This window comes from Saccostrea echinata, unplaced genomic scaffold (assembly GCF_033153115.1).
Source record: "Saccostrea echinata isolate AGI-Se365-2 ecotype Australia unplaced genomic scaffold, CSIRO_AGI_Sech_v1 ptg000015l, whole genome shotgun sequence".
NCBI classification, from domain to species: domain Eukaryota; kingdom Metazoa; phylum Mollusca; class Bivalvia; order Ostreida; family Ostreidae; genus Saccostrea; species Saccostrea echinata.
The window spans coordinates 3,455,043-3,510,000 of record NW_026889764.1 but is presented as its reverse complement, the minus strand read 5'-3'; the positions used below and the strand labels follow the sequence as shown (position 1 = coordinate 3,510,000).

The following is a 54,958-nucleotide window of genomic DNA, read 5'->3' as shown; positions in this document are numbered from 1 at the left end:
TTTAAAAATCTTCTTCTTAAGAACAGTAAAGCCATGATTGGTCATATTGATATGGAAGCATCCTCAGGTAGTGTAGATTCAAGTCAACTATCCCGGGGGGATAGTATGGGGCCACAATGGGGGATCAAAGTTTTTCATAAAAGTATATAGAAAAAACTTTAAAATTCTTCCTCTCAAGATCAGCAAAGTCATGACTGGTCATATTTAAATGGAAGCATTCTCAGGTAGTGTAGATTCAAGTTTGTTCAAATCAGGGCCCCCAGGGGTAGGGTGGGGGCACAATGGAGGATTAAATTTTTACAAATGAATGTATGGGAAAAATTCTTCTGCTCAAGGATAGCAAAGCCATTCGTTATATTGATATGAAAGCATCATCAGGTAGTTTAAAATTTCCCCCCTCCCCCCTGTAAATTTTTCAATACTGAACCGATTTTTGCTTTTTTTCTCCTAGCCAATGTGCTCAGGTGAGCGATGTGGCCCATGGGCCTCTTGTTGTTTTTATAACAGCCGATCATGTAGCTCGGTCGGTAGAGCGCTCGCTCCATGAGCGGAAGGTCGTGTGTTCGAATCACGGCCGCTCCTGACCTAAATCGATAAAATTTAGCTTACAACTGTTTCTTTGCCAAGCGCTCGGCACTTTGAAGTGAAAGTTGCAGGTCCTTTTTATGAGACCTTAAAAAAGAGGCCCCGTGTCAAGGTAGACGTAGGCACGATAAAGAATGCTCACTGACCCTCAGTGCCGAGTAAAAGTCTAAATTTGAAGCCCTTCATCGGTATATAGTGGCGTCTCTATATGAGGGAAATATTCTCGAACTGGACGTAAAACAACATACAATCAATCAATTCAATCGTGTTTATATCCAAACCACCAATTAGCAAATTGCTGTGTGTCATGTCTCTATCATTAAGATGACAAATGCAAAAGTGTTTTTTTTTAATGTATAAACATAATGATTAGTATTTTGATGTTTTTATAAGGTAGTGGCATTGTTTATCTTTCATAAACAACACAATGATCAAAGCTGCAGATTGAACATTTCTGACATGACCAGTTGAGAAATTTATGAAGTCCTTTTTGTTTTAATTATACCCACGCAACAAGTTGCGTGAGGTAAAATGTTTTTGACCCGTCTGTCCGTCAGTCAGTGTGTCAGTCAGTCAGTCCCGGTTTTTTTTTTGTTTGTTTTTTTTTTTTTTTTTTTTTTGGTCAGCGCAACTCCTCTTAAACCGCTGCACAGAATTTGGTCAAACTCTGCAGATATTTAGGGCAAAATGTGTAGATGTGCATATTACCAGGAAATTCCGATTCCTTCATTTTTTCTGGGAATTTCGGCACTTTTCAACTTAGATTTTTGGCCATATCATGAATATAGAGATGAACAGTTTGTCAGCGCAACTCCTCTTAAACCGCTGCACAGAATTTGGTCAAACTTTGCAGATATTTATTACACAGTATGTAGATGTGCATATTACCAGGAAATTACGATTCCTTTATTTTTCTGGGAAATTCGGCACTTTTCAACTTACATTTTGGCCATATCTTGAATATAGAGATGAACAGTTTGTTAGTGCAACTCCTCTTAAACTGTTACACAGAATTTGATTAAACTTTGCAGATATTTAATTCACAGTGTGTAGATGTGCACATTACCAGGAAATTCCGATTCCATTATTTTTGCCTTAAGGTCAAGATCTAGTGAATGAAAGGTACCCACAGATTTCTCAAATTTGAGATACACAATCTTTTAATGACCCTTTACGAATATAGCTTGGTAAAATAAGCTGTATCCGGACATACTTTTGGGGTAAACTCATCGGAAAAAGCATATTATAAACTGCCCATTTTCAATGAAAAATGAAGAAAGTCGGGTATAAAAATGGGAGTCCTCTCCATCTCAGACAAAGGAAATGTATCAGTATTGCCTACAGTCTCTCAGAAAACGGTTTTTCATATCTTCTTGATCTCTACTTTAAAATGATATTAAACGGAGTAAGGGTATCGGGGTTACATATGACATGATTTCAAATTGAATTCCATAAAAGTGTTTTATTTTCTACATAATTCAATTGAAGCCGTAAAGTACGGGAAAAATTAATTTGCAATCAATTATGACGTCATAATGAATCAAGCACCAAGAAGAAAGGCTAAACTCATTTACTAGATCTTGACCTTAAGAGTTTTGCCCATTATTGAAGAAACTTTCCAGGTAGGTACATGTAGGTAGGTGATAAGGAAATCCACTGTAATCAGCTTTTGTAATGAAATTTTATGTGAATTATTTTATTACCTTAAAAGAGCCCTATTGATTTTGAGATCAAAATATGAATGATTTAACACACACACACACACACACACATACAATCTTGGATAGTTCTCACCCCACCCCACCCCACCCCCCTCAAATTGGTGCTTTGCCTTAAATAATTTCATAAGTATAGTGTATGAACAAATTCATATGACTACATCATAATTTTGTTTCCATCAATTATTTAAATGTGTAAATTGTCATGTTGGACATGGACTTGCACTCATTAAGAAATCGAAATCACTGAGGAATTTAAATAACAGTTGTCAGCATAACTCCTGCACTGAATTTCCTGAAACTTTGTATTTACTTCAGACATAATGTATAGATTTGTATATTACCAATAAATTTTGATTCCATTTCAGCCCAATTAAATTTGTAACATACAAAGATTTGAATGTCCTTATATGCAAGAAGTTTTGATGTAATGATTTTTTGCAAGTAATGCCCCTTTTTGAATTATGCTGTGTATTTAAAATGCACTGTGCCATTCATTACGTGTTGCATTGTCGAGTTTTTTTTTTTGGGGGGGGGGGGCGGGAGGGGCGTGGGGTATGTGAGCTTGCTCACTTTTTCTTTCATTAATAACTACAGCATAGGAGATGGACATCAAACATTAGAAATGGAGATAAAATTGAAATATTTCTACCAAAGTTCTCATGATTTTCTTTCATGAACACTTATCTGTTTATGGTAAATAATATCAGACGGGCCTACATGTATTATGTCCCTTTACAATGCACGTTATTTATTTAAAAATTTAACACGCCATGCATTATCGAGATTTAATACAGGATTTTTTTGAATATGTAGCTATAGACTATTCAAGACTGAAAATATGATGGGAAGCATAGAAGCTTATTTTAATCCTGATGCAAACTGACATCGAACATTTAGATATAAGGAGCGATTGTGGCTCGAACTAAGAACAGTAACTCATTAGGGAAATCCCCGAAATGCATAAGCTGTCGTAAATGTACAATATTTCCGATTTTGTTAAAAATTCGAGAATTTGGAGTACTTAACGATTACTTTGGTCTACAAACTAAAATTAAATGCTTTTTATGGAATCAGATGTACATATAAACGACAACTTTAGGTCATATTTATACCTTGAATGTAATCCGTATGAATACACAGTAATGAAATATGTCTTAGTAACTGGTCGTAATCTAGGCTTATGATTATACAAGATAATCCCCTTTTATGAGATTCATATTGCAGATAGGTTTTTTTTTAATTTTGGTTGAGTATGATTCGGACAAATACTTTGTCTAGCTTTTTGGATAATGTCCATTTAAATGCAATTATTAATTATCTACTTTAATATTTTTTAAAATGATATCTGTTGTAATAATAAATTATCTTCATTTTAACTTTTAAACAAACTGCTTCCAGGAAAGGTCACCTTTACAAACAGTCATGTAATCAAAGTAGTTTATTACATTTACAGCGAAATTACAGCGAAATGCTAAAAGAATATATCCTTTGAATTAAATTACCAGTAATATTTTCAGAGATATTATTTTAAAAGTGAGTGAGAAAATACCAAAAGTTGACATGTTCTGTCAGAAACCCGAGATTTCCCTTTCCTTCACGTAAATGAAAAAAGTGACGATAACGAACAGTAATAGATCTCGAAAAATCTATACTGATAGTACAAATCTTGAACCGGGCATAAAACACATAAATTCCAGAGGTGGGATCAGGTGCCTTGGAGAGGTAAACATTCCCTGTTGATCAGTCACACCCGCCGTGAGCCCTTGGTGTTCGGTAGGTAGTCAAATTCAGTATAAAAACAAAGGCCTAACAATTGGTATGAAACATGTCAGCCAAAATATGACCCAATGATAGGTTATATTTGCGAACAAGGTCATTATAACGACCATAGAGTTTACAAAATGCTGACTTTAAACGAGGTTGTTGAAATTCCTACAACATCAATGTACATGTTAGTAGCCTGCCTCGGTTTAAAATTGATCGTACCCGGAGCATGCTCTTGAGTATCGAATAAGTTCGGAGATGTAAACACCATATCCAGGTGATAGTGGGATATTACTTCATAAATAAGGAAAGCTGACGTTCGAAATGCTGAAGTCATTTCGTTTGTCTTACTGTTAGTTGTTAGTAGGCCTTTATCGTCTATAGTCAGTAAAACTCAGTATGAGTCAGTATAAAACAAATGTGGTAGACTCTGTATTGTCTTTTATTTCAAGTTTTCTGGGATATATCGAGTCGCGAATGAATGGAAGGGATTAACATTAATTGATAATAAATCGTCGATATATCTACATGTCGAGTTGAAGGCCACAGCAAGTGTTTTCTTCTCGTATAGAAGCTTTTCAGTAAATTCTGCTTCATAGGAATATAAAAAAGGTTGGCTAATAAATGAGTACATTTAGTGCCCATCGAAATCCAAAAGTTTGTTGGAAGACCTGGCCTCCGAATACTACATAAATGTCAATGAGGATCTTAAGCATCCTCTTAATATTAACTTCAGCTAGAGTACTTTTGTACAGAACCAGAATGATTTTCAACAAAGGTAGTTAACGACCAATCACAAGATACGAAAATTCCCGACTTCCATTTTTATTGAAGAAGCAGTTGTCTTTGTTATCAAAGAGCTTATTTTTTAATTTATCAAGAGGAATGGTTGTATAAAGTATTCAAAAATCGTATGTTTTCATGTTACTAACTTTTGACAAATTTAGCGATTTTAAATTTTCTGAAAGTTCTTTGGAGTTTTCGAGAATCCACATCTGATGTACATCACTTCCAGAATATGCAGTAGCACAGTACGTCTTAAGTTGTTGCTCCTTTAAAGTGATAAAAAGAAAATACACCCTATAGATACCGTGAGTGAAAACACTCGAACGAAGCATGCGCAATCAAATGATATGGTTCACTTTCAAACGAAGATATTGAATTCAATTATTTTCAATATTTTGAACAACCAAGTACTGAATTCCAAAACTTCTAAAATATATCTTACAATAAACCTATCATACACGATGCCTCATTTGATTCCCTACTACCTTATGTAAATAAACAATTAAGCTTTCATCACATTTGCACCAAACTTAACTCTGTCCCTTTGAAAGTTTTGAATAGTCTATTTGTAAAAGTCAAGGAAAGTCCATATTAAGATTCTTCGACACCAAAATACAGGCTCTGATCTATGATTATGGATATTGCAAACCATAGACTCTTTAAACCGCCACGTTTCACGGTAGAAAATACCGCTTAAATAACCCGTTTGTTCCATTATACTTCAATATACCAACAAAGGAATTGACGTTTATATAAGTAATATTCTTAATCACAGATCTAGAAAGTCCATTCTTGTATCCCACATTTCAAGTTGAAGTCCACGCCTTGTATTTCTTACAAATATACATCGACAATTACTCACAAACTTTTTGATTATAAAAAAAAAATATAGTGCCTATATATCGAGCATCTGAAACATAATCCTCCGACGTGTTCATACTCATTTTCACCCAACAATTATAGTTCTGCTGGACACGTCATTACTGGTGACGTAAATATAGATAATAATGAGGACCTTAAATCACTTATTATAAGATGGCCAAAGTTTAGGGAACCCCGATCTTTCAACTGGCGTCATAATTTCATGAATATTATGAATTCAGTAAAAGATTACGCCAGATGATGGGCCAAATATGAAAAGAAGACCTTGATCCTTTGTCAAAATGGATTAAATGTATCGTATGGATGTGGAAATCGCACATAAAGCGATTTTGTATCGCAGTATGAAAACCATCTATCTTTCTGTCTTTGATAATGCAGAAGTGAAACAAGAATTTGATAGCTTATACGATCAGTATGTACTGGTCCTAGCTGACAAAGCAGGTAACAACATTGTCTTTGTTTGTAAGGCTCATTATTTGAATTGTATTTTAGAGGAACTAGGGTTTAAGTGGTAATCCAACTTATTCCTGTAGCTCCTATTTTAAGGAGGAAATTCTTCAAAACCATTTGTCAGTTTTAAATATTTTTATTATTCCCAACAATCAAAATGAATTTGAATTACCATACGTATACTGGATTCCAAAAATCCTTACAAATGAAGATACATAGCGGGTTCCAGTAAATGTTCTACCAAGCCTCGTTCTTTACGCCTCACTTAAAAATATCAACAGTAGTGAAGGAGAAACTTCAGGAGTAATGTACAACAGTATATTCGAGAAGTGGTGTAAATCAGATGCGGATACTTAAAAACTCCAAGGAACTTTTAGAAAATTTGAAATCACAAAATTTTAACAAAATCAATAACATGAAAACGTACGACTTTTCAACACTTTATACAACCATTCCCCATGATATTTGAAAGTCCACCCTTTTTGACATAGACAGCTACTTTTTCAATAAAAATGGAACTCGTAAACATACTAACCTTGTCGTTGGTCATTTGCAAAATTATTTTGTGAAAAAAAAAAAACACTCTGATTGTACACACAAGTACTGTAAGTTGATATTAAAAAGATGCCTGAGTTTCTGATTGACAAAATCTATATCGTTTTTGGAGATCAGGTCTTCCAACAATCTGCTGGAATTCCACTGGGTACCAATTGCGCCCCCTTATTAGCAGACCTATTCTTGTATCCATATGAAGCAGAATTTATTCAAAAACATACATGAGAAGAAGGAAACACTTACTGTGGCCTTCAACTCGACATTCAGATATATCGACGTATTATCAATTAACAATAGTTACTTCCATTCATATGTCGACTCGATATATCACAGTGAGCTTGAAATAAAAGATACCACAGAGTCTGACAAATCTGTTTCATTTTTGGATATTTTACTATTTTAAGGACTGTAAGGGCAACCTAATCAAGCTTTATGATAAACGTAATGACTTCAATTTTTCAATCGTCAACTTCCCTTACTTAGGTAGCAATATACCCTTATCACCTGCATATGGGGTTTTTGTCTCCCAGTTGATTCGATACGCAAGAGCATGCTCAACGTATGAACAATTTCTAAAACGAGGAAAGCTATTGTCAAGTTGATGAAACAAGGATATCAACGGTCTCATTTGAAGTCATCATTTCGCAAGTTTTATTGTCGATGTCGCAAATACAACCTGTCATTAAGTGAAATGCTGACTGACGTTTTTCATACTAATAGTTAGGCCATTATTTACACACTGAGTTGTCTACGGATTTTTCCGTTTTTCTCGATCATGACAAAAAGCACACGGCGGGTGTGACCGGTCGGCAGGGGATGCTCACTCCTCCATGGCACCTGATCCCATCTCTGATTTTTTTTTTTTTTTGTAGGTCCGTGTTTGCTCTGCTCTCGATTTGTGTTGTTTGAATTGTTGTTTGTATTGTTGTTGGACTTTAAGCTTGAATACTTTCGTTATCTCCATATTTCATGAAGATACATAGTGACATCTAGTTAATGTTCTGCAAAGCCTTATCGTTACTCCTCAGAAAAATTTGGAAGTGGTGTTAATAATGAAGATATTATGATAAACCAAAGAACTTTTTTGCAAGATTGAATATACGACATACTTTATAAAATCATTCTACATGAGAAATTGATCTTAATTTTTTTTTTATTTAAAGATTACTGCTTCAATGAAAAGGGGCAATCGGAAACATACATAGATCCAGAGGATATTCTATGTTTTGTAGTTTGGGTATGGAATGTATTTCACGAGTGGAACAAGAGGTTTTGATATTTTCACGAGTGCGAAGCAGGAAAAATCCTGTCTCACGAGTGAAATGAATTCCATATCCAACTACAAAATATTGAATGTTCTCTTTATTATTTTCTTTGATTTTCCCTTTGCCGCGGTCACACGGTGTCATAGTCTGTGACATCACAGTTGAACGGTTGAGATGTCTTAGCGAATGTGGGATTTTTAAAAAAATATTGTAAACAGGGATTTCAACAACATATTTGGAGAAACTGTTCTTGACCCGTATTTATGTTATGATTTCCATGTTGGTACATTCTGTTTGTCTGACATGTATTAATAGTATCCTTTCTTTCTTCTTATATTCTGTTTTTCCTGGACCCGTATTTACACTACGGTCAACGCGGATCCCGTATTTTCCCGCGCCCCCGCGATGGTGTTTTAATCCTTTCCGCGATACACCGTCGCGGTTTTTTCATCGCGGTGATCGCGGGGACACGAGATTACCGTGACGGTGTGCTATACCGTATTTTACTCAATGTGAAGTCGATAATCCTTAATGTCAAAGTAAGGATACCGTCACGGTCTCATTGAGTAAGGATATTTAATCGTGAATATATGAGATCGTTTTTTTTAATTTGGCTCAAACATGTTAAAGTCATATGTGGCGTATTTCTGATATCAGGCTTACTAAAATTAAAAAGATCTTTCTATTTGTTTTATTACCTTATATAAAGATAGGACTTTCCTGTAAATTACAAATTTAAATCAATCGCGTTTCGTAGATATTAGAAATTTAAAACAACCTCGAATTTTTATTTTTTAGCTCAGATACGCCATATGTAGCTTTAAAATTATCGAAATAATTTATAAAATCTTTTTTTTTTTTAGTCTAAAGGGTGATATTTGAATGATACTTGGCATTTATTCTATCAAAATATTATCATTGTTGTAGTTTCTAATAAGTAACCTGAATTATAATGAAGAGATCTATAACTCAACATAATTTTTTTGTTGTTGTAGTATATATCGATCCAATTTATAATACGCCCTTTTTTTCATCATAATAGTTTTTTCATATAGTATTACTGCAGTTTTTTTTTTTTTTTTTCGAATTGAAAATTGCATTGTGTATATCACTGGAAAAAAAAATAATAAAATGAAAACACAAAATATCTCGCCCAAATACCTCTTCCAACATGTTCAAATGTTATTTATTTACAATAATCCCGAATATTTGAATGAACGATATTGATCACCACCTAATTTGTTAGAATTATGGGCCTGAATGAAAAAAAAAACAGCTCTGTTCATCATGTTCATATATTCTAAAAGAAGTCGACATTAGTCTTTTTATAAAGCTAAAAGAATTAAATGGTTGCGTTCTCAGCTGATAATTAAGCAGAGAAGTCATGAATTAAATAAGTTGAAACTGACCAAACACGTGTACATGTATTACACAATCACAGCGTGTGCAGTGGGGCGTAGCTAATCCTATCGGTCGCCCACAATAAGACTATGGGTTCTCGGAAAATTCATGAGATGATCAAGCCCTTTTACGATAACCGTGTTTTCAAGCTGTAAAAACTGCATGTATAACATGACCATATTTCAGTAGCTAGTCTTGACCAAAATCACCCATCATACATAACTGTAGGTTATATATCAACTGATCAAACGGCAATCCTGAAATCACAAAAATATCGTTATACTCGTATAAAGAATTTAAAAAAAACAAAACAAAACAATAAAAGTCTTCTTTTTTATTGGTCGGCGATCTTCAAAAACTTGGGACTGTCAGAGTAATTATTGAAACCAAAGAGAAAGGTTCCACGAAACTGAAACTTTTAAATCAGTTTAAGGGAGTGGGTGTTAAATTACACAGTTTAATTTTGGGTAGAGAAACATGAGAATTAGTTTGCAGTGTGTGTGGGAGGGGGGGATAAGAATAAAAATCTAAAATAAACGGCGAGGCACATTTCAGGAAACTTGTCTGTATGTATATGTTTACACTATACTGTATATATTTATTTGATCAACACACTTCATAAATGCCCAAAATGTACATAGCATATCTGTATCTGACTAGCTACTGAAATAATCAGAAAATATGAACACCCTGATTAAACCCAGCCCCCCCCCCCCCTTCTCCTATCGTTGTCGATATGTAAATATGAGATACTTATTAAATCTATTTTTCTATATCATATAAATGCACAACACTTGCTGTTTGTTCAAACTTTCAAATTCTGGAGGAATTCTGAATGAAGTTTCATTTTTCTAATAGTTGCTGGGAATTTAATGTTGTATTGAATGAATGGATAATTTTGTATGAAATAATTTGCTACTTATAGAATGGACAAATTATTTTATAGTTTGCGATGTATTTCAAGTTTCACGAAGCAATTCAATATGAACACAAAATTTTGCATGTCCAGGTATACAACACAGGTAAATCACATCTAATCTATTGTTGTGCAGAGGTATGTGTATATGTATTACATAACACTTCCTGTCTGTGTCAGTGCCAAGGTTCTGACTGTGCGTACTACAAACTCGAACCTAGCCCGGGGGCACATAGAACCTTCTGTTCCAATTGTATTTTATCAGTGTAAATTAAATTTCAAAATCGAATGTTGCATATTTGCACATGCTGTAACATCCTCTGAGCTATTAATAACGTTTTTTGCCTGTAATTGAAGGTAATTAAATAAAAAAAAACCCCGTAAATTCAGGGAGGGGTATCACATGCATGAAGATAATGTGTGATGCCCAGAGCATGGGAAGGCAGTCACTAGGGTAACCGTCACTAGAGAACAATCAACTAATGAAAACTTAAACTAACTTTGAATCAGTTTTGATTTTTTGAAGTATCAGTTGATTATGGACCGAAAATTAATTAAATTTTCAAATCAAAATAGGATGAAGCTTGCTATTTACGAATAAACATGTATCTAAAGTAAATTAAAGTTTGAATGATAATATTTATAGACAGGATAGATATTTTTTAAATGATATTTTACACCCGAATCATAGTTTGTTTGTAATAACTGTATAAATACTGTACAAAGCGCACTAGATTAGAAGTCATGTTCAAAAAAGTCTAGTATACATATTGTACGTTCATACTTTTTCAAGTTTAAAATTTTTAAGGAAACTTGAATTACGAATAAGGAATACAGAAAAAATATCCATTCCTTTGAAGATTTTATTCTGAGCCCTTTTTTTTAATATTGCGACTATTTTACGTATTTAAAATGGTTAAATGAAGGAAAATTTGTTTTCATTTGACAATTAAATCATTGAGTTGTCGGATGATCAATAACTGTGATCTACAAATTTAATGCATATGTATAATTACGGATAAGTTAAGAACAATAAATGAACACTCAATATATACATGTATATACATGTCTATGTATATATATTTAGTTGTCTCCATATCATGCATTCTTTCTTTCCTTTTTTTTATTTTTGAAAGAGGCGTGAAATAAAAAGATAAATTAATCAAATATAAAAAGGAGACCTAAATAACTGCTAAGACTGGTTTTATCCTTTTAATTTTTTTTTACTTCTCTGTTGTGTTTTTTCTCGTCGGGGGAGGTAACTCGCGTCTATGAAGAGAATAATTTTTTCACCTGAGACGGATAACGCAAACCGCGATGGTGTGGATTAGTTGAGAACCCGTACCGCGAGAACACGCGGTTTTACCTGAGTTACCTGTGTTAAACCGCGATCAATTTCACACCGCGAGGACACGCGGTAAATACGGAAACCGCGTTGACTGTAGTGTATGCTATGGTTTTATGCTGATATATTATGTTTGTCTTTGACATGTATTCATATTATCCTTTCTCTGTATATTTGTCCTTGAGCCGTATTTATTGTATGGTCTCTATGTTCGAATATTTTGCTTGTCCTTGACATGCATTTATATTATCGTTTCTTTGTTAGAATATTCTGTTTTCCTTGACCCGTAATGATATTATGGTTTCCTTGTTATTATATAGTCTATGTCCTTTCTCCGTATATATTCCATAGTTTCCCACTTAGGATATGCTGGTGGAGCTATGAGACTAAAGTCTTCTTTTATTCTTTTCTTGAAAAACCTTTTCACAACGGTCAATTTGAAAGCATAATGTCACCTAAAAGCGTCACGTCAAAAAATGTATGAGCGAAGACGTAGAGAAATGTCATTGCTACCATTAACGGGCGCATAAACACAAACATGCGTGTAAAGAATCATTATTGAAAAAAAAGTTAAGTTTTATAATTTTTGCTCGAAATTAGACTGTGCAGAACCCTCGATATTACTGCCGTTTGACTGGAAGGCATTGCACTCCTGGTGTTTTATTATAGATATAACGTATTTTAATTACTGAAAATATCGTTATAATTGATAAATACGCCGACTCCAATGGTTAATGTGGTTAGATGTGAAGTCGATCCGTTTAAGAAAGTAATAGGTCGCGCTGAGCAAAGAGTCATTGATTTCATCTCTTCAATCAGTCGTCTTCGAAAAGACTGGGATAGTTTCTTTTTCTGCCTTTATGTCTTTGCAACTAAACAGTCGGAAGATGACTTCACTTTGAATATAAAAACGACAACGTTTAAATCCACCTCCATATTTATAAACGTTTAAATCTGCAGAAGGATGGAGTAAAAATAACCGGAGGAAATCACGTTTATTACATTAGCTTCATTCAGTGGAATAAGAGTTTCCATCTGTCTTGCTAGAGTGTATTTTGAATGGAAGTTAAACTGATGTCAAAAAGACCTGGCAGAGAGAATCTGGTGTCATTGACTTCTCCGGACAAACAATGGTGACCAGTCATACAATGACGACATGCTACATAGATTCTGAGAAATTATGAGTTTAATATACTTCATAATGATACATATTGGGGCCTTATTTCAGTTATTTGTAATAATTACTCTCGAAATAAAGATGAATATTTTCATATAGCTACCTGTGTTATTTATTTGTGTCGAATTAATTTACTTCTAGTCGACATTTTCGATTGGGTTTATTTAGGACATAGATTATCTTTTTTAATGAGGTACCTTTTTTATGTTTTTCAGGTTCTACGTGTAGGAATAACCAGTATAAAGTATGTCTCCCTGCCCAATTGTCGACCCTGGATTATTCACAACTATAGAGACACCAGAGGGCGCGGACACCACAGGGAGGTTGTGGCCGACGCGGTACGTTAAGAAATATAGGGGGGTTTTTTCTTAGAAGAAAGCATGGTTTATCACTGCAATGATTTCTGGGAACACATAAGAAAATCGGTACATGTGCAATGTATTTAACTGCACCTTTATCATATCTGGAAGAACATCTATGAATTACATTCTTTGAAACGGACTGCTAACATTTTTATTGACACACATTCATAAGGAAAGATTGATTTTATGGCCACTCGAGCAAACTGTATTTGATTGCACATTTGATGATTAGATTGCAATTCCGCTGGAAGATAGAAAAATATTTCATGGAATAGGGTCATTGTAGCAAGTTTTGCCAAATTAATTCTTAGATGATATATGTTTTTAAAAAAGTTAACGAAGAACATTGATTAAGGCTATTTACATGGTCATTATAGAGTAAAATTACAATGCTGCACTTCATTGATTTGGAGGTCGAAAATAAAAAAGCTAAAGTCATTTTAGCCAATGAAATATGAAAATAACGAACAGTAATCAAGCGCAAAAGTCCACTGAAACTACAAATTTGGAGCAGAGCAAACACGGACCTCTGAAAACATTATGGGCGGGATCAGGTGCCATGGAGGAGTATGCATGCCCTGTCGACCGGTCACACCTGCCGTGTGCTCCTGTCATGCTCAGGCAAACGGAAAAATCCGTAGACAATTCAGTGTGAAAATAAATAGTTTTTAAACGTCCCGTTGTATGTAATTAAGGATCACTGTACTTGTAACATAGCTGCAAACTATTGTAATTGCAGTCTTCTCGAAATTTATTAAAAGATTTACTCTGTCTTTAAAGTCGATCACCTGCAAAAGAATGGAAGAAAAAAATATTTCTTGTTTTATGGGTATGTTTGAAAAACGTGTATGTGTTTAAAATTAGCTCAAAGGTCTTTTGAATAAGTTGAGCTAAAATTAGTTACTTTTAATTTAATTTTATAAAATTTAATTAAATTTTCCTTAAAAATACTGTGGAATCATTAAAATTCGTGGGGGCCAATTTTCGTGGATTGCTTAAAGTTTACTGGTTCGTGGGGACGTGACTTCGTGTATTCTCTTATACATACAGAAGGAAATATGACTTTGTATTCATAGTTTATTAATTCGTGTTGGAATTTAATTCATGGATGAGAGGTACCTACGAATTCCACAAAAATTGAGCTACCACGAAATCTAATGATTCCACAGTACATTGTTGCAATTCTCTAGTAAATAAATATAATGTAGACTAGTCATATCTAACTATACTGGAATTGTTTTAAATGACAGTCAAAGAAGAAGAAAGATAACTCATTGTATGCACTTGTTATGAATAAGTTTTGCATGGAGACAAAAACTCACAATTATATATATTTTTTTTTTTTCATATAGAAGGAAGACAAGCTGTTTATAAGTAAAGAAATCGTGGATCATACCCAGGATGGCAGTGCTGGGACACTGGAGAGGTCTACAAAAACAAAGGCGGAGCAGCCATCCGAAAAATCTACACACAGTTCATCTGATAACCAAAGGTTCGTGGAGGAAAACTCTTCCACCATTCGTGTGGACACGAAGGCTACAAATACAGATTTAACTAAAACCTCAGACGATGACAAAGTAAGACAAAATGTCTGTGAAAATGAGTCAGCCGTGGCACAATTGACTACCAACAAGGTCTCGTCAGTTACTACCCAAACCGAACTTAACAATAGTCAACAGGATACTGAGTCAGAGACGGCGGTGAATGGTGGGCAGGAAGTAGACACTTTGAGCGGCAAAAAAGGAAAGGAGCTGATCACCACCAGAATAGGCCCAAACACAAGGTCAAGGTCACCCAAAAAGAAGTTGGTGGACGATAATGATTCTATTCCTGTTGGACCCAAAGCATTCAGGTCTCTTTCAGGACGGTTGTCTTTAATATTCAAATTAAAGTCGTTTGAAATTTCTATCATCAGACAAAAATACTTAATATTATTTAAGCATATACATGTACATGATGATTAATGCTTTGTAGTGTCAGTTTACATCAATGGCTACCCCCTCAAAAGAATCTTGATAAGATAATAAACGATTCGGGAAGCTGTATTGTACCATTTGATTAGCTAATGTGCTTTGTCTCTTTAGTACGTATGAGAAGATCCGCCTTCATATTATGCCGTGGAAGAAACCAGAGGGTTACCTTAACAAACCAGTCTTCTCCTTAATGCTTCAGGCAGTGCTGCTTTATATAGTGTCTAACCCTGGAATCTCCTTCACAAACATATGTGGACGGTACCTACCCTACCTCCTGCCTTGTCATCTGAGGGAATTATTGGAGGTAAGTTTATATTAAAGGTTCATTATTCCTCTTTTTATTTGCCCATTTGTGTAAAATTCTGCTTAAACTCTAAAAATTTTCAAAAAATAAAAAAATCTGTTTTTTGCAAAATTTGACAGAAAAGCCTTTTAACCTGATTTATCAAAGTAAGAGTTATTTCTCTTATTAGAGGGTCGGTGAACCTTATATGAAAATAACAGTAGACTGATGTAACACTGAAAATATGAAAAAGAGGGTACTGTGTCACAAAATATCAGATACTCAAATAATGTAATAGTTACAGATTAAATTTAGTCAATGTAGTTGAGAAGTAAAAACTTTTTCTTGGCCATATTATAATAATGCATCTAATAGTTAAAAAAGGACTACATCCATTTTAGTACGTTCTTAGTTGATTTTTTTTTTTTTGGGGGGGGGGGGGGGGGGTTGTAGTCCATCACAGTAGTCTGACAAATTACCGATTATAAGCAGATTTAAACTATTAAAAATGAACTGAATAAGAGGTATGATTTTACATTTAATCAGTAAAGGTATCCTAACAATGAATGCTGACGTTTACAAAATAAATTAATACTAAGAAGTTATCCAGAATATTTTATTTTGTAATTATAAGTGATTTCTTTCATATTCGCTGTATAACTTGTTTACAGATACTGGGTGAGATAGGATGCTTGTCAAAGACCATTTTGACCAGAGAACCTGCCCTGTCCGTATTTTCTACTTATCAGGCGCCAATACAAGGTATAAATGTTAATGAATTGTTTTATGAAGTTAAATGCATCTACTAAAGCAATTGAAATTTACTTACTATTATTTTTTGAGGACGGTTAATTTCTACAGAGGAGTTTTCTGTTATTTGTTGGTTATATTTTTAAATCGTTTAATGCGAGTTCAAAACCAAATCTAACAGTTTCTTGTCAGCCAAGAACACCTTTTGCTAAATGATGATGAAAATCTACCTTACAGAACCCTTTATCTAATTTTCCAGATAGAAAAAAGGGATAAAATTGGTCAGATTTATCTGCGTTTTAAGCTTTCAGAATGCTTATAACATATGAAAAAGTGTTGGAAACAATAACTAAATCCAGTTTGAGGGTGAAAAACCAGAATGGTTTATAAACTGTTATACGGTGTATGTGTTTTTCTTTTCATCTATTTTTGTATGTTTTCAGTGTCAGAGTCGGAGCAGTCATTAGAAGACTGTGTCTGTTACGAGGCGACTATTAGCGCCATCCCATTACTGGCTCAGTTCCTAGAGGAGGTCCAAAACACCGACTCCGTACAGCTGCACCGAGCCAGGAAATGGACGCAGTCTGACACAGGTACTGTGTCTGCTGAGGGAGAAGATCAGAAAAGAGAAGCTCATCAACAAGCGGCACATGATACTGTGACAGGTCAGGAAAATAGTTCCAAACCCACAGCTACTTATCCAGGAAACGTTTCAAAAGTCTCTGCTGCTGTAGAAACCAGTCAGGACTCTGTGCCTGATCAACAAACTATCCAATCTGTTTCAGAAGTCTCTGCTGTAGAAACCAGTCAGGACTCTGAGCATGATCAACAGACTATCCAGTCTGTTTCAGAATTCCCTGCTGTAGAAACCAGTCAGGACTCTACGTCTGATCAAGAAACTGTCAAAACTGTTTCAGAAGTCTCTGCTTCTGTAGAAACCAGTCAGGACTCTACATCTGATTGGCAAATTATACAAACTGTCCGGTCATTTCTAGAAGAAGGGGGAAATGGCGCAATAGGTCTTAGTGGAAGAGAGGATATGAAGACAGAAGACAATGAATTTGACATGAGTTCACAGGAGGGTATGGATATAGACCCAGCACCAGAAACTTCACCTATTGACCCAGCACTAGAAACCTCACATCTTGACCCAGCATCAGAGACCTCACATATTGACCCAGCATCAGAGACCTCACATATTGACCCAGCACCAGAGACTTCACATATTGACCCAGCACCAGAGACTTCACATATTGACCCAGCACCAGAGACTTCACAAATTGACCCAGCACCAGAGACCTCACATATTGACCCAGCACCAGAGACCTCACATATTGACCCAGCATCAGAGACCTCACATATTGACCCAGCACCAGAGAGTTCACAAATTGACCCAGCACCAGAGACTTCACAAACTGAACCAGCACCAGAAACTTCGCGTATTGACCAAGCTCCAGAGACTTCACAGTTTGAATGTTATTCAATAGACGCAACATGAGGAAGAGCGGAAGTGATTAGTGAATCTAGTCTGACATCTGAAAAGATATCAATCTATGAGGGATTCCTCTCAGCAGTTTCTGGAGGATAAGCCTTTTACTTTTTAACTATTAGGATTCATTTTGAAAAGAGTGGTTGTTAATAATGACTTAAATATAAAAGCCATGCTAAGAAAGATAGTATTCAGTGGTGTTTCTTTTAATTTATTAATAATTATTTGACTCTTAAATTAGCTTGCGAAGGAAGAGACAGAATGGACACTGGAACATAATTATGTATCTGCCTGTTAAAAGTGCCACACTGTTGAAGCACCTAATATTGTGCTGTTTTAATTTTTTTTATAACAATCATGTGTTCTATTTGAAGTGTTTGGAGAATGTAGGATTTTTAGGATGATGAGGCCGATATACTAGTATTTATTTTTTCTATATATCACTTGTTGTATAGCAAAGTCGCAATAAAATACATGAACATATCTATATGTAAGTACCCATCAATGAAAGACTGAGAGGAAATTTTAAAGTTTATTTTGATATTTGTTACGCATGTGGTATGAATATTACCTGATAAAGTTTAGATTTGTGTTTATCTAAAAAATTGTCCCTCCCCTTGGGGATAGGATGGGGCCGCAAAATGGGGTCAAAGTTTTATATGCAATATAAAGGAAATACCTTTAGAATTCTTGTCAAGAACAGCACATACTGATAAGTAAGCATCCTCATGTGGTGTAAATTTACAAACCCGTAAGAAGCAATTTCAGAAAGAGGAGTGGAGCACAACTAAACAAGTTTAAGTTTGGATGGCCACTAAAAAGCAAAAATTCCTTGAAAAAAGGTCATCAGACGTAATTATTGAGTGAGCAGACGTAATTTATTGAAGGTTTTTTTTTTTGTTTTCTAGAATACTATATATCGGCAAAATTAATAGGGCACAACAGATCACATTTTCACATAGAGTATCTTTAAACAAGAACAGCTAAGCCAAGATTAATGATATTCATGTGCTCGCATCCTCAGGTAGAGCATATTCAGTTTAGTTTAGATCATGGCCCGTGGGGTATGGTAGGGTCACGAAAGGGAATCAAAGTTATACCAGTGTAGGAAAATTTTTAAGAATGCTAAGTGATATTAATACGCTAGCATCCTCTGGTAGTGCAGAAATCACGGTCCCTGGGGATGGATGAGGCCAAAACAAGGAATCGAAGATTTACACAAGTCTTCAGGTACTGGGGAAAATCTTTTCAATTTAAGAATAACAGGACAATGATTACTAGACATATTAAAAAGCAAGCATCCTCAATGCAGATTGAAGATTCTTCAAATCATGGACTGCACTGCATTATACCGAAAAATTTAAAACTGGTCATTTTCAAAGTCCTCTACCATGCACTTCCCCATGCTACCGGAAGTGTTATTAAAGTTAGATTTTCGTAAAAGCTATTCCTTGATTTGTAGATTTAAAAATGAAATTTTCGATAATGACATAAGAAGTATTCAGTATGTAAGAGTCTATGCGAGGGTGGGGGTTAAAGGTGGGGTGGGATAGGGGCTTTGAATGGAAAAAAAAATAAATTCAATGCTAAATCAGCAACATATCTACACTATACTGAAAACAGAGGACTGGAACTAGGGCCTGCTGATATGAAATGGAATTGTTTTGAATGTATCTCAATGAAATAAAAGGGAGGTAAATTTAAAATATGATGTCAAATAAATTTTGTAATTTCTACCGAGCTTATTAGTAAACGAGGCAAATTATGCTCATAATTCACTCCCGTAATATGCATGCAAAATCGCAGAGAATTTAATTATTTTCAATGGACTGCATTGTATATTTGACAACATGCTCGGTTTATATATTTTTTTCATCAAAAAATGTAAGTCAAAAATGTAACGTAATGTAACAAGATGTTACATGTAGTAATATTATGTTTATCCGAACAATATATACGAGTATATTTTTCATTTCAATTTTAAAGCAAAAGAAAAGAAAAAAGAAAAAATTAAGAAACCCATGAAACATGCCTGAAGAATCAGGTATACATGTATTTAAAAAAATTCAGAAGAGATGTCTCACAATTTCAACCTGCATTTTCACATAATCAAAATTAAGTCTGAATTATCGCTTAATTTACAATGTTTGTTTAATAACATAATTTGATTTGTAACTGCAAAAGATAAAAGGGGTAGGGTACACATTATAATCTGTTCGTGGTACTCAACGATCATTCAATTGAAATTAATCATTAAAGAAACACAGGACCGGCTGGGAAGCGACATGGTGTTTAAACTGCAATTAACATCTCGAAGTCTGACTAATTACCCCCACGATGCTAATTAGGAGAGTCTTAATTATCTCCAGACCAGCCTAAGAAATAGATGGGTGAAAATGCTAACATTTCATATATTTTTATTTTGTGATTGAATTTTCAGGATATTGTGTTCAAATTTACACATATATAATTTTTTTCCAACTAACCGATTACTGATTTTCTAACCGATTACCAACGTTCCGACCGAGTAACCGGTTAACCGATTACAAACTGACATCCCTAATATATATATATATATATATATATATATATATTATATATATATATATATATTATATATATATATATATATTATATATATATATTATATATATATTAGGGATGTCAACGAATATTCGAATATTCATTCGATGAGTTAATATTCGAATATGAATTTAAGATTCGAATATTCGGTGTTTTTCAGATTTCACAAAAAAGGTAATAAATTTTAATTAGAACAGTGCTGGAATTATCCCTGTTTTATTGACTAGCAATTCCCTGATATCTTTCGCTACTTTCTTATCTTCTAGATCTTTTAAATTACCAGGGGTATTTCATTTTAAGTAAGGTATAAAAGAAATAAACAAGAATTATTAATGCATAATACAAAAAGTACTTTCAATAGTTTAATATGATCGGATCTAGAATCGAGGACAATGAAATGAAAACCTTCTTGAATGTCTAAGAGACGTGAAGATTTTAGTTATGAAAATAAATTTTATTGATCATTGAATTACATCTTTGTTAGAATCAGCCTGTAATATTGTGAAGGGCTCAATTTCAGAATAATGCATCAATTATTCGATTATCGCAGGATGAATGTATTACTGAATTTTAAAATCATTATCGGGAAATTAATGACCTAGGAAAATTGTCTATAGAAGTGTTTGTTTATATTTTCAAAACATTGTATCAAAGATGATATTTTACGTGTACCTCTTATTAAGCAGATAATTGTAATTAATTACGTGTATTTAAATCTGAAGAGTAAACGACAATCTTGCCGCTGGTTAGACGACTGACCAGTTCGTCAGTTTGAGCTTGTATGGATATCATTTGTCAAAATTATATTTCAGTTGTATACACTTAAATCAACTATTTATTTTAAACATAGACAAATATAAAATGTAAATTCCTTATTTTATATCTACCAAAGTCTACATCCAATTTTACTTCCAAATACTGACGCAAAACCTGCCATGAGAGTATGATGATGTACATTTAAAATAAACCAGATTTTATTTATTCTAACGAATATTCGAATATATTCGAATACTTTCATTGAATATTCGAATATGAATTATTGACAAAATTGACACCCCTAATATATATATACAACTGTAGGTCAAAGTATATCCTGTCAGTAAGTGCAGAAATAGTACTTAGTTACTAAATAGCACTTGTTCGTTCTATTTCGCTACAAAGAGGTTCCGCCTTCCTTCCAGATCGCTCAAGTCTAAAAATAAATATTTGAATTGATTTACAACAATACACCACAAATCTTTAATATAAAGAATTGGTCCGAACTTGTGATATTTGCTCTGTGACATACAGGAAAGATCCAGGTAAAATTTCGTCAGTGTAAAAAAAAACACGCAATCATTTGTTTCGATTTCACTAGTACTAGATCGACAAACGACCCAAATTTACTCGGAACGCATCAGATGTGTTTGTTTAAAACGAAAATACATTTACGTCTGAACGTGTTATAAATTAGGACACAGTTACTGGAGAGAGACTTTGTAAAAATACTGTTAAAAAAATCCAACGGGGACGATGAACCGACAGAATCTAGCGGATTTGGGGGCCTATACAGCCATAGGCTGCGCCTCTACGTTCATGGGCTCAGCATACTATGTCAATTTTGTGCAGACTCCTGCTATGATGCAGGTCAAAGACACAAAGGCGGTGAGAGCTTTATGGAAGGAGATGTTTCTACGGGCCAAAAGATACCAGGTAAATACTGCTTATAATGCATAAAATTAGGACTGCTTAATTAAAGTGTGACAGGTATACGTTAAAACATGTTGCAAGAGACCAAATAAACGATAAGGCTTGTAACGGTTTAACCTTGACACTATTCTCTTGTATGAATGGTCCTGCAGTGAGAAAATATTAAGCCCAAATCTTGTGTTCGAGTGATTACTTTGTAAATATCAATAAAACTTAAATAATATAGTTGTTAGTGTTTTTAAAGCAATTAAAATTGCAGATTCTAACTGCTTATGTCTAATTCATAATAATAAATAGGGCATAATAATCTTCGGTCTGAATCTCTGACAGCGTCTTTAGAAAAAAATTGTACATTGATGACGTTAAGTATTGTAACGGGCCTCTCACTCTCTCTCTACTCTACTTTCTTCGCGAGACTCACTAGGGATAAACAAACAGTAAATTTCGACAGAGTCTAATTCCTCAGAGAAAAATCACTAAAATTGACCGAAACTTCCTATAAAATTCCACAAATATTCCAAAAGTTCCTAAAATGTGCTGAAAATAACCCTGGCTCTTCTTAAAATAAAATTTTAAGTCATTCTTAAGTCTAAATTCGAAACGCCCAACCCATACTAACTTCTAAATCCTTACCCCTAAAAACGCAGCTTCTCTAAACAAAAGAACCTAGCAGAAGAGCAAAAATTCCTTGAATCTCTCCTTTTTATACAAAAACATGACGTAAAAGTTGGAAAATGTTGGAAACATCGGAAAATGCTGGAGAATCTCTCGTGACATCTCCCGTAAGCGGCAAAGTCTATAGAAAAATCTAATACCTACATACAAGACAGCTATTCTGAATCAAAGTCATCACCAAATACATTCCTAATTCCAAATAAGTAAACCATTATCCATTTAATACAACAAATAACACGATTAACTCCAAAATCCTCAAACTATCGTAACATTTACGATCGGGCTCGACCTCCCGCAATTACGACGACCAAGTTTGCCAACAATATTCCTGTCAGTTTTACAATTCTCTGTATCTGTATCTGTACGTTGTAGAATCCAGTTATGGCTTTTTTACAACGGTCATTCACGAGACAATAATCGCTGAAAATCAACTGAAAACACGTTAAACTACAAGAAAACATGACTTCATCAACAAAGCTATGGTTTATCTACTACAGAAGACCAATTAAAAGTCCCTGACATTAAGTAAGCTAAAATACTACAACTTTGCTGCAGCTATGACCACCTGATTTCTACGTAACTCAAAACATGTGCACAAACTATATCAACACATGTAAATCACTTAAACTTGTCAATAATCACCTATTAACTACATGAAAAGCATAAATTATACTTATTCCTGCAATGTCAAGTAAATACACACATACATGTATACAAGCTCTTTTTAACTTTCCTACAAATGTCAACAATAATCAGGTTCAATAACTCTGTTCAAAACCAATCTGTCAAATCACTGGACTGTTACAGTATATCTGCTTGTAAGTTAACGTGCACGTACATGCATGATAACAGATCTGAGCTGTTTCTGAACCTGTCAGCGATAATGCAGTTATTATAATCTGTTTCCGACATCTTGATAGATAATCATTCTAGTTTTGCTTTGAGAATAGACGGAAAAATCATGCTCATTGACTTCAAAAAAAAAAGAGTGTAAATATTCGACTGCCAGGGGCGGATCCAGGATTTCCTTGAAGGGGGCGGGAATTATATGAAAACAGAAATTCGCAATGCTTATAGTTAATATGAGATTGATAGCACAAATTTTAAGACGTTCTTCGATTTTAGCCCCCCCCCCCCTCCTCCCCTCCGCCACTGTGCGAAATATTTCATCATCAAAGACAATGATCTGACATTGATTGATTTACAAACTGTAGAATAAAGAAATAATTCCTACATTCTTGTATCCTGTTTGTCTGCTTGTAGAGTGGTTTTGCAATGACATCAGCAGCCGCGGCAGTTCTGGTGGGACTTCACGAACAGTCAAAATATCGCTGGCTGTGGTTCGGTAGCGCCGCCGCAATCATAGCTGTGGTCCCCTGGACGTTTATTGTTATGATGCCAGACATTAAGCGTCTTTTGGAAGATGACGTGATCGACAAAGAGGGTAAGACAAAGTTTAACATTGAGAATTTTTGGACTTTTTTTAAAATGAAATTGTGGGAAACAGAAATATGCCTTTTATATATCACGAAATAATATATTTGATTTTGACGCGGTTGGTAACACATAGTGTCTATTTATTCAAATACTGCCATGGATGTCACAGTTCATTGTATTTGATGAATACCAAATTTACAGCTTTTCGAAAATCACTTGTAAATTTTCAACCATGCAAACTTGCCAAGTAGAGTCCTCGAGTAAATGTTAGAGATTTAAAAATAATGACCTGGATTCGTATGCATAAGAATTTAAGTATATGCAGATGTCTGGTGCACGTTCAAAAGTAGATATTTTTTTTTTTTTTTAAATCAACCGTCATCTTTTTTCAAATATCAACAATGGAACCATCATTTCACATTTGATTATATCATTGCCGGACCTCGACTGGATCTCGCTAAGGGTTCAAAGTTAAACAGGAATATGAGAAAAATTGTTCATCTCTCGTTTAGATCCAAGCACCATAATTAGTGAATTTGAAATGTAAGCACTCAAGTGAAGTGCAGATTTACGTTCGACTCCTTTTGGGGATCTAGATGGGGCCATATAAAAAAATTAAATTTTGTGCATGGTCCTTTGTTATTATTTTTTTTAGGAGAACAATGGGTCCGAGACAAAATCCGCCTTTGGAGCCGTCGTCATGGTGTCAGGACCTTCCTGTCTGACCTCAGTGCCAACCTTATGTTAGCAGCTGTCTACATGACCCGGATGTAAATCTCTCTGATTTCAAGTGGAAAATGGCAAACCCCAATCAATATTGTGACAAATTGAGGTTTACTTTTATGATGCTTGAATGAAAAATCAGTGAATACCAATATTATTGATTGATGTGATCTTTTACTTTCGTATGTTTGTGTCTTTCTGGTATGATTTAAATAAATCTTATTGCGATCCTGATACATTGTGAAGTATGACTTCATTATCATAAATTTATTGCAATTATTGCATTAAATGCAGTAACAAAAAATTTATATTATTTACACTGAACGTCGTTATGTATTACATAGTGATGTGAATAAAATCATTAAGAATTTTTCATTTGTTTGGTTATATATTAAGTTTGATTACATCATTCTTTTGGCGATAGGGTACATTTAATGTGACCTTTTTGCACTGAAATCATGAATCACTTTTATATTTTTCTTCCAGTATTTTTTTTACCCAAATAAATCAATGGGATCAAATATACCTTAATCTATCTTGAAAGACACATTAAAGATTGTTGCAAAAAAATCAAATTACTAAGCATAATGAATTATTTGACCTTTCTGCACTAACAAAATGCATTTTTTTCTGACATTAAAAATTGAGCAAGGAGGAAAATTATTTTTAGGTCTTAAACGTTTACTGAATTTAAGCAGAATGATCAAAAGTTATCTAACATATTCAGAAAAGTTAATCAAAAGTGGGGGTCTATGATGTAAAATTTTAAATATTACTGAAAAATATTAATTTTAAGTTAAAATTTGCCCTATTTTTCCCAGGACTTTCAGTACATATTTGCTATATTTGTCACAATATGATGATAGAATTCATAAAAGTTAATTTATTAAATATTTCAGGAACAGCAAAAAACATTACACTGCACAAAATTACCCTGTGTTCAGCCTGCATGGAAAAGTAGGAATTCTAACTTAAAGAAAAATTGATCATTTTCTTCTTAACAACCTTCAGCCATAAAATACAGTTCCTCACTTAATGCTTTTTGTATGGAATTTAATAGTTTTTAATTGAATATAGCTTAAATTGCATTGAAGAATCCAAATTTAATGTAAGAACTAAAATATTATGCAGAATTCTAGAAATAAACCTCAAATGTTCAGGATTGAACTTCTTTTAGGAGTTTACCGGTAATGTACTTAATGAACAAAATGATCTTTAAAACTTTAGATTTTTTTCTAGATTTTTGTTTATCAGTATACATGTATAATAAATGCTAAGCTTCATCAATCCTTCCCTTAACTGGAAATCTTCTATCAATTCCTTTAAAATCAAGCTTCATCTATCCCTCTCTTAACTCGAAATCTTCTTTCCATTTCTGTGATTTCAATCTTTATCTATCCCTCCCTTAACTGGAAATCTTCTATCCACTGCTATAATATCAAGCTACATGTACATCTATCGCTCCTTTAAGGTAGTACAAAACACCCATGAAATCTGTTTTAACTAATTTCTTATAAGTACACTAGAAAAAAAGAATAACATCACTATTATATCGATGAACAGTGATCTTTGTAAGAAAATTAATAACCTGTGACATGTTTTTTTTTTTTTTTTTTTTTTTTTTTTTTTGCCGTATTTTATTAAACATTAGAGAATCCTATATATCAGTCATTCGACAAACTACATTTTAGAATGTGTTTATGCTATCTACATGCGATATGAAAGCCTGTTATTAAATTCAAAGTAACTTTTGATCCACTTATAGTAGAGACCTGATATTTGGACATATTTATGAGGAGTCTCCATTCCTTATCCACAATTAAGGTCAAGGTCATATTTAGAAGTCAAAGGTCAAATATTGTGTTGTCATCTACTGATTCTTTTAACATTTTGCATTGAATATCTTTTCAAATCGACACATTTTAATCTGGGTTCCATTTCAATCAATCTGTTGATTTTTTGTAAAAATTTAAGTATACATTTTCTCCTTTAAAAGATGTAGCATACTTAAATGTGAATTTTCAATTCCTGGGCTATATATGTTCTATTTTTTCGTCACATTTTACTTAAATATACCGGTATCAATATAATTTACTGAAATTTAGTAACAGAAAGGTTGTATGAGGGTTGTTTGGAAAGTTCATGGACTTTGCCAATCTTCCTTATACTATCTTCAAGGAATTTAAAATGAACATATTATCATATGTAAAAATATTTATTTTGTTTAAGTGTGAAGTTTCATTCCATGTGATTTCATAGAATTCATGTTATTCAATTTTAAAATCAACGCGTTTTGCTACCACGGAGCAAACTCAACAACACTGTAACGTCAAAAATATACCGACATGAGGTTCTCAAAACTACTATCCCTATACATTTCACACAGTATTGCCCAATACCAGTGAGCTAATTAAAAACGTTTCTCCATCACTTGAAATCTATTTTGCTAACAATTGTTCCAGTAGCATTATTTTGTTTGTCATTGTTATATTTTTTTCACTGCACAAGTGTGCTTTCACAAGATCAGCATCTGTGAGGCTCCAAACTCTTAAGCATGAGGTTACCTATTTTTCAATGTTTTTGACAAGATTTTTACAGATAATCCGTTTCCTCACAGATCACCATCGTCTAAGCAGAGTTCTATCTTTCAGATAACGCTTGTACTATGTACACACACATGCATGGCTTGCTTTTGACATATTTCCTACATTCTCTGGCATTTTCAGAGTTTTTTCCTGGAGTTTTCCAGAGTACAATACAAAATTGTATGGTAAACTGCTGCTCCGTGACGTTCTACGACTTCATCTTTTTTGCCTTTTTCAATTTAGGACTACCTATCTTCTGAAACTGATTTCTTTTCAACGGAGCAAAACATTAAGTCATAATTTGGAATCAGAAACGATGAAACAATTCTTAATTTGAACGTGTAGAATTTTTTCCTTTTTTTAATTTTTTTTTTTTTTTTTTTTTTTTTTTTTTTTTTTTTTTTCATTTTACAGAAGGTATGACTTCAGACATTATTTAGTGTTTTGATTGTAAATTACAAAATTTTGACCTGTTTCGTGATCCGATTTTGAAATAAACCAGGATATTTTAAAGATCTTTAATACACATCATTGAATTTAGTGTTGAAATATTTCTTCCAAATTTGGATATAACATGACGTCAAGCAAAAAAGTTATGAAGGTAGTCCACGAACTTTCCGAACAACCCTCGTATTTATAAAAAGCACCACACAAATTTGCAAAATTGGTAATTTAAAATAAAAATGCATATTCTAAAGTGCAATGTCCGATTTCATAATCTTCTTACATGGGTCTGAGCCAACATTGCCACGGTGAAGAACAATGCCTAAGCGATTTGAAACCGGAAAGGCCCCTCCAGAATTTGCAACATCAGAGAAAGACCTCTACAGACAGCACTACTTCGAAGCTCTCGATCTTGTGGTGAACTGTGCCAAGGATCGTTTTGATCAGCCAGGCTATCAAGTGTACCGCCATCTAGAGGACTTCTTCTGTTTAATATTTGTTTGTTTGTTTGTTTATTGTTGTTTAACGTTCCTCTCGAGAATTTTTCACTCCTATGGAGACGCCTACTTCTAAAATCTGTGCGTGGCGACAAGACATACAAAGGAGATTTGGACTTTGTCTTAATGTTCTATTGTGATCTGGACAAGACTTCTCTTTCTTCACAACTGGGTACTTTCAGAACGCTTGCACGAAACAACTTATACGATTCATCCACTGTGTCCATTTCCTTTTTGGTGACTTAAATTAAGTGTCTCAGATTTCTCCAGCTTCCAGATGCCTATTTTCCGAGATTGTGACTCTATTGAGACTTACTTTAGTGATACCAGCCACTAATGCCACAAGTGAGCGAACATTTTCTGCTCTGCGCCGAGTAAAGACTTGTCTTCGTGCTACTATGTCCCAGGAAAGGCTGAATCATTTGATGATCCTGCACATGCACAGGGAGGCTACGGATGCATTGTACATTTTGGCAGTTGCTAACAACTTTATGTAGCATGGGATGGACGGAGATTCATTTTTGTACGTCTCCCTTAACTGTAAATCCTGTAATAATTATGATTTTTGGTAAACTTCACCTATTCATCCCCTAAACATGAAATCGCATCCGTCTCTGTAATATCTGGTAAACTTCATTTATCCCTCTCCTAACCCGGAATTCCTACATCGGTCTCTGTAATTTAAGGTACACTTTATCATTCCCTGCCCGAAATAGAAATTTCCTGTACTTGCTCCAGGCCTGTTTTTATGGTAAACTTCGTCTATCCTTCCGTTACCTGGAAATCCTTTTTCTGTCCCTGCAATATCTTGCAAATTCATCTATCCCTCCTCTAATTGGAAATCCTGAATCCGATAAGTTTTATCTACCCCCTACGCAAACTGGAATTCCTGTTTCCATTCCAATGATATACGGTAAACTCCATCGATCTCTCTCGTAGCAGGAAATCTTATATTCATCTCTCGTTTTTGGAAAAACTTCATCTATATCTTCCATAATGGGAAATCTTGCATCAGTCCCTGTAAAATCTGGTAAACGTCATTTATCTATCTCCTTACTTGAAAACCTGCATCCGTCCTTTGATGATACTAAGCTTTATTTATCCACCCCCATCCCTGTAATATCTGGTAAACGATTTTTACTGATATCCCTTTACTGGAAATCTTGTATCCGTCCCTGTTACATGTATGTCGGATTGACTTCACCTTTCCCTCCACTTTTATCTGGTAAATTTCATCCCTAGCTGCAAATCTTACATCTTTTCCCGTGATATTTGGTAAACATTTTACTGAAAATCCTGTATTCGTCCCCATGATTATTATTATAACTTTGTCTATCCTACCCCCAAACAAAAATTCTGTATCCGTTCCTGTAATATCTGTTAGAGGTAATCTATCCATCCCAGTACTTAAAATCGAGTATCCGTCCCCATGATATACATGTACTTTAATTTATCATCTATCCCCTAACCAAAAATCTTGTATCCATTCCTGTAATGTTAGTTAAACTTCATCTATCCCTTCTTTAATTTTAAAACGTTATTCCTCCTTGTTATATCTAGTAAAGTTCGTTCATTCCTTCCCAACTGGAAAATTTGTTTTTGTGCCTGTAATATATGATAAACCTTTACCACATCCATAGGAAAACCTATATCTGTCCCTGTAAAATACGTTAAGTTCATATATCCCTCCCCTTAATGGAAAACCTATAACCCTCCCTTTAATATATATTCATCTATCCCTTCTCTAAATTGGAATCCTGAATCTGTCCCTGTAAATTATGGTTAGCTTCATCTATCCCGCCGCTAACTGGAAACCCTTTATCCATCCCTGTTACTATTTTGAAATCCTTTATACGTTTCTGTAACTAATTAAAAAATCCTGTATCCATCCCTGCAAATATCTCGAAATCCTGTATCCGTCTTTGTAACTATTCAGAAATCCTGGTTCCGTCTCTGTAACTAATTAAAATTCTTATATCCGTTCTTGTTACTACATTGCATTTAGAAATCCTGTATCCGCCATGTCACTATTTAGAAATCCTGGTTCCGTCCTATAACTATTTAGAAATCCTGTATCCGTCCCTGTAACCATTTAGAAATCCTATATCTGCCCTGTTACCATTTAGAAATCCTGTATCCGTCCCTGTTACTATTTAGAAATCCTGTATCCGTCCCTGTCACCATTTAGAAATCCTGTATCCGTCCCTGTTACTATCAAGAAATCCTATATCCGTCCCTGTCACCATTTAGAAATCCTGTATCCGTCCCTGTTAATATTTAGAAATCCCATATCCGTCCCTGTTACTATTTAGAAACCTATATCCGTCCCTGGTAGCATTTAGAAATCCTATATCCGTCCCTGTTACCATTTAGAAATCCTGTACCCGTCCCTGTTACCATTTAGAAATCCTGTCTCCATCCCTGTTACTATTTAGAAATCCTGTATCCGTCCCTGTAACCATTTAGAAATCCTATATCTGCCCTGTTACCATTTAGAAATCCTGTATCCGTCCCTGTTACTATTTAGAAATCCTGTATCCGTCCCTGTAACCATTTAGAAATCCTGTATCCGTCCCTGTTACTATTAAGAAATCCTATATCCGTCCCTGTCACCATTTAGAAATCCTGTATCCGTCCCTGTTACTATTTAGAAATCTTATGTCCGCCCTTGTCACCATTTATAAATCCTGTATCCGTCCCTGTTAATATTTAGAAATCCCATATCCGTCCCTGTTACTATTTAGAAACCTATATCCGTCCCTGGTAGCATTTAGAAATCCTATATCCGTCCCTGTTAACATTTAGAAATCCTGTATCCATCCCTGTTATTATTAAGAAATCCTATATCCGTCCCTGTTACCATTTAGAAATCCTGTATCCGTCCCTGTTACTATTTAGAAATCCTATATCCGTCCCTGTTACCATTTAGAAATCCTATATCCGTCCCTGTTACCATTTAGAAATCCTGTACCCGTCCTTGTTACCATTTAGAAATCTTATATCCGTCCCTGTTACCATTTAGAAATCCTGTATCAGTCTCTTTTATGTAATTATGGTAAACTTCATCTACCCCAAAGTGCAAAATCTTCTCTCAAAGAGTTCTAATGCAATATGAATTTGAAACTTGTGAAGTATATATCAAGCACAGTAGAAAGATAGCATTCCATAGACAACAATGTAAGATCCATGCAGTCTTACCCTTTTAAAAAGATGGATGAGCAATTGTTGTAGCCATTACTAGTATTATTCACAAAAGCTGGTCTCAAAACCAAGAGTTTATTCAATAATTTTTTTAACTGTAAAATTATTAGCAGTACCAGCCCCGGGGCCCCCGAACATTTAAGAGTTGCTTTATTCATCTTATAGGCTAAAATGAGGTAGAATTACAATGTACATGTATTTATTTAATAGGGACGAAAATTTTATTCCTGAAAGTTATATAGATGTCATCTGTACCGTCTTTGAAAAAAGAAATACGGGTAACAGATATATGCACCTTTAAATTGAAACTAGGTCAGTGCCGTATCACACATAGAGAGGCGATTGAGTATAGCTGTGTGCAATGGATAAACAGAAATGGTTGGATTTGGCGGGGTACGCTGCTATAGGATGCAGTGCTTACTTTTCCGGGGCTGCTTTGTACATTAATATGGTCCAGGTGCCCACGATGTTTGCCGTGGCGCCTGATACCAAAACGCTACTGAAGGAGTGGAGGGAGACTTTTACACGTGCCCGTGTTATCCAGGTTTGTAAATGTTGGCTTTTCATGTGCTAATCATAGTTTTTCTCCTGTAAGATATTATTTTAAGTTCTTTTCTTTTTGTATGATTTATTAAGTTTTTTCGAATTCAGATCTTTATGTATTTACTATATTGTGAATGTTATTTGTATACGTGCACTTTAACATGTGTATACACTACGGAAGCCGGTAAGTGAGAAGTGAAAAAAAATATTTTATCTGGCGGTTTTTGGCGGCAGCCACACACATTATCTGGCGACCGCCAAATAATTATTATATATCCCCAGTTGATTATGTAGAGGCCATTTTAACATATGAAAAATATTTTTCTTAGGTAAAATATAAGAATAAAACTCGGAAAGTTCAGAATTGTTATTTTAAAAAACATTAATTAGATTTGTGTGTTATTCCATGTTCTGTATTTTTAAATATGCTCTGAATACATACACTTACTGTTTAAATCAATTTCAGAAACTTAACATGAATTGCCTTACATGGTTGTTTTTTATCTACACACAGGGAGGTCTTGCTGTACTTGGTACGGCCTCTGGATTGACCGTTTACTATTTCACTGACCGCGGTCAGTATCGCTACCTCTGGTTGGCTGGAGCCTTGACCTTATTGTCCGGTATGCCGTGGACCAAACTGGTCATGATGCCAGATATCAACAAATTAAAGGAAGAGGACATCCTGGAAAGGAAAGGTTCAATACTTTAAAACTCTTACTACCTTTGAAAGCTTACTACATGTAGTGCTTACATATATATATAGATGGCGACAAAACAAATTGCAAAAATGTTCATAGATTATTGTATTTATCTTTTTTTAAAACAACCAACATGTTAGTTTTTTATATAATTCACGATATATTTAAAGATGTACCTTAACCTAAGGTTTATTAATTTATATCGATGTATTGTTTGTTTGTTTGTTTTTTGTTTAACGTCCCTCTCGAGAGTTTTTTCACTTATATGGAGACGCCACCACTTGCCGGTGGAGGGCTGCAAATTTTGACCTATACTCAGCACTTAGGGCCATTGAGCAGTGAGAGGTCTTTTTCGCGCCAGCACCTATTGCGACACGGGACCTCGGTTTATATGGTTTCGTCCGAAGGACCAGTCTCCACGTCCCACAGAGGGATTCGAACCCGCGACGTAAGAATCAGCTCCTTACTCCGCGACTCTAGAGCGAACGCTCTAACCACTGCGCCACTATATCGATGTATTTAGTACAAGAATAATTTTGTATTCGAATTTGATAGTCTTATCATTTTTTTAAAGACACAGTTTGTTTTCTATCACATTGGACATTTAACTGTAATTTTATGAGAAAATAACAAATCAAGAAATTTATTTCAGGTGAGACTTGGATTCGTGAGAAGATCGCACGTTGGAACAGACTCCACGGCTTCAGAACAATTACATCGGGTTTGGCATTCAACCTTATGATGGCAGCCGTTTATCTTGATAGAATGATGTAATGAAGTACATTGTGTAGTGAAATGTTGCTTATGAAAGCTATTTTTAAGCATAGTTATAATATAGGATTGTGATTTACCTATAGCTTGTACCAGTCCTATTAATGTATATTTACAAGAAAATTAGATCGTACTTTTTTCAACACCGGTACTAGATCTACATATTCTGTCTCAAGAAACTGTACTCAGCACAGGTTTGATTTGTTTTTATATATATATACGATGTTAACTGAACAGGGGAGAAGTTTTTATGTGTCATCCTATAATAAATTTGATCCAAGAGCTGTCGTTCTATGTTAAGGTGGATTTGGTTGATTATTGTTACTTTTGTTCATTTCAATTTTGACAAGATCATCAGTACTTTTGAAAATTTAAAGTAGTGGGTCCAGGAATGTCATAACGGGGGGGGGGGGTACTATCATTTTATCAATTTATGAACTAAACTAGATTAAACTGAAAGTAAATGCTTGTTATACAAACAAAATCTCAACAACAACAAAATCAAAACGGGGGAGGGGGGCGCAGGCACTGAATCCGCCTTTGATTTTGGTCCCAGACCATAAACTGAGAACAGACTTAAGTCAAAATTTTGAACTTGGACGTGTTTGAAATATTTCATGTTTATTTTCGATATTCAAGCACAAACATGCAATGAAAATAATATGGAGAAATGATGCTCATTTATACTGGCCCTATTTGAACTATAATGGTGGCAGATTGCATAAAAGTTTATTTATTAAAAAAATACAAATATCGGCAAATGTTCGTATACAAACTATTTCGCATACAGTTGTAATATGAAAGTACATGATTGATGAGAATTTGAAAGTGAAATTATCGACCGCATTTTTTATTTGATTATTCATTGTTTTGTTATTAAGGAAACTAGGAAAGGGCACAGAATCATTTTTTGCTGATGAAATGTATGGAATCCTGATAGGGCCATATAGTTCACTATTCCATCATATCACCATCGAGGCTTGGGTCGATAGTGCGATGACGATGAAGCGATGGTGCGATAGCACGACGACGATGATGCCATGGAACAATGAATCGATATCGCGATGGTGCGATAGCGATGACACGATGACGATGAAGCTATGTTCACTATCGCACCATCATTATCACACTATCGCATCATCGTCATCGCACCATCGTTTCATCGTAATCGAGCCATTGCATTATCGTGCCATCGACCCTTTAGTCGATTCTCGAAGGTGCGATAGTGAACTGCATGACCATATCTGGATTCCATATGAATGTAAGAGTTTATTACAAATAGAGTTCTTTCCCCAATTAATGGATCCAGGAGAAAGCAAGGTCTAAGAAACACAGATAGATTATGATGGTTACCTCCGCCTTTTTAATTTAAAAACGGCGATTTCGCGCATGAGTGTGACCTACATATTGTATTTAAAAAGGGTATATCTTGAATATCGTGAATTGTCAACTGTTTATTACAAAATATCTACTATATTCATATAACTGACCCAGGTATGAAGAACGAATTAAATTAACTGGGCTTGCCTTTTAATTCCAAAATAAAATTCATTATTGCGTTTACTATATTTTTATGAATATCAATGAGAAACAAAATACCAGGAATAAATTGTACACGATTGTTTCTATATCAAAAGAAGTAATAATGATAGGGTTAGGGATTTAGAGAAATACGGTTGAAAAAAAGAAGATAGGTTATAAAGTCTTAAATATTTTAAATAATTAGTGTATTGTGTTTTAGAATACGTATGTAAGATGATAGATGTTGTATATTGGCGAATTCGTATCGGTTTATTTGTGTATCCATGCAGAAAGGTGAAAAGAAAAGACTCTTCTACTCAGACATATAGATGGCAAGGTTTAAAACATGGCGGAAATTGAGGATATTGAGCGTGGTGATTTGTTGCTGTTGTCTGGGGATGCCGAAGTTATTTTCGGTCCTACTGTCCATGGACATGAAGAACAAAGGCTTACAAGGAGTACAACGCAAAGAAAGCCATCCTTTGAAAAACAACCCTTCCATCGCCAAGTGGACAGTCATGACTTGGTTAAAATAATTCGTATTTAAGTTAAAGGATAAACAAAAGGAAGAACTTTGAAAAATAAAAGGTAATAAAAACAGAAAAGACAAAGTTAAATCAGTAGCTAGACAGACAACGTATTTTGAAGAAAAGAAATAAAATATATCGTTAATTATCGAATACCATTTTTAAAGCGGAGAAAAGCATGAATGAAATACAAGAAATCATGTCCGAAGCGAGCGACAAAAAAGCGGCGGCGTAAATCGAAGGTTTTTACAACTCTTGGATCTGTATCTCTCTGCTTTAACTGTCCGAATTTTCCCAAGCAAAGAGATACCGTTCTGCACCTATATTGTTATATATAAAATAAAATTTAAGTCTTACGTAATAATAAAAATTTGATTTTAGCTAGAGTGTTCCAAGGAACGCAGGTGTCGCCAACTTTGTAGCTTCATCAAAGATGTAAATAAATCTACAAAGGTCACAAAGTTGATAATCATGATAATTTACAAAGGCCATAGTGCCAAGCAATATATGTGCAAAATATCAAATCCATACCTCTTACAGTTCTTGAGGTAAAGGATGTGACAAATGGACAGGCAGACAGACAGACGCCGAGTTAAGTGATCTCTTAGTGCCGCCCTGCTCTGTAGGCGACACAAAAATGATGCAATAAGATGCGAATATTGTAGTTTATGTAATTAAGAATTGATTGATCGAATTTAATGCTAAATTTAAAAGTCAATGTTGGAAATTTTAAAAAGAAATTTAGAGCAGAGGACCCTTTCTTCTTAAAGTTAGAAACAATACTACACGTATATACATGTACTTGTTTTGAATAAATAGGAAAATGATGCTTATACATGTATAGGAGACAAATGCTACCAGTAATCGTGTCGACAATTGTAAGAAAACATTTCTGTAAGGAAAAAAAAACGAAGATAACATGTTTCCTCCTATTTATAACAGATTATCTGGAACACACGAGGGGTTAACGACCGAATTTTTTTTATGCCGGCAGAATTTCTTTGTGTAACTGGCACTTGAAATTTGAGCATTATATTTCATCAAACACGATCCACAGATATGAAATAAATGATTTAACTGCCATATCGTCCAGAGCCTTTCTTTGGATCAATAATATCTGACCTCAGGTAAACGCTGATGATCATTTCGTATGCGGAAAAACAGGTATTTCGTAAGAAAGCAGGAGTTATCCCAACTGATAAAATATTTAGGTCATTTAAGGTCAAAATAATGTAAACAAAGTTAAGTGCACGTTCGCAACTCCTCGGAGATTCCTATTCAGAAGAGAATTGACGATGGACCGACAGAAACTGCTGGATTTGGCGGGGTTTGCCGCTGTCGGCTGCACCGCCTATTTTTCGGGGGCGGCATGGTACATCAACCTGGTACATGTACCAACACTCTTCAGAACGGTCCACGATACCAAAACACTGTTGAACGAATGGAGATTGTGTTACACACTCTCTAGGAAGTACCAGGTAAACTTTTGCGTAGTTCATGTAAGGGCGCGGATCTAACATACTTAGTGGAACAGGAGCGGGCACTGAATACCGAAAGCTTCACTGCTTTATCAATATTTTTTTTTAAAAGTAATAAATCCAACTCCACTATATTAAAGTATATTTATACATATACTTATAAAACACGTATTTTTAATGTATTTGGGGTGGGTGGGATGATCATATAGTTTCACTTGCATTTATTGCTTAAGGTAGTCCGATCCTCAGGTTCTGAAAACCAGGAGTTGGGTATTTCAAAATTCTAGCAAAAATGTCTCTGAATATTCTCGCATTAATGTGTATCATCATTAAAGTTAGTTATATTATATAGGGAAAATTATCAAATTTCAAATATATTTTGCAGAAATGCGAATAAAAGCACCTGTTCTTCATTTTTTTTTTTATTGGAAAATGATCAACAAATATATTTTAGGATAAAAAATTTAGGTATCCAGGCATTTAGAGAAAATCGCAGGTTTTTTAATTTGGTACTTAAGTCCTTTTAACTTCAATTGTTATATAAGGCCAAACAAAAAAATATGTGTGGTTCCGGTTACACCTCCAAAAAATGAGGGTAGGTAGGTAGGGATTTTTTTTTTTTTTTTTTTTTTTTTTTTTTTTTTAAGCAAAATGATTTTCTTAATTTTTCTAAATAATACTTATCACTACTTTGCAAATGACATTTACATGTGGTGTGATAATATACTAGTCAATATTGGTAGGGTACACCTACATGCTAGCTTGCTTTGGATTTAACACTAATAAACACTTGCACTATGTTGTGCAAGGGGGCCGTCATTGCTAAAACTTAAACCGGAGCCATTGATGGAAATTGGGGAAAATTCCGGAAAAAATATGAAAATTGCCAAAAAAAGTTTAGGGTCGGGGGTATAAAATAGGGACGGTCGGGTAACCGGAACCACACATATTTTTTTATTTGGCCTAATGCATAGTGTAAAACGTTTGTGCTATCATTGTAAGACTTAACAGATCACTTTTAATTTCATATCATGCTAATAAGCAGTGGTATCTAATGCTAGACTAAAGGAAATTCGATTTCTCTAAAAATGTATTTATTTTTGTTCTTTTATAGTGTTCAAATGTCTAAAAAAAAATTACAAGACAGTTTCTAAGATTTCAAAGAGCATTAACTCATATCGAGATGCATGAAATGAAAATTGTTGCACCAAAAGATATTATAATATTGAAGGTTATCCTTCCTGACTGGAGTGAATATCCTTAATTGAAATATTGAAGTTTTCTAAAGTGTTCAGCTGGTATAACACTTTAATATGTTGTACTTCTGGTTGAAAATAGTTGACAGGCTTAGCCTACCTGGATATATACTTAGTCTAGATAATACAGTTTTACCTTGCAATTTCTTTTATTTTCCTGTATGATTTCCTAATTGTCTTTTGATACTAAAGATAAGCTTTCAAAATGATGCAATAAGATGTGAATACAGCAGTTAATTTGTCGGTGTGGAAACTTGATGTTGAAATGTTGAAATAATTCTGAATTTACAGGGAAAACTGGCGATCCTGGGTTCCACCTCCGCGGCCGCTGTGTGGTACTTCAGTAACGCGAGTGACCACCGGTGGTTGTGGCTCGCTGGTGGTCTTACCTTTATATCTGTGTGGCCTTGGACATTACTGGTCATGATACCGGACATTAACCGACTACTGGATGAGAGCGTCCTGGAAAGAAAAGGTAGAGTCCAATAACGGATTGATTGTTGATATCAATTCACTATGGTGTCAAAGATTATTTACAGTAAAGTTCTGTATATTATTCATATTATTGGTTATTGTTCAATCAACACTATTAATTATTTTGATATTTTATTTGTGTATATCTATAATATATATAATGTTATTAATGAAAATAATACTTGTTTCCTTAAGGTGAAACTTGGGTGAGAGAAAAAATTCAGGTGTGGAATAAACGCCACGCCGTCAGAAGCGTTGTGTCCAGTTTGGCCTTTGATTTGTTAGTGGCTGCTATCTATCTGAACAGGATGACGTAAAGAGGAAGTGCATCTCCGACCGAAAGACAATGCGGAGACCAGAAAATGATTTCCGTAAGAGGATCCACTAGGAGGGAAATGGAGTAGTGAAATTTCTAGAGGTCCTGTGAAATTTTTATTAAATATCGTCAGTTCCTTTTCTGATTAGCGAGTTTTGTCATTTCAGAGGCTGTAACCCATATTTAGCGTCAGGATGTAGTGTTTAGTGTAAAATGTTTTATTGGGTAATAAGATTAGATGTTTGCCTTCTGTAAGTTCTGTTTTCATTCTGTACGATTTGTGTAACCACACGTTCTAAAATTGATCTTCGTAATATTGCATAATAAAAGTTTTCACTTGATATGTTTACTTTTTTTAATTGCCTGTTGCTTTTTTGCGCTTCCATGCCATTTTAAATTAAAGAAAAAATTCAGTTTTATAATTAGTCACTGGAGGAGTTAAAGTTTGTAAATACTGTTCTTCATTTAAACAATAAAATGCCTTCTTTGTTTAATTTTAGTACGGGAATTTTAAAGCGATTACAATAATTGCAAACATATCTCAGGCCCGTAGGAAGCAATTTCACTTTGAGGGGACACAACCATACATTTTCAATTGGGGTTGCACTATCTACTTCCAAAATTCCTTGACAAGCAAACAAAAAAAAAAGGTCATCAGACCTGTCGCCCTTCCCCCCGGTTCCTATGGCCATGCATCTTCTTGAGCCTTTCGAGCAAGCTCGGAAAAAAAAACCAAATTGAATGTATTACAAAATGTCAGTTGAAGTATTGGCTAGACAGAGCTGATTGTCCCTTCTATAGGATATGTAAGGTTATATCTCTACAGTCAATGAAGTTAGCTCTAAACTCCACAGCTACTTATGTTTATTTCAATGTTTATAAAAAGGGAAGTTGTCATGGACGCCTACGTAATACTTTCGAGGTTGTTTTTCCGCTTGTCGGAAAGCCCGAGATTGCGTTGCAATTGCAACTATTGCAGAAAAACATACATATGTATTTAATTTCTTTCTGCAATGATTTAAACTATAAATCCTGCATTAATAAATAAAGAAAGACTTTTTATTGTTTATATTAATCTCTGTATAGATAGGTTTCAATGCTAAAATACTGTATCATTGATTTGTATATCATATGTTTTATTGATAGAAGAGTCCAATGTTTAAGAAAAATTTTATACAGGTTGCCTTGAAAACCAGTTTTAGCAAAGATACATGGCGGGTACCAGTAAATGTTCCAGTGGCGGATTTAAGGGGGTGCACCCGGCGCCTCCCTTAATTTGTCAAAGCGTAAATCATAGTTTCATCAAGAAAATGTAAAAGTATCTACTCGGTAGACCTCATTTTACCCTACAAAATCTCTAGAATCCAGAAGCTTAAGGGGGCTTCGCCAAAGATTAAAATGTAAAACCATAACGCTACAGTTCTGCAGCTAGATTATTCGATATATCCCTTTGAAATCGAAATAAAAGACACCATAGAGTCTTACACATACTGTAGATTCCTACATATACGCGAGGAATAAATTATCGCGTAATTACGCGAGAAGCACCGCTCGCGAAATAATTTTTTTCGCTTTTCTAAATTTTTATTGCCTGACGCCACGTGCGTCAGGCAGTATAAGGATTAATTTTTTCAAGATCCGAAACTAAGCGATCATTCTTAATGAACTAGATTTTCTGGAAGCTGATTTACACTGGAATTTGTTACCTGCATTTAAACAAATACAGTTTGCAGAAGAAAGAATCATATTACTGATGCAAAATAATGTTATGTTTAATTCCTTAAGTTTTTTGCATGCACATGTTTATTCTTTGCGATTCTTTGTACGGGCATGTCCGCGTAACATTTTTTCTGCATTTCTAAACTACTGGATCAGTCCATTTGCCTTCTACGAAAGGGGTGACACAATCATTTCGCGCCAAATGTCACGTAAATTATCTTCGCGCCTTTTCTTGGATTGTTCTAATGAATGGGTGTGATAACTTCTATGGAAATAAATAACGTTTATTCTTTTAACCTGATTCTTAAGCTTCAGATTTTTTATTAACAGTAAATTTTATCTCATTTTTAAAAGAACACAGTGTATATGGGCAGGCAACACTAAAGCAATGGATTTGCTGATTATTCTTACTATTTATCCCATAAGTGAACTAGTCCAATAATAAACAAACTCCCTCGACCTAGTAAATGGGACATCCCTTCTTGATTCAGTATGTTTTCCACCTTTTCTTTCAATATTACATTTATTAATAATGTACGTTACAAGGTTAGGTTTTTAAAAAAGCTTAGAAAGTCAGCCAGTAGCATAGTGATGAACATGCAAGGATAGTGACAAGAGTAGGTCAGTACCCATAGGGGAATGGGCTTAACTCCCCTAATGTTCTAAGCAAAGAATCGGCAAAATGCAGAAGACATCATGATCTGTACTAGTTTTCATTTCACATAAAAGCACGTTATTATAATTATGAGAAAGGTCCTGAAATCGATTGAAAAGAAAAAACTTAACAATTTTAAAACTACCCATAAAGATGTATTTTTAAGCTCATTTATAATACATGTACATGTATATGGTAAGACCATCAGCGCGTGAGTTTCGTCCGGGGGGGGGGGGGGTTATTAGTATCTTGTTTTGCTCTAGTTATAAAGTGTACAGTCCATTTACTTTGAGTTCTAGAGCAGCATTGAAGCATTTTTGTCTCAAACACTTCAAGAAAAGGCAGTTAAAACTGTTCATTATTTACTTCGATGTCGAGAACGACGGAAAACAGACCAAGAGGCCGTCTCATCAATCTATCACTGACCAGAGAAGCGCGCCCTCTAGTAAGAGAGTACATGTAATATGAATTTCTTTAGAATCATCTAACTATTTTTCCCAAAATTATAATCTACGCTAGCGCACTTAGAGTTTCACCTCAACGTAACTTGTCAGCCCGTGGGCTAACTAATAAATGATTGAACAGTGGCATGTCTTAGATATTCGTTAATCTGTAGTACAGTAAAACTTGTCTAATCCGGCGACCAGTGGTTCCAAAATTTTTGGTCGGATTAGACAACATCCGGATTGGAGAAAATTGAACCATTATAGAAAGTTAAAAATTACATAAACATAGAGTGGTAAATAAATACTTGATCAAATGTGTCATTTTTTACTTTTCACTTGAAAAAAAATCCTCTATTTCCGTTTGTTTTAAACTCTTTTTGTTCTTCAGAATTTTCATTTCTGTTTAAGTTTTTTATTCAGTAACGAAATATAATATCTCTTGGTCATTTATTAAATTTGAAAATCCTTAAATGTTTTAAACACACTCCAAAACCTCATCGTCGTTGTAAATATTATTTTGTTAGGGACAGATTCCTAATTAATTTCTTTCTTTTAAAATTAATATGATTGAATATTAAGACACTTCAAATGTTATAATGAATATTGAACCAAAATCTTGTGTCGTTATGGTCGTTGTAAACTAGCGACACAAAGGGAAGTAATTCGAATTGCACGTCGTGCACACAAAACGAAAGTAGAAAGGAGGACTGGTCATGAACAAGTCTCCAAGTTTTTCTACCCAACCATCACTATTACTCGTTCTTTTGCGAGTTAATTTCCTCGCCTTACTTGAGCCATTAATGATTTTTTTATCACGTTTGTTAAAATCTAAACTGTCGATACAGGATAGATCATTAACGGGACAATAATTACCCCACGCGAGACTTCTCTAATGACCAGCGGGCACAGGTAAAAATAAGTGGCCGGATTAGAGGAGATAATTTGTACTAATTATGAGCAGTTAGTTCTTTAAATAGCGGCCGGTTTGCAGAATAGGCAAGATCCGGATTGAACAACATTTATTAAACATAAATTATAAAGGAAATTCAGGGGACTAAAATATTACGCCGGACTGAACAACATGCCGGAATGCACAACATCCGGATTCAACAAGTTTTACTGTATTTGGTTATGAGATTTGAGAAAGTCAATTGTACATCTTGTGTAATGAAGTATCGCAACTATGTCGCTCCTTGATGACGGAAACGTTTAGCACCTGTCTTGCTTATACGTTCCATAGATATTGATTGATTAGTCAGGCAAGCTTTTTGAAAAGCTATTACTTGTGATGCTTTAATGTATATAAAATATCTAGATAAATCACCCATTCGTGAATTATTGTTCTCGCGATTTGACGTCCTTGGGCCAATTCGTGATATTAAGTACTCGCCTAAAATAAGGAATCTACAGTAGTTGGATATTTTAATAGAAAAAAGGACATAAATGGCAAACTAACAACAACACTTTATGATAAACATGACTTCAACTTTTCTATCGTCAACTTCCCTTGTTTATGTAGCAATATACCATTTTCACCAGCATTTGGAGTTTATTTCTCCCAGTTGATTCGATACGCAAGAGCATGTTCTATGGACGAACAATTTCTAAAACGAGGCAAACTATTGGCAAATAAGTTGATGATAAACGGATATCAACAGTCTCGTTTAAAGTTAACATTTCGCAAATTTTATGGTCGATACGATGACCTTGTTAGCAATTAAAATGTATCATCAAGTCGGATGCTCACTAACGTTTTTCAAATAAATTGTTAGGCCATTATTTTTACACTGAATTTTCTGGATTTTCCTGACAAGGAGCACTCGGTGGGTGTAACCTGTCGACAAGGGATGCTTACTACTCCATGGCACCTGCTCCTACCTCTGATGTTTTCAGAGGTCCGTGCTTGCTCTGTTCCAAATTTGTATTGCTCCAATGGACTTTTGAGCTTGATTACAGTTCGTTATCATCATATTTCATTATAACTAGTTAAGCGTTAATGGATTGATTGAGCAAGTGTTTTCTACAAGGCACGAATTTTTGTTCCATTCTATTTCACTGAAACGGAATAGACAGAGAGACTCGTGGCTTAAATAAACTGGAAAATATACTCGTCTGTACTTCTGAAATACAGCGTGTTTGTACCCATTACATTCATGGTATACATGTATATATACAACTAAACATTAATAACCACACTTCAAAAAAACATGTAGTCCAAAATTCATCAATTGTCCCCACAATTTTATCTTCATTCATAAATATGCATAGGGAGCATATCCAGAAACGTGAGGGAAGCACTCTATTAAATAGCTTGTCTATGTTGTTGAGAAGGGCAAAGTCTTCCTTTATACATCTCTACGCATGATGACTCATAAATGGAAAGGTGGGTTAAATTCAAGTTATTTTCAGTTATTCTCTATCATGATTTCAAGAGTCATACGGTTTAACTATATTTTCTACATTGTATAATTACACTTCTTATCCAGTTTTTTTTTTTTTATTTTTTATTAAAAACATGTATGTATTCATTTGTGTAATATTATATAATATACACAGACAGTTCCAAGATAATATGACAATACACTTAATCAGCTAATAAATAATATCAACCTAAACTGATACGTTAATTAACATTGTTTAGTACACAGGGCGTATTACTCTTCCATCACAATTCAACTGTTTATACTACTATATTCAATAAGGAATAAATTATTAATAATTCCACCAATATCTGTATAAACCATATATGTATATATGCACAATACACAGTAATAGATACATAAAACTCAGAAAGTGACTGAAGAAAAATTTGGAAAAAAGGGAAATTTTATCCATATATAATTGATTGTTTAATTTTTTTTTTTATAACAATAGTAATATACACTGTATAAAACCTACACATATACAAACATGACCCTTGTTACAGTGGGAATTTCTAATAAAAAAAAAAGAAAAGAAAATGAGTCCATCACTCCCACTGTAACTAGTATCGAGGGCTAGGAGTGTGAAAAAGTGCGCGTAGTAAGTTGCTCTAGTTTGTGCAATTTCTGTGCTCACCATCCCAAAGAAAAACTTTTTGTTGCGCTCTCATTACAACTCTGGATCATTTCTGTAGAGGCTTGCTCCTGGGGTGTAAAAAAAATGTTTAGTGAACAAAATAATCCAATCACATGTTCAGAAAGAGGGGTGCTGCACTATGGCATGTCAAACGTTGCAATATTCGATCTTTTCCATTTGTATTGTATAACTTTCCATTTGTATTGTATAATTTTTATTTGTATTGTATAATTTTTCATTTGTATTGTATAATTTTTATTTGTATTGTATAATTTTTCATTTGTATTGTATAATTTTCCATTTGTATTGTATAATTTTTATTTGTATTCTATCATTTTCCATTTGGATTTTATAATTTTCCATTTGGATTGTATAATGTTTATTTGTATTCTATATTTTCCATTTGTGTTGTAAAAAAAATCATTTGTATTGTATAATTTTTCATTTGTATTCTATATTTTCCATTTGCATTGTATAATTTCTTATTTGTATTGTATAATTTCTTATTTATATGCGATAAATTTACATTTGTATTGTATCCGAGGATTGTTTATTTATTTCGTTACGAAGGATGTCATTGGTCATAAATTTAGTCTGCATAAAGGTCTCAGGTGCCCATCACAAACTTAGTCTGGTACCCTTCCCACAATTCCGATCGCGCACTCTCTACAAACACAAACTCGGCTCCTCTATTTCCGGTGCATGCTAAGGGACGACCATTTGATTCTCGGGGGGTGTCGAATCCGATTATTTATTTTCATTCTCTCGCAGGAGAGAATATTTATTTCCAATATGACCAGAGACAAGGAGAAAAACAAAAAGAAGAAAATCCGCCCAAACCCGAAAACTCAGTTTTTTGGGGGTGGGGGTAGTTACCACCACTCAAGGTCAATTTATTTATTTTCTCAGTCAGCATTTCTAAGGACAGATTATTTATTTGCCATCTACCAGCGCTCCCTTTTTAGAATCAAATGACCGTCTAACATGCACGCAAATACATATGCCGCCGAAATATGGCTGAAATATTGCCGACTCGGCGTTAAACAATAACCAATCAATCAAGCAAGCAAATAATATGAGCCCAGTTTGCTTTGAGCATCCGGAACATCTTCAACCCGATACAGGCTGAAACTTGACCAATGAAATCCTTCGTAACGAAACAAATAAACAGTCCGCGGATACAATACAAATGAAAAATTATCGCATACAAATAAGAAATTTTACAATACAAATAAGAAATTAATATACAATGCAAATGGAAAATTATACAATACAAATAAAAATTATACAATACAAATGAAAATTATACAATACAAATAGAAAATTATACAATACAAATAAAAATTATACAATACAAATGGAAAATTATACAATGCAAATGGAAAAGATCGAATATTGCAACGTTTGACATGCCATACTGCACAGTCGTTCTAATCATTGTGCATCATCTAGACGTTTCTGTTTACCCACATGCACGTTTAAGTGGAAGAATTATTTAGACGATGCAGATCATGCGTGTAAAACTTTTAAACTTCAACAGAACTTGTTCTTATATTTCAATACATTTTTATTATGCCGCCGTAATCGTAGATTCTGGGGCATATACTTTTTGCTCTAATCTGTATGTCTGTTAATCTGTTTATCTGCAAAAACTTCAACCCTGCTTATAACTTTTGAACGCTGGTGCTAGGGCTTTAATGTAATTCTCTGGTGTATTTCTTATGACAAGACCTTTACTTGGGTACATGTACCATTAATTTTAATCTGATGTCTTGACTTCGGAGTTTGGCCTACTTTTGAAAAACTTTAACCTTGCTAATATCTTCTGAATGATTGGTGCTACAGCTTCCATATTTTACTTGTGCATTCCATGTGATAAGGCCTTCCCTTGGGTACCAACATTTTTTACTTTCTGATCTTGACCTTGGAGTTTGTTTTTCTTTTGAAAAACTTAAACCTTGGTCATAACTTCTTAACAGTTGGTGCTACGTCATGCAAATTTTCCATGTGTATATACTTCATGAAAAGACCTTTGGATACCAATATTATTAATCTTGATCTTAAAGTTTGACCTTAAATGTTTTATTAGGAACTACTGGTGATAAGGCTTTCATATGTCTTATATGCATGCTTTGTGACAAGACCTATCTTTGGTACCTCTGTTTTTGACTTCATGACCTTAACTTCGGAGTCTGACCTACACAAGTACTTTTGAAAAAAAATTAAGTTGGTAATAATTTCTGAAGGGTTTTCATATTTCAATGTGTATTTCTTGTGACAAGGCCTTTCTTTGAGAGCCATCATATTTTTACCTCATGACCTTTGAGTTTGACCTACTTTTGCAAAAACTTTCATCTAGGACATGAGCTGCCTGTCAAAAGGGGACATCAGTGTTTTACAAACACTTTTTGTTTATTTTGTTTTTCTATTTTTTAATAACAATTGTGATATAATTAATTGGAGGAAAACTTAAAGGAGTAACGACTCCTTAAAAAATTAAAATTCCCAATATAGATTTTCATTTACAACAAAAGCATTATATTCAAATGGAAAATAGTATGAAGTATGAAGCTCTCTTTTCCTTTTTTTCAGAAATGAATGTTATGTCTTACCATTGACAAATCTGAAAATTTTGACACAGTGAATAAAAAGAGCAATGATTTATCATTTCAACCTGAAACTTTAAGGATATTGGCAAGAAATATCCCTAAAACTTTAAGGATATTGGCAAGAAATATCCCTAAAACTTTAAGGACGTTGGCAAGAAATAACCCTAAAACTTTAAGGACATTGGCAAGAAATATCCCTAAAACTTTAAGGACATTGGCAAGAAATATCCCAATTTTAACAGTAAAAAAAACAATTAAGTACAAATGTTTTAGGTCAAATATCATAAAATAATTATTTTTTTAAAAAAAAATAGTATTAGTAATTATAAAAAAAAAAATTGGCAGAAGAAAACAGGAATTTTAAATGGTTGTGACATTTAAATTATGTATTGGACTTCCTGGTAAGACAAACTATCGGATAGTCTGGAATTATTCACTTGGGAGTTAATCTGTATCAGAGGGTTACTCCATTTTGAGACGAAAAAAAAATTGATTTGTGATTCTTTAATTTGTATACATACAATAAATATGTTTGTAAATTCCCGGGGTATCCTCCATAAATCCGTCAGTGATGGTATATACGTACAACTTTTAGTTTCGTCAACATACAAGAGATGTACGTATGTATCGTTAGTTATCTGTGTTAAATATCTGGCTGTTTTGGTTGAATAGTCATTTTGATATACACGTAGACATTGAAAGCTTGTCAAGTACGTAACCATCTTAAAGGCTGGTTGATGTATTTTCAATTTACGACTTCACAAGTCATCATACTAGTCTTCGGGTCAGAATTAAATGGTCAGTTGACAGATCATTATAAAGGTTTGGTTGAGTGAACAGATTTTTAAAATATTTCACTGCATGTGGACAGTACGTGATCATCATCTGACCTCAATATCACAGAGCACACGTAAAAAATACAATAATTCTCCTTACTCAACGTAATCCTCTCATCCAATGAAAAAAAAAGAATCTTTTATAGCTTAAAAAATCATCCAGTACTGTAGTAATCAATATGGTGGCATATTTCTGCCCCTTGTGTGCAAATTATTTTTCTATCAAATATGTTGACATGCAAGATAAATATGTTGACATGCAAGATAGTTATGTCAACATGCAACATAACTATGTTGACATGCAAGAAAATTGCAATCAAATAAAAATCATTATAATAAACAATCTTCAAAAATCTTAAATATCGCCCACATGTGACATCCAACATGTTAGATGCTACTTATTTATGTCAACATGCATATTATTTACGTTAACATGCGAGATAAATTTGTTGATATGCAACTTATTTATGTCGACATGCAACTTATTTATGTCAACATGCAACTTATTTATGTCGACATGCAACTTGGTTATGTTGACATGCAAGATAAATATGTTGACATGCAACATTATGTCACCATGCAACTTATTTATGTTTACATGCATTTTTCAGATACAGTTCTGCTATGACCTTAACCTTAGACATTGAAACATAGTTCAAGGTCACTGCACACCCTTTAAAAGGAGACCTCAGACGAACAGATGAACGGACGGACACACTAATTACTACAGGTCGCCCGCAGAGAGGGGCCATAAAAATGTTTTATAATCTACGGTCACGTTTCTGAATCGCCAGGACATTTTATCTAAGGAAATTCAATTTATACTTTGTTGTCCGTATTATAGAAAATACTTAAAACTGCAACATCTGCTTGAATAAATTTTCGATTATTAAAATCAACTTCAATTTTACCGACAAAAAAAAAACCCAGAACGTGCCTCAATGCACGTGTCTTGGGTAGTAACGAATCTGCACGCTCGCACAAATGTTCAAATTGTGTATCACATAATTTCTTTTGCATTTAAATTCGATCATTTAATTCAAAATCTTATCATTTTTAAAATCGACCATATCTAAAAAAAAAAAAAAAAAAAAAAAAAAAAAAAAAAAAAAAAAATCGATCATATTCACTGTAAACTTTTTCGCCATTCCTGGGTCTTCAGACATTTTCATTGATTTGTGATTTCATTTTTGGATATTTACTCTTTTAAAATTATATATATATCCGCTACTCAACATAACTAAGTTGCATGTCAACATAACTTAGTTGCATGTTGACATAACTAAGTTGCATGTTGACATAAATAAGTAGCATGTTAACATACCTAAGTTGCATGTTGACATAAATAACTTGCATGCCAACATATTTATTTCGCATGTCAACATAAATAACTTGCATGTCGACATAAATAAGTAGCATCTAGCATATTGGATGTCACATGTGGGCAATATTTGAAATTTTTTAAAGATTTTTTATCATTCTTATTTGATTGCAATTTTCCTGCATGTCAACGTAGTTATGTTGCATGTTGACATACCTATCTTGCATGTCAACATATTTATCTTGCATGACAACATATTTGACAGAAAAATAACTTGCACACATGGGGCAGAAATATGCCACCATAAATCAATATTAACATTAAAGTTAGAGCTATCCATTTTGACCTCTGATGGAAATACAAATGTTATTCTAGATGGCACTTTTAATGTTATTGGTGTTCACAGTGGATGTAAATTTCTGTCATTATGTCGTGTCCAGATGTCATTAAGCCTTACCACATGCTATTCCATTAAATCTAATTTTAAACTAAATACATGGTCTTCAAAAACTATATATTTCTACTTTTACAGAAAGTCTTGTTTTCAGCCATGTGGTTGGATAAAAAAAAAATATTCTTTTGCTTTGTAGAATCCACATTCAATTTTCTATGTGAATTACATTATGCATGATCAATTTTTCAATGTCTAACTTATTCATGTTGATAAGTGAATGAAAAGAGAAAAAAACAGAGCCCCAAAAACAGACGAAACAAAAATCAACAAATTGACCTTATTATCCAAATTTATTGTGAAATATCAAATACTGCACAATTCAAATTAATTAAAATGTAATGTAAATAAATTCAATAGGCCTGAAAAGATGAAACTATATAAAAGCTTTCTGACATAGTGTAAATTCAAGTTTATTTAAATCATGACCCACGGGGATGTGTTTTTTACATGTAGCTGGAACTTATCATATTTAAACACTGTTAAACTTGATTAAAATTATGTATATAAACTTTAAAATTCTTTAAAAATTTATAATATTTTCAAAGTGGTTTCTGTGTTTTGTACACAAATACATGTACTTTTCAAGAAAAAAATACACGAAATAATTCTCTCTCTCTCTCTCTCTTTTTTTTTACACCTTCAATATTTAAAAAACAAACATTGTTTTTTAATCAATGACTATATAATTCAGGTAAATCTTTTACGACAACTGGTTTTAAAAAGTTGCCAAAGTGTGACCTCCCTCCCATGAATATCTTTCCTGTCAAAACAGGTTTAATATAAACATTTACACACGTATCTGTCCGTCATCCCCTGGCCTACGTTTTACATCTACCCAGTAATTGAACATAAACATGTAAAGAAAATAAAATCTATTTTTCTACCAAACAAATAAAGTAACGTACCGTTACGAGCGTAGTCACGATCTTCTGTCCGAGGCCTGCGGACCGTAGCGGGGTGGTATAAAGGACTCGGGCGTCAAGGGTCCTACGCAAGTCGCTCAGAGGAGGCAACATGAAGATTAACTTTTTACTTGTTTTGTTATTGGGGCTATTGGCTGTATCCTATGGATTCCAGGTTCGTTCACTTATTTTTCTTATTATCAAAAAAATATTTCAACTTTAAAAATTTGATTTACATTTTTTCTTTTTCTTTATAGATTATACATGTACTATATTTGTTCTTTTCTGTAAATTTTAAAATATAATTTTATGAAGGCTTCCGTAAAGTATTTATTTTTTAAGCTAGAAATTTATTAACATGACTGGGAAATATTGTGAATGCAGCATACATTATTCCACATTAAAAAGCACCCATTTCTAAATTAAAAGCGCTTTGTTAAATATGAAAACAATCTGAAAAAAAAATACTAAAAAGAAATTTGAATGATAAAAATTGAATTTAAGCTCTTAGAGACTTTTTAAATAGATACAAATTTAATTGAAAAACAAGCGCTAACAAATCTACCGGCAGAGGATAAAGGTCGATCAGAAATTGAAACAAAAAGACTGCTAGATAAATGGTTGTTTGGTATGACGTTTAAGTACTCTAAATGGATAATTTATTTTTTCTTTGAATATTTACCCCCCCCCCTTTTAATGAGAAAAGGGAGGGGGGGGGGTCACACAGTAATCTGATATAAGTGTTATTATAATTCATTTGTAAAAGCTTGTCAATTTACGGGAAAAAAGTAAGTTTTAAGAAAGGTTTTCTAACACAATATATCACCTCTGACTTAATATGTTTCACCATATTTTTTGATATTTAAAGATATAAGGTCTGAGACCCCCCCCCCCCCAAAAAAAAAAAAAAGCAAATAAAAATGCCTGCCATTTATCCCTAGATGAAATACTCAGTATGCCGTCATCTTCCCAAGCCAAGGGTATCTGATCCACTCCGCTCTTATGTGGAGCCGAGTGGATCAGAAATCCTCGACTTGGGAAGATGTATGCCGTGGACCCTTCATAGAACCTGTATTTTAATAATGTGACGGGGTAAAATTAAGGACCTTCGAAAATGAGCATGAGAAGATCACTACTGAATAAATTTTTCGCTCTTGTAAGGATTTAAAAGGTGGGGAATAATATCAGAGCCTCGGGTAGTTTATATATCTAGCCAGATCTAGTATAATTGGTTTAATTGCTTCAGTAGATTTAAATGAGACCAGTAGCCTTAAGAAAGAAAAACGATGAGAAAAACGTAGGGATCGTGGACAATTAGAAAACATCGTGCAAATGACCAAAGATCCTTTTCTACTTCAAAGCATAATTTTGCTCGGAAAGTCCAAAATATTTTATGTGACCACCAACTTAGCTCTAATACGTACTACATGTATCAAGTACTTCTTAATCATCCTTTTTTTCTAAAGCATTTTTCTTTGATAAACAATGAAAAAACCCAATAAAAATCAACTGAAAATAAGAGCAAAGTTTGGAGACGGCGCACAAAAAAAAATAAATAAGGAAAAAATATAAAAACAAAAGCACACCTTTGTTTATAAACATAGTTGTGTTTGTACTAGAGTATACGTAAGACTGTAATGCTTTATCTAAATTTCGGAGTCATAATTCATGCAAATGACATCAAAATGAGGATTGTTTTATTTTTCAGCTCCGTGGAAGAAATCGCGGAGGCAGCCGTGGAGGAGGAGGAAATAGGGGAGGAGGTGATGATGATAACGATGATGACGGAGATGATGGGGAAGAGGAAGACGATGGCGGACGTCGGGGACGTCTCCCTAGACTTATAGTTGAGGTGATTGCCAGAAGAATTCAACAACAGCTCCAAGAATGCAGCGCACCAGGTATGAAAAAACACTGAGGATGTGTGACAGCATATAGGCTGATATATAGCCCTTCTAAATGTTCAAATGTGCCAATAAGGCAATCATTCCTTCAATCAATGAATTAAACTTAGCAAAGCTCTGTGCAACCCCTTTAGTTTTACTAATATCGTTGTAAGCAAAGATGTTAAAGTAAATGCATATCTTAATGTTTAATGGCAGTAAATGTTTACATGTATTGATTTGTTTTATACAGAATTGGAGCAATCTGTGACGACATATAGAGGTAAGTTTTTGTGACGTCATACAAATGTCCCACAAAACATCACCGACACAGAATCAAAAGATACTAGCATAGAAATACTAATTAATTCAGAACAAAACTACAGCCTACATATTTTCTAATCATTAAAATAAAAAAACTACTTTTTTGTTCCTTCGAGATTTAGAAAAGGCAGAGTAATTAACCCAGCGTTATTAATGATCGATTCCTTCCTTTACAGATGCTTTCGCTGGTTTATCTATGCTTCTCCTCGCCGACTGTAGCGGTAAGTCAACCCACTTTATTTTTTATTAATTGTACTCTTCCTCTGTTAAGTTATACCTACATGTATCTCCTCACTCTCTACCATCGGGCTCATACATTCACGTGTCTGAGAGAGTAACGAACGACAACTCTGCATGGGAGATTGGTATCTCCTGCGTAAGGCTGGGTCACACCTTACCGGATAACACCAACGGACAACAAACGGATGAAAAAGGGCAGAAGATCGTAATTCCGTTGGTTATCCTTTGAAATGAAAAACACTCCCGCCGCTTTTCGAGGCTGTTGATTCTGCATATTTGACATTATCAATACCTCAACTGTTCTAATTAGCGCTCAGTCACAACTTACTGGATAGCTAACGGACGTCAAACGGATGGCAAATTTTTTAATCCGTTCGTCTCTGTTCGGATGTTTCTTGTCCGTTTCTAACTAAGTGAATACGTTCAAGGTCCTGAGAGGCCCGGTGGTAAGTTGGAGCATATTCAAAACCTGGAATGGACGCGACAAAGGTGTCCGCTTAAAGTGTTTTGCTCATTCGTTCAACATGCACTATGTTTATTCATTACTGAAACGATGACGTTGACCGTTGCTTCTATGAAACATGTCTGATAATCGCACGGTTTAGTCCATTTTATCTATTACTTAATTCATACGTTGTTTGCACCTTTCGAGTATCCAGGTCACTCAATTTTAAAGTATGCAATGCTCGGACTGTTGAATTTAGTACTGATGTAGGGGTTGCCATGTAAATAATAAATTTGAATTGTAATTTGATTCATATTAACTCATGAAAAAGTATGCTTCTGATAGGAATAATCTACAATGTATCTTTGAGTGCAGTTCTTATCCGTGTATCACTGTCAGAAGCTCACAAGACATTAACCTTTGGACAATGTTGTAGGTGATGGATACACAGGACCAACACCTCCAGGACCCTCAGGGTCACCACCAACAGGACCCCCACCACCACCCCCTTCTACTGGTAACCCTCCTGTAGCCTCCAGTGTCGTCCCCGCCCGTGAGTTTGACGATAAAGTTGTCCGGGAACTGCTTGCTTACTTGGAAAGGAAGGGGAACTAAAAAGACCTTAATTAGTATCAGACACAGAACACCCCAAAATACTGAATTTTTAAAAAAAAATTATATATATTTATCTGAAATCCATTTTTCCTAATTGATTACAATTGGTTTTAAAATAAATTTCAAAAGACTGGAGAATTTGTATTTACTTAAGTAGCTAAGTCATCATTTGGAATGCATGAATAGAAATAAAACTCTTCATGTGGTAAGAAGGAAATGATATTGAAGAAAACAAAATAATTTTCTCCCAAATGCGTTCAAATAGCTTTCTAGATCCGTTGTTCGTTAAAACAAACAAACAAACAAAAAATGAGAGGGAAAGAAGAA

At 34.2% G+C, this 54,958-nt stretch overlaps 5 protein-coding genes across 5 annotated transcripts in view; all 5 read left to right on the top strand.

Annotated features, from left to right (window-relative positions):
- Nucleotides 1-18,193, top strand: part of LOC133187997 (general transcription factor 3C polypeptide 1-like) — a 145,013-nt gene extending 126,820 nt beyond the window's left edge. The window contains exons 38-42 of the mRNA XM_061323387.1: nt 13,063-13,185; nt 14,562-15,061; nt 15,294-15,486; nt 16,137-16,227; nt 16,659-18,193. Coding sequence (XP_061179371.1) covers nt 13,063-13,185; nt 14,562-15,061; nt 15,294-15,486; nt 16,137-16,227; nt 16,659-17,713 — 1,962 coding nt within the window. The 3' untranslated portion in view covers nt 17,714-18,193. The remainder of the gene's footprint in view (nt 1-13,062; nt 13,186-14,561; nt 15,062-15,293; nt 15,487-16,136; nt 16,228-16,658) is intronic.
- Nucleotides 18,194-21,694: 3,501 nt separating this feature from the next.
- LOC133187416 (uncharacterized) lies at nt 21,695-25,181 on the top strand. Its single transcript, XM_061322779.1, has 3 exons — nt 21,695-21,979; nt 23,915-24,095; nt 24,744-25,181. The coding sequence occupies exons 1-3, from the start codon at nt 21,800-21,802 to the stop codon at nt 24,860-24,862; spliced, it is 480 nt and encodes a 159-aa protein (XP_061178763.1). The 5' UTR covers nt 21,695-21,799; the 3' UTR covers nt 24,863-25,181.
- Nucleotides 25,182-31,871: 6,690 nt separating this feature from the next.
- On the top strand, nt 31,872-33,853 carry LOC133187734 (uncharacterized). Its single transcript, XM_061323133.1, has 3 exons — nt 31,872-32,082; nt 32,596-32,779; nt 33,435-33,853. The coding sequence occupies exons 1-3, from the start codon at nt 31,900-31,902 to the stop codon at nt 33,554-33,556; spliced, it is 489 nt and encodes a 162-aa protein (XP_061179117.1). The 5' UTR covers nt 31,872-31,899; the 3' UTR covers nt 33,557-33,853.
- Nucleotides 33,854-36,868: 3,015 nt separating this feature from the next.
- Nucleotides 36,869-39,440, top strand: LOC133187733 (uncharacterized). The gene is made up of 3 exons (XM_061323132.1): nt 36,869-37,079; nt 38,627-38,810; nt 39,005-39,440. Exons 1-3 carry the CDS (start codon nt 36,897-36,899, stop codon nt 39,124-39,126), a joined length of 489 nt encoding a protein of 162 aa, XP_061179116.1. The 5' UTR covers nt 36,869-36,896; the 3' UTR covers nt 39,127-39,440.
- An 11,796-nt stretch (nt 39,441-51,236) lies between these two features.
- On the top strand, nt 51,237-54,668 carry LOC133187996 (uncharacterized). Its single transcript, XM_061323385.1, has 5 exons — nt 51,237-51,299; nt 52,833-53,025; nt 53,261-53,290; nt 53,508-53,552; nt 54,453-54,668. Exons 1-5 carry the CDS (start codon nt 51,237-51,239, stop codon nt 54,629-54,631), a joined length of 510 nt encoding a protein of 169 aa, XP_061179369.1. The 3' UTR covers nt 54,632-54,668.
- Nucleotides 54,669-54,958: the final 290 nt, after the last annotated feature.

What these genes read in the sequence shown, in the direction of transcription:
- LOC133187734 (XM_061323133.1), top strand. Translation starts at nt 31,900, where the DNA reads ATGGATAAACAGAAATGGTTGGATTTGGCGGGGTACGCTGCTATAGGA. An exon ending in CACGTGCCCGTGTTATCCAG is followed by an intron (nt 32,083 to 32,595) that starts GTTTGTAAATGT and finishes ATCTACACACAG; the next exon opens with GGAGGTCTTGCTGTACTTGG. An exon ending in GGACATCCTGGAAAGGAAAG is followed by an intron (nt 32,780 to 33,434) that starts GTTCAATACTTT and finishes AATTTATTTCAG; the next exon opens with GTGAGACTTGGATTCGTGAG.
- LOC133187416 (XM_061322779.1), top strand. Translation starts at nt 21,800, where the DNA reads ATGAACCGACAGAATCTAGCGGATTTGGGGGCCTATACAGCCATAGGC. An exon ending in TACGGGCCAAAAGATACCAG is followed by an intron (nt 21,980 to 23,914) that starts GTAAATACTGCT and finishes GTCTGCTTGTAG; the next exon opens with AGTGGTTTTGCAATGACATC. An exon ending in TGACGTGATCGACAAAGAGG is followed by an intron (nt 24,096 to 24,743) that starts GTAAGACAAAGT and finishes TATTTTTTTTAG; the next exon opens with GAGAACAATGGGTCCGAGAC.
- LOC133187733 (XM_061323132.1), top strand. Translation starts at nt 36,897, where the DNA reads ATGGACCGACAGAAACTGCTGGATTTGGCGGGGTTTGCCGCTGTCGGC. An exon ending in CACTCTCTAGGAAGTACCAG is followed by an intron (nt 37,080 to 38,626) that starts GTAAACTTTTGC and finishes CTGAATTTACAG; the next exon opens with GGAAAACTGGCGATCCTGGG. An exon ending in GAGCGTCCTGGAAAGAAAAG is followed by an intron (nt 38,811 to 39,004) that starts GTAGAGTCCAAT and finishes TGTTTCCTTAAG; the next exon opens with GTGAAACTTGGGTGAGAGAA.
- LOC133187996 (XM_061323385.1), top strand. Translation starts at nt 51,237, where the DNA reads ATGAAGATTAACTTTTTACTTGTTTTGTTATTGGGGCTATTGGCTGTA. An exon ending in CTGTATCCTATGGATTCCAG is followed by an intron (nt 51,300 to 52,832) that starts GTTCGTTCACTT and finishes TTTATTTTTCAG; the next exon opens with CTCCGTGGAAGAAATCGCGG. An exon ending in ATCTGTGACGACATATAGAG is followed by an intron (nt 53,291 to 53,507) that starts GTAAGTTTTTGT and finishes CTTCCTTTACAG; the next exon opens with ATGCTTTCGCTGGTTTATCT.